Source organism: Ovis canadensis, chromosome 11 (genome assembly GCF_042477335.2).
Source record: "Ovis canadensis isolate MfBH-ARS-UI-01 breed Bighorn chromosome 11, ARS-UI_OviCan_v2, whole genome shotgun sequence".
Classification (NCBI taxonomy): domain Eukaryota; kingdom Metazoa; phylum Chordata; class Mammalia; order Artiodactyla; family Bovidae; genus Ovis; species Ovis canadensis.
This window is the reverse complement of record NC_091255.1, coordinates 46,120,133-46,181,080: the sequence shown is the minus strand read 5'-3', so window position 1 is coordinate 46,181,080 and position 60,948 is coordinate 46,120,133. Positions and strand designations below refer to the sequence as shown.

Here is a 60,948-nt window from a genome sequence, read left to right as displayed (position 1 = left end):
TGCTAGCTGCATGTCCTTGAGCTGGCCGTCTCTCTCCAGCCCTCTGTCTCGCCATCTGTAAAGTGGGAGTGATTGTCTCTGCCCAGCCTTCTGCACAGGGCTGCTTGGAGACAATAAAGATGAGGGAAGTGGAGTTGTGTGTAAAGATTGCAACATACGTATAACCAACCAGTTGTAGCTCTGAGTTGGCAGTGCCTAAGATCAACGTGGGATTTCTACTAGGGGAAGAGAAACCAACCTACAAGCTTGTTCTTGTCCTATATCTTATGGAAAAGCACCTCTACACATCGCTTCTTTGGCTGGGTACACAAAAAGCACCTCCCCCCAAACTAAGACGAGATCTGGACTTGGTGGTACCCAGCCAAAGAAGCTATGACCTCCTTGTCATGGAGAAGAGTACCACAATGCCCACTCCTCTTTCCCAGGAATTGCCAAGCAGCCTGGCACAAGTCAGGATTTTGTCTCGTCCCTCTCCCCATTGCCCTTTTTCTATTGGCCACACCACTTTCCTCTTTCCAGGGATCCCTCAAGCACCCCCAAAGACCTAACTCATCTCCAAGAGGAAGTCCAGGAAACACTGGCCCAGGTCCCGGTTACAAAAACTGAGGTGAGTCCGACTCAGCTGCAATAACTGGGCTCTACCCTTCCCAACTGAGGTCCCACACCCCCGACTCTGTTCCCTGGACCCAGAGAGACGGAGTCACCGTGAGCCAATGCAGAATGTAGCACAGACATACTGAAGTCCTCACATTTTTCATTTCCAAACTACACCTAGCTCATAAAAAGCCGGCAAATGTAATAAATTCTCCACTGCAGAACATGGTTTTAATTAATTATTGGGTTATTCAAGGTGACTCATGTGTGAAATACAGTTTGTCCTCGTAAAATGAATCTCACATAATCCATTCTGAGTAACAAGCAGCTTGTGATTCTCTCCAGAGATTTACACAAAACTCATATTTATCCTTTGAAGGTCTTGGGGTGAAATAAAGGTGTGACTTTGGCTTAGAGAGAGCTTCCTCAGCCAGCCAGCAGTACTAAGAGATTTAGTCTTGTTTTCCCAACTGCTTATTTGACAGGGTTTTTTCCCTTAGAAAATCTGATGTTTCGTGCACACATGCACATTTATGTATATTAATCACTTGTGCAATGTCTGCAAAGGATATGGGAAGCCATCTCATTGCAGACTAGAAACTGCTGCTAAATTTTGCTTCAGCCAACCTGGCAGCTGCAGGTCTTCCCACTGCTGGGGCCTCTGAAATTTGATGTTTATCTTCCAAGATTCATGTTTGTTGCACATCACAAGATCTCTGCTGTGCAAGCACAGAATCGCTCCTGTCTAGGATTTACTCTCTTTTCTGTTTAACTTAAAAGTCCTTAATGCCAAGTCACACACCTACAAAGCAGGCTTCTTCCAAGGAGGAGTGTGGGATCTCTGCACAGCCATTAGCACTGCAGGGCGGGTCCATACCATTAGGGGGTCTACATTGTTTAGACCTTTTTGAGGGACTGGGTTGAATGTGTTCATTTGAAGAGAATCTGGAGATACAGTGGGTCTGTGAGCAGTCTGGCTACTCTGAGCAGTGATACCCGATGGCTAGGCTCCTCCCCCTGCTGGCCCAGACAGTAAAGAATCTGCCTGCAAAGCAGGAGACCCGGGTTAGATCCCTAGGTCAGGAAGAGCCCTCAGAGGAGGGAACAGCGCCCCCACTCCAGTATACTTGCCTGGAAAATGCCATGGACAGAGGAGCCTGGAGGGCTACAGTCCATAGGGTCACAAAGAGTGGGCAGGCCTGAGAGACTAACACTTTAATACTTTCCCCACATCAAGACAGTACTAGTGGGAGGCGGGGAGAAGGGTAGAGGGCAGGAGTCCAGGGTGACTTTAAGCATCCCCACCCACAGAGAAGAGGTGGGAAATTCTGGCATTGTGTCTGGATTCCTGCCCTAGAGAAGGGTGGGAGACTTTTAAAAGAAGAGCGGGATGAAGTGTTTTCTCTTAGTCTTGGTCTGGCCCCTGAGTTGGGTGTGGAGGCTCTGCCAGGGGACCTGGACTGAGCCAGATCTGAGTCAAGAGAGGCCTCCTCCAGTTGTTTTCTTTCTGGTTTTCTTTTCCTTTTTGCCTCCTTTAATTTTCCTCCTTGATTTGGATGCCAGAATTTATATTTTTAGGAAAAGAAAGGCTGGGCTTCAAACACTGCTCAGTTCCCTCTGGACCCCAGAAAGCTGTCCTGGCTGACCCCTTCAGTGGGGTCCTTTCAAACAGTGAGGAAAATCTGTTTCAGCTGGAATCTTGGCATGGAATTTTTTCCCACACATGATCAAGAGAAGGAGACTCCAAACTGAATCAAAATTGTCTTCCCTCTCTGCCTTAGTCAAATTGCCGGTTTCAGGAGGAAAAAAAAATTGATATCATGTTGAAATACGTGGGATTATAATAAACATAGGTAGGTGAGTCACTCTCCCCATAAAGACAACGTTTCCAGTGCATGAAGGGTATCCTAGATGGTACCCACAAGCTCTGCCTGCGAAAAGCCAGAGTGACAGAACCACAGACAGCAGTTGTGCCATCACTCAATGCTCTGACCCAACATTTGAGCCAGTTAACCAGTGACCTGTTAATTTTTTCACCAGGCATGAATGACTGAATTAAGCAAAAGCCCCCTAGAGAAATGAATGTAGTCTATGACAGAGAGACGGACAGAGGGCCAGATGGGAGCACACATAAAGAAAAGAATAAGCATAGAAACTGGAGCGAAATTAGGACATTTCAGTGCATCAGAGCAGAGGAGAGGTCCTAGAGAGTTGGATAGGAGAGCAGCGGGGGCTGGGACCTTCCAGGACCTGTACTGACACAGATACTGATCTCCCAGTTCAGCACCCGCTAGGCTGGCCTTCTAAAGACCAGCCAGCTCAGACAATTCCGGAAGAAATCAGGCAGAGCCATTGTTTGGCTTGTCTCCAACCAAACAATCGTTGATTGGCTGGATTTTTCACTTTCCCTGAGCTGTTAACTCCTGAAGGGAGGTGATCAGGCCCCTTCTGCTCTAATCTAAGAGCAGACTTCCCCCACTCCCCAAGGGGGAAATCTGTCACCTCTCGTGGTTCAGTACTGGAAAAGACATGCTTTGGTTGTATATAAACAAAGCAATCTCCAGTGATCCTGAAGTTGTATCAGTTCCAATTGTATTTATTTCTTGATCAGGTTACAAGTCAGAAACAGGACCAAACAAGACCCAAGACCCACCAATGATTTTCAAGACCCCCAACGCCAGTAAATTTTTATTTTTAGTTTTAGTCTTATTCGTGGTCATCTTTTGCCTGGTGTGACAGAGTCACAGCCACATTTACACAAAGAAAGCTGGAGCATTTAGGCAAATATTCAGATTCCAAGCCCCCATTTAGCCAGGCCAGTCAAATGGGGGAGTATGTGACAGATGAACAAGATTCTAAGGGCCCTGCCTGGCAGACTCTGATCTTTCTTCATTTAGAAGTGCCTTCGGAGAGGACTGAAAATGGGTAGCAGAATCCCCAGGAAGAGAGAAAAAGGAGGAAATAGAGGAAAGTAATGGTTTGGGGCTAAAGCCAATCAATTTATAATTCCCATATTTGGACCATTTCAGCCTCTGCACAGCTGCTTTTTGAGGAGACATGGCTGGGGGTGGTGGTGGGGTGGAACTGGCTTGCTGTCACTTAAGTCAAAATCCCTATGGGGTCTCCAGGAGGATGGGATCTCATCCACCCTCCATTCACCCCCACACAATTCACTCTCTGGGTTTGCCAAGGATCCTGCTGACTAAGAAGCCATCCCCAGTATCTCCTCCTCGACCCAGCTCCAGCAAATGTCTTTTAATCTTTCTGGGCCTCAGTGTCCATATGTTTTAGCAAGGAAGGTCAGGAAGAGAGCCGAGGTGCTGGTCTAGGCAAGGGGGGTTTTGGGCCCCAGACGTACGTTTCTCCTGCACGGACTGGAGTCAGTCGCTGGTCGCTTCAGGGACACGGACCCATAGGCGCCCCAGAAGCCACCCGGCTCTCGCCCCAAGTCCCCCACCCCACTCCTGGCCCTCAGATCAGTGCAAGGAACGGGAGAACTTCAGGCCCGCTGGCTTATCCTCGGACAACCTGCCCGAAGGGCCAGGCTTCTTTTGAACGAGGCGCGGGAGCCAGTCCAATATAGGGAGATTGCCCGAAGCGGGCGGTCAACGTTGGTTGGGAAACCAGGCGCTCCTGGGTCCGGCCCCTCACGTCTGCCTGGGCCGGTGGGGGAGGCCTCGAGCGGCGCAGAGCAGGGCATTTCCCTCCCGAAGCATTTACTCGCATCAGAGGAGGGTGCCCCTGGCTCTGCCCGGCCTGCATCCCCAGATTCACCCGGGCAGCCCCAGCTCGCCTCGCCCGCCAACTCCCAGTCGAATGGCCGCAGAAACATCTCCTAGAGCGGCCGGCGGGTCCCAGGCGATAAGGTCCGAAGATCTAAAACAGACCCAAGCCGACCCGGAGAAGGCGGAAAGTCCCTCAACAGTGTATGTTTCAACTTCAAATTGAACAGCTAGAGTTTGGTTTGAGTTTTGCTCTAAATGGTGCAAATAATGTCTCCTTTTCACTCTTCTGTCGGAGATCTCGGAGGTATAGACCTGGTCAAAAAGTTAGTTCCTACTCCCCTCATCCCCAAATAAATCTTTTTACTCAGACTACAAGCTAAGTCCCTGCTTTAGTATCTGTTCTCTGCAAACTTGTAAACAAAACCAAAAAACCTCTGCTTATATTTTTTAAAACGAGTAAGTTAACGGTCTGGTTTTTACGAGTTCTCAGCGTCTGAGAAAAGCCTGCATTTTGGTTGTTACAAAGATTGCATTAATCAGATCTTATAAGCAGAAATGTAATTCATTTTTAATTTTTCTGTTTTCAATTTTTTATAATAAAATTTATCCTCTATAAAATTTATAATGTACACTATTAAAATAACAAATACCAGATTTATAATAATAAATACCAGAAAAGTAGTTCTTTGATCACTTCTGACCAGAAGCACTGTTTCCAGAGTACTTGGTATCTTTACAAGTACCTTTAACAAAAGTGGCAGCACATCATATATATATATGTGTGTATGTATATATATAGCTTTGCATTTTGTCTTTTTTTTTTAAAAAACTGTTAATGATGGTTTTGTGTCTTTACTAATGTCTTTTTAATGGTTCCATTTTATTGTATGAATGTGCCACAATTTATTCAACCAGGTGACTATTAATGTTTCCAATTTTCTCTTCCTTTTTTCCCTATTATACCAAGATACACTACTCTGTATATTTATGCAAGTATATGTGTATGATATGTTCTTAGAAATGGGTTGTATCAAAGGTTTTGTGCATTTTCAATATTCATGGAAGCTGAACCTAGTCTCACAATGTTAAAGCAATTCGTATGTCCTTTCTCAGAAAACTGTCTTTTCTTGTTCTCTTATTTTTCTATTGTTTTTTTGTTAATCTAATTTCTAACTAATTTGTTTTTTATATTTTATTAAAATGTGGGGTCATTTTTTTTTGTCAATAGAATTATACTTGTGACTGAGGATTTGAAGTTTATGTGTATTAGAGTTTTCCCGACAATTTTTTTCTTTTCTGGAAGAAATGGAGTGTAGATTTCAGACTATTAAGCACTTCGATTTTCTCTTGCAGAGCTGCATTTTTATTGGATAGATTTGGCTTTTCTTAATCATTTCCTCTTCTTCTTCGACTCTCCTTAAGATTAGAAGACAGAAAAGTTCCATGTCGGACTCCGATGGAAACCGCTACAGAGCTGCCGCCGCCGCAGAGCTGGAACCTCAGGCCGAATCACTCTGCTTCCCTCCCGCAAAGCCCCGGCCCCAGGCAAACTCCTCCGCAGGTCAGCAGACTCTCACTTAGGAACTTACAGAACACTAGAAAATTGAGGTAGAGTCTAAGAGACGGCTGCTCCAAACACACACCTGGCAGATGGGCCTTTGGAGATTCGGCCCTTCGGGGTTCTGGACCGGGGAGGACAGTCTGTCGACTTGGCCTCGGTTCTCCGGATACTGAAAGAAAGGCGCTCCCTCTCGGGACCTAGTGATCTCCACGCATTTATTCCCAGAGGACACCTGGAGCGGCAGGCTGGGGAGAGGCGGCGGGGCTGAAGTTGGGGGACCAGGGAGGCCAGCGAGGAGTAGGAGGTATCAGGGAACGGAGGAGCCGCACAGGCCGCGCGTACCGCTCTCTCCAGAGGCCCCCATCAGCGGCGGGATCCTCGCAATGAGCCAACCGCCCCGCATCCTGCCTCGCAAAACTCCAGGCGGGTTCCCCTGTCTCAGGTCGCAAACACAGCCTCTTTCTAAAGCACTGGATATTCCGCGGGCTCAAAAGCAGCCTTTGCAGCGCTTTTCTGGGAAGTAATCCTCATTCCACTCATTCCCACCACTTTCAGAAATTCTTTGGAAGGCAAAATGGTTTGCGCCTTGATCCTACCCGAGAGCTATAAAAAGAAATTGGGCTCCCAAAACATGAGGCCGATCGTTAGAGAAAAGATGAGAGAGAATCCGGGGCCCTGCAGAGTGCCAGCGTCAGGAGCCGGATATCCACAAGGAGGAGAGGACGTGCCTGCCAACGCTTACTGAGCACTTGCTGTGTGCCCGAAACTGACTAGGAATTGGGGGGAATTTCAAGCCAGTCAAATCCCTCGGGGTAGCATTTCAGATTTGAAAACAAGACATACTTTCCCCACGATTTGGTTATAAAGTTTTATCCCCTCAGAATTTTTGAAATTGAGGTATGGATTTGGTAAATCGAATTTTAAAGGCTTTTAAAAATTAGATTATAACTATTTCTTAGTCAAAAGACCTCTTTCCCAGGAGAGGTCTGAGGGGCTTTCTTTCTTTTGGGGGAGGCTTTCTTATTTGATTTCTGATCAAAGGACTTTTAACTTCTTGATCCCATTACTGCATTATTTCAGGTGAGAAAAATTTTCCAATTTATCCAAACAATTGCTTGAATGAGTGTAGACCATATATATTTGGGTTGAAGAGCTCAGCTCCTGTCCAGAAAGGGAGGGGGCTCCTCCAGGAACAGGAGCTCTCCATCCCCACTCCAGAGACCCTCTGTCCTCCCCTGTGGATGCCTTCTCCACACCCCCAGCTCCCTCTTTGGCCAGAGCCTGTCTTCCTGGGGTGTTTTTTTCCAGAAGCCTTCTCTTTCTCTGGAGGAATGGAGAGACAAGGCTCTGAGGGCAGAACCAGTATCCCTGGTAGCAGCGGGGGGTGCTTGAAGCAAGTGACTGGGGTGAGAAGAACCAGCTTTCTAACAGTGGTTCCCTCTACCCTGGACAGATGGTCTGTGAACCTGGGGCTATGATCCCCATGGGCTTTGGGAAAAATCACCAGCATCCTGTTTCCCAGCAACTGGTTGTTTTTGATGTAGACAGTCTCCTATTTAGTGTGATCCCCTTTTAGTGTGTGTGTGAGCAGCACTTCAAAAAGCAAAGGGAACTAAGAAAGCAAGAACATTATATGGTGGTTACTAGACCCAGTGGACAATCCAGTCCTTTTCACGCCCCACCCCACATATTTAGGGTTGGGCTGAGAGGGATTTTAAGCTTCAGTTTCTGAAATTGTGGTTGACATTCTCTGTGTCAATTTCTCCTTTCCCTCTTAATTTTTACTGTTTCCTGGAGCTCTTCTGAGACAAACTCTACGCAGGCTAGGTGAGTTGTGGCAGGACAGAGAGTGAGAGAACACTATTTTAGACCAACCAGCTTTCTCGTCCCACTGGAGTCCAGCCCCAGGGGGAAGTGCAGACTCACACCGGGAGACCCCTCAGCTGGGGTCATGGAAAGGACAGGCAGAGAAGTCTAGAAACGCAAAGAAGTTAACAATGTTTGGCTGTCTGGGGGCTTATTGGTGTGTCGGGGTCAGGCGGGGGCCGAGGCAACAAGCTCCGGCAGACAGGGCCCGGGTCGGGGCTGCACAGGTGAGCAGGCTGACTCAACATGGGACCACGTGGCACCTGGACTAGGGACGGTCCACTTAGGAGCTTCTGGGAGGAAGGAAGGGGCTAGCTGGTGAAATATTAACACCCCACCCCGCCCCGGGTTCTGAAGGGGGAACCACTCCTCAGAGGTCATGGACTAGAAGAGCTGGGAGGCTGCTACCTCTTCCTCTCTGCGCCTAAGATCCAAACCCTTTCAGTTCTCAACCTGTGGCCTCTGGGAAGGTGCAAGTTCTCAACTTTCCTCTACCTCCTGGCTCCTCTTCCCCAAAGGCAAAGAGTCTCTTGGCCTGGTGCGGGGGTGAGAGCAGGGAGAGGGTGAGCAGAAATCTCTAGGCATTAGACAAAGACAAGCCAGGACGGTCTTAAAGTGAATTGGAGGTCAGGCGGGCGGGATATGAAAACCCTTTTCCACGTCCCTTAATTCTGACGGCACCTGGGGATGGAGAGTGCCCAGGGGCCCCTCACAATTTTCCCATGGTTGAGTTCGCTTCTGGGCCTGGCAGGCGGGCTCAGGAGGGATGCCTGGGAGGCTGGGGAGTCCCAAAGGCGATTACTGGCACAGCAGCGTGGGGTTTCTGAGGCTGGATCGCCTCTGCATTCGAGGCCGTTGGGCAGGGGCCGGGTTCGGGTGCCTCCCAGTGGTGAATCAGGCTTCTGACCTCTGCGCCATCCCGGCCTTGCTCCGGAGGGTAAACATCCTCTGCGCTTTAAAAAAAAACTGGTGGGACAAGAAAGCGAGGGGGTGGCTGGGAGAGGGAGGGAGGAAAGGAGGCTGAGAGGAGAGGAGGTTCTGAAATCCTCTCTCTCTTTTTCCTTCCAGGAATCTTTGAGGGCAGCCTGCAGGATGAAGAAGGAGCATCCCACTGTTGATGTTTCTCTCCAGCTAGATAAAAAAATCAGTTTTCTGGAGCCTCAGAAATGAGACTTTGAAAATGACCCCAGTGTTGGGGGATGGGGGAAAGGATTGTCAGGTCTCAGTTGGATTCCCATTCCCTCAGAATCAGCTAAAGGACATCCCTCTGGAGGGACACCAGGCATCTGTGAAGGGTTAGGGGCACAGGCAGGACAAGAGGAAATTCTCATTTCTTGGGGACGGACTTGGTTACTAAATCTTAAGAACATGGTTACTATGGCTATCATTTTTAATGTTGAAGATGATGTAAAGGGAGCCTGCTTTGACTCTCAATTCAAAGTCGTTTTGGGGCCCTGGGTGGAGTACGAAGAAGCTGTGAGGTCAAACAGGCCCAGCATAAACCTGGACCCCTCTCCTCACCAGTTTCACCAGCTTCATCTCCCTGAGCATAGCCTCCTTGCCTGTAAAAGGGGGATAATACTAACAGTTACGGCATTGATGCTGGAATCATATCAACACACTATATAGCCTAGGACTTTGTGTCAGCAAAAATGTCCCGCCAGCCTCAGCTTCCTCTCAGACCTTCGTAAGGCCCCAGTGACACCTGTCCCAGAAAAACCCTCAGGCACTTGCCTCCACCCAGTTACAGCCAAGTGATTAGAGCGACTGAGAAGTGAATTAAAGACAAAGTCACACCAAATTCCGCTCTTCTCCACAGACCCCAGAGAAGCAGGAAGGAAGGGAAAACATAGGTGGAAGAGAGGAAGGAAGAACAGGAGGTGGGGAGAGGAAGGGAGAGAGCTCAGTTCCCTTTCTTCAGGTGTCCAGGCTGTAGCCCACCACCACACCAAGAGAATCAATAGCGCTGGGAAGAGGCAGATGACAAAGCTACCAAATGTGGAGACACCCCTAACAGCCAATTACGATGAAAATAATTTAAGAGAACAGCCAGGCTGAAAACTCTTCCTGGACATCAGAAGACCTTCCTGGAAACTGCTCTAAACTGTCTACGACTTGGACGGTCGTCGCTGAATTCAGTTCTGTAAGACTGGAGTTGCTGCCATTCCCACCCTGTCTCCAGGGAAGTCCTTCCAGAAGCAGCCAAGGAACGGAGGTGACCACGCGGAAACGCACAGCCCCGCTCCCTGACTAGCCTTACGCTCATCTAAACACTAGCAACTGACTCCAAGCATGAAGTGTGAGTTCAAGCAACCGGGGTCCAGGCGTCCCAGGTCTCCCCCGGGTTTGGAGACATGGACTGTTCGGTCTTGAACTGACACCTATCGGTTTATTCCACTTCTCAGGCTCCGACTTCGTCTGTAAATGGATATAGTAGCCCCCTCATCAGGTGGTTTGGGGGATAATAAAGCTCCTTATGCGCTTTGCCTCAGTACCTGGAACACGATGATTGCTGAATAAACAGCAGCGATGCCTCCGGATTCTCTAGTCCATACCCGAGGAAGCCAATTTCACACCCTGACGTTACCTCAGAGGCTTTGTGGAGCGAAGCCGAGAGTGGAGCGAGGGGGAAGCGCCTGGTAACCGGCGGTCTGGCCCTGGCCTGAGCATTCTTAGCGGAATCTCAGGCGCAGCCCGGCCAGCCTATGTCCTCCTTCCACCCCGGACCCATCGTCCCCCGACCCCGCTGGGGCGAAAGCCTGGCCTCTCTACGGGGAGCCCTTTCGCCCGCGGCCGCGGCGCCGGCCGTGTTCTGGCGCCGGGGACGGATGCGCTGGGCGGGACACCGCGTGGGAGGCGCGGGCGTCCGGGAAGCGGGCAGCGAGAAACGGTCCACCAGGGGCTTTTCTCCCCTGGACTCAGCGCCCCGAGTCAGCCTACTCCTTGGGTCGCTTGGAACCGCACTTCGGGCCTCGGCGGTGGGGAGCGAGGTTTTTACTGCTCTTTTCCTAATCTCCAACGACAGGCAAATTCCCCCCATGCGCTTTTTCCGGCGGCATCTTCTCCAACAGAAGTTCCAAACCAGCTCTGCACAGGCCTCGCTCTCTCCCGATGACCCGCAGCCCACCCTGCCTTCTAAGTCCTCTCTCCAGAGACAGGGACTGGAGGACCTGCTCCAAGCGCGCCCTTCACCTCCTCTTTCCCAGGCGCCTTCTGACAATGGCTTTTCCCTGCAAGGTCCCCCCCAGAAGCAGAGCAAATGAAAATGTTAGAGGAAAAGTACTGGTTCTGTCCCTCCTTCTCCTCAAACAGTCATGTCGGAAAAATAATCAGAAAATTTCAAATAACCAGGAAATCTGCTGAGAAATGGGGACCCAGAAGGGAACAGCCACCCAAGAACTGGCTTTTCTTTTCTCAATAGGAGCCCAGTCCCTCCATTAGATATGAATATAGCTTCTGTGTGGCTGGCCGTGAAACATATATTTCCCAACCAGGCGGCAAGGGATATGAATTTTCATTGGGCCCTAGGGACATCAAGAGACCTCAGGTCAGAAGAGGGTCTATTCAGATGGTGTCCAAACACAATGAAATTATAACATGAAAAGCAGAGCTCTTGATTCAGATCTTTCCTGTTTAAATAAGGGGTGAGGGTAAGAAGCACTGGTGAAATATCCAAATAACTGAAAATATTTGTAAACAAATTCTTCTCACTGGACCTCTGTTTGTGTTGGTGGGTGTGGCACACAGAATCAGGGGTCCACTAGCTGTTTGCTAATAACTCCTCCCCCTCCTTTGAGCTTCCCAGGTGGCACTAGTGGTAAAGAACCCACCTACCAAAGCTGAAGACATAAGAGACGTGGGTTCAACACCTGGGTTGGGAAGATCCCCTGGAGGAAGGCACTCCAATATTCTTGCCTAGAGAATCCCATGGACAGACAAGCCCGGCAGGCTATAGTCCGTAGAGTCTCAAAGAGTCGGACACAACTGAAGTGACTTAGCACACACGCGCACTCCTTTGAGTAGCCCCTCATTTTCTCAGAAACAGAAAACTCAAGTCCGCTTTAGAGTGTGAGAGCTCTGCCAGCGGAAGGACTATGGGAACTGACAGGGGAGAGCTTGGCATGGAGAGTGGAAGGGCAGCGGTGATGAGAAGTGCAGCAGATGCTGAGCCAGAGGCCTTGAGACAAAGTCCTGGCTCTGTGTCTTTAATGTCTCCTTGCCTCAGTTTTCTCATCTGCAAGATGGGGATAATACTGATCTATAAGCCTCCTGTGAAGAATAAACAAAGTAATACATGGGAACATGCCTGATCATCATCATATGTTCCTTGCTGCTGCTGCTGCTAAGTCACTTCAGTCGTGTCCGACTCTGTGTGACCCCATAGACGGCAGCCCACCAGGCTCCCCGTCCCTGGGATTCTCCAGGCAAGAACACTGGAGTGGGTTGCCATTTCCTTCTCCAATGCATGAAAGTGAAAAGTGAAAGTGAAGTCGTGTCTGATTCCTAGTGACCCCATGGACTGCAGCCTACCAGGCGCCTTCGTCCATGTGTTCCTTGGCCTGTGCCTAATTCAAAGGGGATAATGACAAGGATAGCAAGGGTCCAGGGTTTGCCCCAACCCATGGATGGATATGAGTGTCCCTGTGGCTATTCGATGCCCTGACCCCTGGGCTCAGCTGGCTCAGGTCTCACCCTCTACCAGATCCAAGGGAAAGTGAGAGTCCATCTCAGCAGGCTGTCCCAGCCCCTGTTTACTTTGGCCACGTTGTGATGGCCCTGCTGGGTTTGCCAACAGGATTTGGGTGTTTGCTCTCCCGCCTGGCATGACTGCAGAGGCAGCTGGCACTCTGCTCCTGATTGTCATGCTGACCAATGCTGCTCACAGCAAGGGGATGCTGTGACTCCCTACTGCTTCCGCCCCATTCTCAGATGGATGGAGTCTCTTTATTATCATTCCTAAGACTCCTAGGCTCAGGAAAGCAGGATGGTAGAGAGATACCACAGTCTTTCCCTTTAAAATGGCTGCCCAAAGAGTACATACTCAAGAATTAAAAGGAGCCAGAAAATAACAAAAGAAATCAGACAGAGAGATGAAGACACCAAGCACAAAATCTAAATTAAAAAAAAAAAAGTCCTAGGTTTTGCTTTTTTTCCTCATGCTTTTTCGGGACAGTAGATGTTCAGGAGTGAAAAGGAAGGGGGGCTTACTGAGGCCACCCCAGACCAGTCATGGCCCGTGGTTCAGGAAAGTCATGGTAGAAGCATGATTAGCAGGTGCATGGCGGGAAAAACACATGCTCAGAACGATCCTTTCCCACCTCAGGGCAGCTCCAGGAGCCTCTCACCACCTCCCCAGAACATAGTGTGCTCTCAGGAGATATATCCTCCCCAGGACACACTGCTGATTGGCTTTCCTAGGCTGCCGGTTAATAACTTAAGAGTCATGCCTGGAGAATGGGAAATAATTGAAAGCAATGCTTAGTAAATTGCAGTTTCAAGGTCTTCATTGCCTTTCTAACAATTTGCAAAACCCATTTTATTGCTTTTTTAGATTCCTTGAGTTGAAATGCCACTGTGTGCTGTAATTAAGCTAAGTGACATGCCAGCTGTAAAGACAAGGCTTGTGAATGATTACATTTGGCTCATGTAATCATCCAGTATGGGTGGGGGAGGATGCTTGGAACAGCTGCCAGTCTGCCCGCCTCACACCCCCTGCCAGGGTGGAGGGAAAACTGGACTGATTCAGAAATGGCCCTTTTAAGGCTAGGGAGAGCTAGCTTGCCTGTTTGAGGTGGCTACGGCTGTCCAGTGGGATGAGTCAGATGAGTGGCTCCCGAACTTCACTATGTACCAGGACCCTCTGCGGGAGATTTCTAAATCCAAGGTCAATACCGCCCTACCCCAGCCAGATTGACTAATTTCGTCTGAGGGAGTGGAGGCACCGGATAGTTCTTTTAAGCTGCCCAGATAGTTTTGAGCCTAGAGAACCTTCCTGATCCAACATGGCTGCATTTAACAGCTTTGTCTTCAGAAAATCATTTTTGGATTTGGAAACGTGTCCTTCAGTGCTGCTCTTTCAAATCCATCTGGAGACAGGAACTCATCCATCTGCTTTATGAAACAAATACCCTGATCTCCATCCCCCAAAGCTCCAAAGTTCCTATTTCCTTTCACGGGACTCAGTCCTTTTGAGGCCGTCTTTCTTGTTCCCTTTTCTTTCCCCCTCCATTCATTCAGCTGCTGTGTCCCAGCTCTACCATGTTTGTCTCCCCTGTCTCCCTTTTTTTCCCACAGTCAGCCGTCCTGATAGGGGCTGCAAGGGCTTTAACCTGGATCAATGTATGAGCCTCCTAACCTCTCTCCCAGCTTCGTTCTCTCCCCCTTGCTAGTCATCCATTCTACCATCTACTGTGAAATTCACCTTTCCAACACTAAATAAAACCTATCCCATTCAAAAACCTTTAGTGGTTTCCTACTGCCCATTAAATTAGGTTAACATTTCCCAGGAAAACATTTTAGACTCTCCACTACATCAATTCATTTGGCAAGTATTTACTGAATCGCAGTTTGGTCCTAAGCACCAGGCTGAAAGCAGGGGATACAAAGAAGTAGAGACATGGTACAGTCCAGTGGAGAGACAGCCACAGACAAGTTCACCATCATGAAGTTTATGATAATGAAACAAAGAACACCTGGGTCTCCAGGGCCCTCTTTTAAACTATCTTTCTACTGTCATCTCCCAGTTATCCTTTCTGATCCAGCCAAATTGGACTAGACTTTACTTCTTGATCATGTCCCGGGTTGTTTATATTTTCTTCCAGAACTTTATTCCTCAGTCCCACACCTCAAACTCACTTTTTAAAACCCTGTTTATATGGAGAAGATATTTGTGAATGACATACCCAGTAAAGGGTTAACATCTAAAATATATAAAGAACTCACAAAACTCAATACCAATTTTTTTAAAAAGCCAAACAATCCAATTAATAATGAGCAGAAGGCCTGAACAGACATTTTCCCAAAAAAAGACATATAGCTGGTCATCACGTGAAAAGATGCTCAACATAACTAATTATCAGGGAGTAACAGGCAACAAGTGTTGGTGAGGATGTGGCGAAAAGGGAATCCTCATGTACTGTTGGTGGGAATGCAAATTGGTGCAGCTACTATGGAAAACAGTATAGAGGTTCCTCAAAAAATTAAAAATAGAACCAACCATATGATCCAGAAATTCTACTTTTGGGTATTTATCCAAAGAAAAATCAAAACACTAACTAGAAAAGATATATGCACCCCTATGTTCATTGCAACATCATTTATAATAACCCAGTTATGGAAGTAACCTACGTGTCCTTTGATAGATAAATAGATGAAGCAGATGAATAGATGTAGTGTACATACACAATGGAATATTCCTTAGCCATAAAAAGAATGAAATCTTGCCATTTGCGACAACATGGAGAGTTCTAGAGAGTGTCACTCTAAGTGAAATAAGTTAGACACAGAAAGACAAATACCATATTATTTCACTTATAGTGAAGTCGCTCAGTCGTGTCCAACTTTTGCGACCCCACAGACTGTAGCCTACCAGGCATCTCCGTCCATGGGATTTTCCAGGCAAGAATACTGGAGTGGGTTGCCATTTCCTTCTCCAGGAGATCTTCCCCACCCAGGGATTGAACCCAGGTCTCCCACACTATAGGCAAATGCTTTACCATCTGAGCCACCAGGGAAGTCCCAGGCAGAACAGAAACAGACTCATAGATACAAAGAACAAACTGGTAACCACCAGAGGGAAGGAAGGTTGGCTAAATAGGTGAAGGGGATTTAAGAGAAACAAACTTCCAGTTATAAAATAAATAAATCACAGGGATATAATGTACAGCATAGGGTATGTAGTCAGTAATATCGTAATACTTTGTTTGGTAACAGATGGTTACTACATTTATGGTGGTGATCAATTCATAATGTGTGTAAACGTTGAACCACTATGTTGTATACCTGAAACTGATATACAGGTATGTCAATTGTATGTCAATTGTGTTACAATTAAAAAATTTTTTTTGAAGGAAAGGCATTTTGAACCTAAATTTTTATACAAAATTTCATACAAAGGCAAATAAGTCATCACTGCAATGTGAAACTTTTCACATTAAAATTTTTAATTAAAAAATCCATTTATCTTTTTCCGTCACCTCAAATATCACCTCTTCTAATGAAGAAGACTTAATCTTCGCAGCTGGGTGTGAGGGCATTTCCTTTTCATCCACCGATGCTCTTCTTTAGTGGAACTTAAATCTGACTAGTTACCCAGGGACCCTTCTTACCCCACCACACACTCCATGGGGGCAAGGACTGCCAGGAGCATTTTTTGTCCCCCATAAGCATTCAGCAGACAATTGCTCTGCATAGCTCCATGGCTGAACAAGCAGGAGGCAGGTGGGGCCAGGAAAGCATCCTACTATTAATAATATTTTGCCTTTGGACAACCCAGAGCCATTACCACCTCTAGGCAGGATCAGCTACCTAATTTGGTGGGCCCAGTGCAAAAATAAAAATACAAGACTCCTTGTTCACAAATTATTCAGAATTTCAAGATGGTAACAGCGTTAAACCAGATGCAAGGCCTTCCTAGTGTGGAGCCCTGTGTGACTGCATAGACTGCATGAGCATGAAGGTGACCCTGTCGTTAGGTTCAAAAGTGCTGGCACCAAATTGTCCCTTAGGAAGACAAATAATTCTGACTTCACCTTGAGAGACTTCCATTTTATCAGCTCAGGAACCTTGACTGGCTGGGGTTGGTGACTAGGGAGAAAAAAGGAAAGATACAGAGCTTCTAGGAAGTCCCATTTCAGCAAGTCTTACAGCTTTTGTCTGGGCCGGACGATGACCTATGGCAGCCTAATAGTGACAGTGGCATCAGAAAAGGCAATTTGAGTTAGGATGGTAGGGAAGGCAGCCGAAGATACATGGGCACAGAGCTGCTGGCGTAGGAGGAGGTCTGGTTTTTACCTGATGAAGCTACAACTGTCCTGATTCCTTTACTCAGGGCTCAGAGTTCTCCATCAAGCCTAGCTCTTTGTCTTTTCTCTCTGGAGTTGAAGACCAGCTCACACTAACCTGTTGGTGCCCTGAGGGCTCTGGACTTCTGGAAATGTTGCAGGTCCTTCCTTGCAACACTCCTCCCTTCATGTTGCTTTATCCTTGGGAGTGTCCTGGATGGCAGTGCTGTGTGAGGGACCCATAAGAACACCACTGGTGGGGCAACTAGGACGTGTCCTGGGGCAGCACCCGTAACTCCCAGAAGTCATGGCTCTCCAGTACTGTAAGCTAACTGGGGGGCGGGACAAAAGGCAAGGCTGTTAGCTTCAGTGGTGCTAATGGGAGGTAGTCATAAGACCAGGCTCTCTAGATGAGGAAATAAAACTTTCAGTTGCTTCTGCAGGCATCGTAGACATTGTAGGAAGAGACAAATCATTTCCTGGGAGTAAGAGGAAGAAATGGCAGAAATCCAGTCTGACTCTGGAAAGAAAAAAAAAAACAACATTTTTTTCTTAGATTTTTTTCTTTAAAATGGCTTCTGGAATATTTAAGTCAATTAACCCATCATCACCATTCCTATCTTGTGGTGATTCACATCCACAGTAACCAGAAACTTCTACACAACATTCATATTCCTGAATCCTTATCATAGCCCCAAACATTTGACAAGGACCATTTAAGAGCTGCCAACCTAGCTGGTCCAGAGACAACAAGTGGTACTCGTTAAGAGCACAAACTTAGTGCCCTGTATCTGTGTGCCCTTGGGCAAGTTACTTAAGTTCTCTAAACCTTGGTTTCCTCATTTGAAAAAAGAGAATAACAGTGGTACTTACCACAAAGAGTTGCTTTGAGGATTGAGATACTGTAGGCAGAACTTTTAATACACCCAAAACAAGTGTTCAGTCTGTGTCTGGCTCAACACCATCAGCACAGTATCATTACCACCATCATCACTGTAGCTACATTTATCGAGGAGGCTGCCAAGCACCCTGCATTAGCAAGCTTTAAATCATCCTTAAGTCCTACAAAAGGGACTATTTATCCCCTAAAGCTCAACTGTTAGCAGATCTGAAGCCCTGACCTTAGTGGCCTCACTGTGAAAGTGGATCCCAAGGAAGGATGATGAGGTTATAGAGATTTAAGCAGAAAAAATGGAGGACTTTGTCAGGGCTCCCTTCCTCACATGAGTCAGGATGGGATCTAAGTTCATGGCAGACTGGTAAAGAGGAAGAGACATCAGAACCCGCCACTGTGTGACATTGGGCAAATCAGTTAATGTTCCCAAACCTTGATTCTCTTCCTCTGCAAATTGAGGATAAGGGAATAATTCTGTCTTGCCAACCTCACAGCATTGACCTGAGGATTACATGAGAGACAGTAGGTAAATGTGATGTGTGGAAGGTATTGTTATTATACCTACAGAGAAAGTTCATGATCTGTAATCTGAACATCTGCTCTGTGCTCTCCTTCTCTAATTCAAGCATTATTGTGCAGAAGCCCTATTCTCATACCACATCCTGCTCCATTTGTAAACCAACATGTTGATAGGCATTCTGCTGCATATAATTAGACTTTTGCCAGTTTGCCTTGTATGTGTCAGTTCCTTGCAGTCTGATCAGCTGGGAATTTTGAGAAGCCATTACTTGACCTAAAAGCAGAGGATAAACTCTGAGATCTGGTGACTCCACACAATACCCTGGAAAGCCCTGCTTGGCCGTGATTACCACTGATTCCTGCAGAAATACCTTCACTAAAGAGCCATTTATCATTCCCTCAGCTCTAGCTGAAGACTAATATTAAAAATACCACTTGAAAGAAAGAGTGGTTGTAAAAGCTGGAGGATTGGGAATCAGAAACACCTGACTCAAACCCTTCACCACTGAAAGCTGTGGAACCTCCTGAATGTTAAACATTATGCTCTTTGAGCCTCTGTTTTTTCTTTTCTAAACTTCACAATTATGATTGAAATTAAATTATATTTATACACAGAGAGAGAGAGTGCTAGTGACTATACACTACATTACCAAAAAGAAAGAGTAAATTCTACCATCATTAATGTTCATCAGAAAACATGCCAGTACCTTCAGCCATCATCTACTTGGTAGAAAAAGTCCATAATAGCAAGTGACCACATGACAAACTGCTCTTAGAAATTAGAGGCAATGAAAAGAATCACCCCTAAAGACTCTCTCTCTCTCTTACTCTCTAGATGAGTAAATTTATCTTTACTCATTTAGGAGAAAATATCAACACCTTCTCTGCCTACAAAATCCCAGAGCTTCTCATGGAGTCCAAATCCAAGCTGGACTTTGCCAAAGAATGGCCTGAAGAAGCAGCATCCCATGTCAGAGCTGTTCACCAAGGTTCAACTGAGAGAGTAGCTGTCTCTGTTCCCAGACTAGTTACATGAATGCCAGTGTGTATGTGCCAAGAGGTTGCTGTTGTTCAGTTGCTCAGTCATGTCCCACTCTTTGTGACCCAATGAACTGCAGCACGCCTGGCTTCCCTGTCCTCACTATCTCCCAGAGCTTGCTCAAACCCATGTCCATTGAGTTGATGATGCCATCCAACCATCACATCCTCTGTCCTCTCCTTCTCCTCCTGCCTTCAGTCTTTCCCAGCATCAGGGTCTTTTCCAATGAGTCAGTTTTTCGCATCAGGTGGCCAAAGTATTAGAGCTTCAGCATCAATTCTTCCAATGAATATTTGGGACTGATTTCCTTTAGGATTAACTGGTTTGATTGCCTTGCAGTCCAAGGGACTTTCAAGAGTCTTCTCCAACACCACAGTTCAAAAGCATCAATTCTTCAGCGCTTAGCCTTCTTTATGGTCCAACTCTCACATCCATACATGACTACTGGGAAAACCATAGCTTTGACTAGACCGACCTTTGTTGGCAAAGTAATGTCTCTGCTTTTTAATGCACTGGTCATAGCCTTTCTCCTAAGGAGTAAGCATCTTTTAATTTCATGGCTGCAATCACCATGTGCAGTCATTTTGGAGCCCAAGAAAATAACGTCTGTCACTGTTTCCATTGTTTCCCATCTATTTGCCATGAAGTGATGGGACCAGATGCCATGATCTTAGTTTTCTGAATGTTGAGTTTAAGCCAGCTTTTTCACTCTCCTCTTTTACCTTCATCAAGAGGCTCTTTAGCTCCATTTCACTTCCTGCCATGAGGGTGGTGTCATCTGCATATCTGAGGCTATTGATATTTCTCATGGCAATCTTGATTTCAGCTTGTGCTTCAACCAGCCCAGAATTTCGCATAATGTACTCTGCATGTAAGTTAATAAGCAGAGTGACAATATACAACCTTGACATACTCCTTTCCAGATTTTGAACCAGTCCACTGTTCCATGTCCGATTCTAACTGTTGCTTCTTGACCTGCATACAGGTTTCTCAGGAGGCAGGTAAGGTGGCCTGGCATTCCCATCTCTTTAAGAATTTTCCACAGTTTGTTGTGATCCACACAAAGACTTTAGCATAGTCAATGAAGCAGAAGTAGATGTAGAAGTAGGGGATGAAGAAACCAACAGAACCAGCCCTAATCTTGGGGAGTGCCCTGTCTGGGGTTGGGGTAGGAGGATGAAAACCCTGCCTTCAGGGAAACCCCAGTGTGATGGTGCAGTCATAGTCTATGTCCTTTGGGAGTCTCTGATTGGGGAGACAAAAAAGTCCAAAACAGGATGCAATGTTATTTTTTCTGCTAAGAGGTCCAGAGCCAAATTCAATTGTCATTTTAGGAAGCACTTAATCATACCCTTTCAATATAATTATTTCTCCCTTTCTTGGTGTGGCTTCTGATCATTATAACTTTATTTTAACACTCATATTGCATATAAGGTTTCATGCCCCAGGCTTCCTGGTGGTTCAGTTGGTAAAGAATCTGACTGCAATGCAAGGAGACCCAGGTTTGATCCCTGGGTCAGGAAGATCCCCTGGAGAAGTAAATGGCAACCCACTCTAGTATTCTTGCCTGGGAAATCCCATGGACAGAGGGGCCTTGCAGGCTACAGTCCATGGGGTCACAGTGAGTCAGACACAACTTAGCGACTAAACCCCCACCACCACTTCATTTTTAAAAAGTATTTATTTATTTACTTGGCTGCATCAGGTCTTAGCTGTGGCACACAGGTGCAGTTGCTCCAAGGCATATGGGATCTTAGTCCCTCTATCAGGGGTTGAACCCATGTACCCTGCATCATAGGATGGATTCTTAACCACTGGACCACCAGGGATTACCAGGGAAGTCCCCTATCCTTCCCTTTAAAAGTAGGAGCATAAATAACTTAAAATTCTAAAAAATTATGAACCAGAGACAGTGGGGGTGAGTTTGAGCCCCATCAGGACTGAGGAGTTTTGTTCCTATAACAGGTCCACAGGTCAGGGTGGCCATCACAGGTTCCTCTACCCAGGCCTGGGTCTACATGTAGGAAAGTCTTCATTTCCACACTAGAGAGATGTCTTCAAAAGGCAAATTCCCAGTGGCCGGTCCCAAATCTCGTGTCAGAATTTTCAGAGGTGTGGCTTTGGAAACTACAGTCTTAACAAGGGCCCCCACACAATTCATATCATCAGGGAAGTTTGGGAAACACTAGGCCAATTTTTTCCTTTGAGGGTGGTGACAGGACCATCAGAACACGTAGTGGAGCTTCTTAAAATGCAGATTCCTGAACCCCTCAGTAGGACCTACTGATTCAGAATTTCCAGGAGCAGACCTTGGAATATGCATTTTTATGAGCACCCAAAGTGATGCATACGGGCTGATATTTACTCGTCAGCCCTTCTGCAGTGTGAACTACAGGTCACAAGGGGGCCAGACTGTCTGGTCAGTCTGTTTTAGATGGCAGAAGTGAATGAGATGATTAAAATGTATCCCCTATAGGCAATCAAGCGGTATAAATCCCTCCACCATCAGTTCAGTTCAGTCACTCAGTTGTGTCTGACTCTTTGTGATCCCATGGACTGCAGCACGCCAGGCCTCCCTGTCCATTGCCAACTCCCAGAGTCCACCCAAACCCATGTCCATTGAGTTGGTGATGCCACCCAACCATCTCATCCTCTGTTGTCCCCTTCTCCTCCTGCCTTCAATCCTTCCCAGCATCAGGGTCTTTTCCAATGAGTCAGTTCTTTACATCAGGTGGCCAAAGTATTGGAGTTTCAGCTTTAGCATCAGTCCTTCCAGTGAATATTCAGGACTGATTTCCTTTAGGATGGACTGGTTGGATCTCCTTGCAGTCCAAGGAACTCTCAAGAGTCTTCTCCAACACCACAGTTCAAAAGCATCAATTCTTCAGCGCTCAGCTTTCTTTATAGTCTAACTCTCACATCCACATGCGACTACTGGAAAAAAGCTTTGACTAGATATCTGGACCTTTGTTGGCAAATAATGTTTCTGCTTTTTAAAATGCTGTCTAGGTTGGTCATAACTTTTCTTCCAAGGAGCAAATGTCTTTTAATTTCATGGCTGCAGTCACCATCTGCAGTGATTTTGGAGCCCAAGAAAATAAAGTCTGACACTATTTCTACTGTTTCCCCATCTATTTCCCATGAAGTGATGAGACCAGATGCCATGATCTTAGTTTCCTGAATGTTGAGTTTTAAGCCAACTTTTTCACTCTCCTCTTTCACTTTCATCAGGAGACTCTTTAGTTGTTCTTCTCTTTCTGCCATGAGGGTGGTGTCATCTGCATATATCTGAGGTTATTGATATTTCTCCTGGCAATCTTGATTCCAGCTTGTGCTTCATCCAGCCCAGCATTTGTCAAGATGTACTCTCTATATAAGTTAAATAAGCAGTGATGACAATATACAGCCTTGACATACTCCTTTCCCTATTTGGAACCGGTCTGTTGTTTCATGTCCAGTTCTAACCCTCCACCATAGGCAATGCTATCTTGTAGAGCTCTAAATTTTTACATATCACCTTCCTTCAGGGGCACGAATGCTCTGACAGAGGGCTCCCTTGCCATCGCTTTGGTGCTTCTACACAGTGGAATTAGAGCTTAAGGGTCTTTGAACTTTCCTGGTTGTCCAGCAGTTAAGCATCTGCCTGCCAATAAGAGGGGACACAGGTTCAGTCCCTGGTCCAGGACAAGGTCCCACGTGCACGTGCGCCGTACCACAACTACTTAGCCTGCGCTCTAGAGTCCATGTGGGGCAACTACTGGAGTCTCTGCGCCTAGAGCTGGTGGTACACAAGAGAAGCCACCACAATGAGAAGCCTTGGCACTGCGAAGAAAAGTAGCCCCAGCTCACTGCAACTAGAGAAAGCCTGTGCACAGTAATGAAAACCCTGTATAGCCATAAACAAATAAATAAAAGCTTAAGGATCTTTGTTTCCAGATCTTCTCAGGCACCACTGTCCTGTTGTTCTGTCCCTTTAGGACACGCCTTACAGGGTCTGCTCTCAGGTCAAGTGTCCTGGACCTAAGTAGGCTAGGCTGGCAGAGGACAAAAGGTATGGAGATCAACCTTTTCATGGTTAACATGGTTCTACTTCCAGGGCCGGCATTTGTGACTGTCTCAATTTCAGCCAGAAGTAGAAAACAAGGCAAAGTGTAGTTAAAGCAGCGGGGCCAGATCAGTCAGAGTAGAAACATATCAATGCATTGCAAGGGGGTCACATTTTGACTGTGGTGAGTCTTTTTTATGAAACATTTTTATTTATTTTGGACTGGGCTAGGTTTTCGTTGCTGTGTGCAGGCTTTCTTTAGTTGTGGGGAGCAGTGGCTACTCTTCATTTCAGTGTGCAGGCTTCTCATCGTGGTGGGTTCTCTTCTTGCAGAACGCAGGCTGTAGGTGTGGGGCTTCAGTAGTCGTGGCTCCCAGGCTCCAGAGCACAGGCTCAGCAGCTGTGGTGGACGGGCTTAGTTGCCCCCCAGCATCTGGATCTTGCCGGACTAGGGACTGAACCCGTGTCTCCTGCACTGGTAGGCGGATTCTTTACCCCTGAGCCAGCAGGGAAGCCCTGAGGTGCGTCTTAACTGTCTACTTACCTGCATGTCTTTATGAATCTATCTGCCCACCTACCTACCCAACATTCCAGAAATATATGTAAGAGTGCCTGCCAATGCTCTAGACACACGAAGGGAATATAAGTGGGCCTACCTAGTTCCTCTCACATCCTCTTTGGCCAGAGATCAGGTAGTGACTGTATGCTTCCTGATCCTGCATACACAGGTCTTTCAAAGCACCTGTATGGCTTCTGCCAGGCCTTGGGTCCAGTCGGGCTGGAGTGGCAACCACCAGCAGGTCTTTCAGGGAAACATCATGGCCGTGAGAATTCTCTAAGAAGAGGAAGGAGGGCACATCCAGCTGCCTCTTCTCACCAGAGCTTCGGCTACGAAAGTAGGACTCGCGGAGCAGGGAGGGGTTTTCTGGAAAGGCAAAGTCATTGGCATCATCAATCTGTGCTGCTGGACCCAGCACAAATTCCTGGTGAAGGCCACCTCCCACTAGGGTCTCCTGCTTAAAACTGGCTGAGGCTCCTTAATTAGAATCAGTCACTGTGCCTTTCTTCCAAACAGTTTCTCTTCCCGTTGTTTTTTTTTTTTTCAGACTCAACACCCCAAACTTGTACAGGCCCAGCTGAATGGGTTTCATCTGAATAAGAACCAGAAAAGATTGAAAAGGGTACTTAGACATAGCATTCTATTGTTATCACTTTTTTTTTTTTTTTTGCTTTCCCATTAAGGTGAGAGACTCCCTAAGTACAGACTACATCTCCACTATCAGACTGGGATCTCCCTGAAGGCAGGGGTTTCAGCACCCCTCAGATGGGGCACTCCCCAAGATTAGGCTGGTTCTTTTGGTTTCTTCATCCCCTATGCTCTTGGCTCATCTTCGAACACACTGACACTCACGTGACTGGTCACTCAGCACCAGCTTTGGGTTGTAGTGAGCTGGGAACAAAGACAGCTTCTGTCTCAGTTGAACCTTGGTGAACAGCTCTGACATGGGATGCTGCTTCTTCAGGCCATTCTTTAGCAAAGTCCAGCTTGGGTTCGGACTCCACGAGAAGCTCTGGCATTTTGTAGGCAGAAAAGTGTTTGATACTCTTTCTGGGATGAGGTACCAAGGCACCTGCTGTGGCTTGCATTTAAAGGAAGCCACCCTGTCCATCTCTGGGCCGCTACACTCAGAGCTGGCTGTCATAGTCACATTCAGCAGGCATTCAGGGGTATCTGAGACCTGGGTGGCGGATTCTGGGAAGGCTTCTACTGAAGTTAGAGGCTGGAAGAGAAAATGGCCCAAAATGAGATTATGAAAAGCAAAGGGCTACTTCCTATGCCCTTTTTAATGAAAACAAACAGATGAAGAGCTGCATTCATGAACAATAAGAAAGATTTTGGTTAGAAAAGTTTCTAACCATGAATTGGTTAAACACTAAGGCAGAAGATGGTGTGGAATGTCCACAGAGCTTCCTCTGGAGGTCTTTAAATGGAGAGACTTTAAACACTGGAGACCGGTAATCAGAGAAATAGGTATTATTTCACAACTATTAAACTGGCAAAAAAATAGAAAGCTGGCTATCAGTGTTGGGGGAATGCAAGGGAGCTACAGGGATGCTCATGCACTGCTGATGAGAATGCAGGTTGGTCCAGACACTCTGGTGAACCATCTAGAAAGATAAGTGAGATAAGATTACAACTCTGTACACTGAGTAGCCCTTGCTCACCACTACAGAAAACCTGCGTGCAGCAACAAAGACCTGGTGCAATCAAAAATAAGTAAATAAGATTACAAATACCTTGTGACCCAGCAATTCAGCTCCTAGCTATAGATGCTAAATAAGTTATAAGATCGCTCCTTTTAAAAAAGTGTGTACACCAATGTTCCCAGCAACATTTTTCACGATAGGCAAAAGGTGGATACAGCCCAAATGTCCACCAACAAATGAATGGATAAATAAAATGTGGTATAGGCACAGTGGAATATTATTACCATCCTCAAAAGGAAGGAAATTCTGATATATACTACAACATAAACAAACTCTGAACAGATTATGCTAAGTGAAATAAAGTTAAAGTGTTAGTCGCTCAGTCATATCTGACTCTTTGCGACCCCATGGACAAAACCCCACCAGGCTCCTCTGTCCATGGGATTCTCCAGGCAAGAATACTGGAGTGGGTTGCCATTCCATTCTCCAGGGGATCTTCCTGACCCAGGCTTTGAACCTGGATATTCTGCATTGCTGGCAGATTCTTTACTGTCTGAGCCACCAGAGAAGCTCCAAAGTGAAATAAACCAGACACAAAGTACAATTATTGTATGATTCTCTTTATATGAGGTATAAATAAATATTTAGAAATAAGTCCATAATTGGGGTTGGGATTTAAAAATCCATTCTAAGCAATTGATATAAAAAACAGAAATCAAATTAGTCTGGATATGGAAAATCTGAGTGACTCTATCAACCAGGGTGATTGAATTGAGATATATAACACTATAGTCAGCAACTGCAAAATACACATTCAAGTGCCCGTGAATATTCATCAAAGTATTGCTGGGCTATAAAATAAGACAATAAATTTTAAGACACTGAAATTTAATCAAAGCATTGTACAAACACAAAGGAATCAAATTAGAAATTAATAGCAATAAGCCACAGGACTGGAAAAGGTTGGTTTTCATTTCAATCCCAAAGAAAGGCAATGCCAAAGAATGTTCAAACTACCACATAATTGCACACATCTCACATGCTAGAAAAGTAATGTTCAAAATTCTCCAAGCCAGGCTTTAATAGTATGTGAACCGTGAACTTCCAGATGTTTAAGCTGGATTTAGAAAAGGTAGAAGAACCAGAAATCAAATTGCCAACATCCGTTGGATCATAGAAAAAGCAAGAGAATTCCAGAAAAACATCTACTTCTGCTTTATTGACTATGCCAAAGCCTTTGACTGTGTGGAACGATGGGAATACCAGACCACCTGACCTGCCTCCTGAGAAATCTGTATGCAAGTCAAGAAGCAACAGTTAGAATCGGACATGGAACAATGGACTGGTTCCAAATTGGGAAAGGAGTACACGAAGGCTGTATATTGTCACCGTGCTTAGTTAACTTACATGCAGAGTATATCATGAGAAATGCCGGACTGGATAAAGCACAAGCTGGAATCAAGATTGCCTGGAGAAATATCAATAACCTCAGATATGCAGATGATACCACCCTTATGGCAGAAAGAGAAGAACTAAAGAGTCTCCTGATGAAAGTGAAAGAGGAGAGTGAAAAAGTTGGCTTAAAACAACATTCATAAAGCAATTATCCTTCAATAAAAAATAAATTAAAAAAACTCAACATTCAAAAAACTAAGATCGTGGCATCTGGTCCCATCACTTCATGGCAAATAGATGGGAAAACAATAGAAAGTGACAGACTTTATTTTCTTGGGCTCCAAAATCACTGCAGATGGTGACTGCACCCATGAAATTAAAAGATGCCTGCTCCTTGGAAGAAAAGCTATGACCAACCTAGACAGCGTATTAAAAAGCTGAGACCTTACTTTGCCGACAAAGGTCCATCTAGTTAAAGCTATGGTTTTTCCAGTAGTCATACATGGATGTGAGATTTGGACTATAAAGAAAGCTGAGCACTGAAGAATTGATGCTTTTGAACTGTAGTGTTGGAGAAGACTCTTGAGAGTTCCCTGGACTGCAAGGAGGTCAAACCAGTCAATCCTAAAGGAGATCAGTCTGAATATTCATTGGAAGGACTGATGCTGAAGCTGAAACTCCAATACTTTGGCCACCTGATGAGAGGAACTGATGCAAAGACCCTGATGCTGGGAAAGACTGAAGGCAGGAGTGGGAGAAGGAGACGACAGAGGATGAGATGGTTGGATGGCATCACTGACTCAATGGACATGAGTTTGAGCAAACTCAGGGAGTAGGTGATGGACAGGGAAGCCTGGCATGCTGCAGTCCATGGGGTCACAAAGAGTCGGACATGACTAAGTGACTAAACTGACTGAATAGCAAGAAGATATCTAGAAAACTCTTAAATATTAGAAAATCAAATAATATACTTCTAGATCACCCAAGGAACAAAAATGAAATCACAAGGAAATCAGAAAAATATTTCAAAGAATGATGAAAATGTAACAAATCAAAATTTATGATATGAAGATAATCTGGTATTTACAGGGAAATTTATAGTGCTACACACTTATATTAGATAGGAAGAAAGGCTTACAGTAAATAATCTAACTTTCCACTTTAAGAAACTAGAAGATGGTGATTGAATTAAACTAAAAGCTAATAGAAAAAAGGGAAATAATAAAGATAGCATTGGGAAAAAAAGGAAATAATAAAGAAAACACTGGTCTTCCCAGGTGGCTCAGTGGTAAAGGATCCTCCTGTCAAGCAGGAGATGCAGGTTTAATCCCTGGGTCAGAAAGATCCCCAGGAGAAGGAAATGGCAACTCACTCCAATTTTTTGCCTGGGAAATCCCATGGACAGAGGAGCCTGGTGAGTTAGTCCATGGAGTCACAAAAGAGTCAGACACGACTTAGCAATGAAACAACAAACAACAACACTGGAAAAACAATAGCAATAGAAAATGAATAGAAAACAAACTGTAGAGAAAATTAACAAAGCCTAAAATTGGTTCTTTAATTAATAAAATGGATAAGCTCATACTAAGATCAAAATAAATAAAGAGGAAATATAAATGCTTTTATTATCCATGAAAAAGGAGATATCTTGATGTATCATGCAGACATCAAAGGGATAGGAAAATTTAAAACAACCAGAAGGGACAGTAGTTTGGTTCGGATTCTAGCTAAGATGAATTAAGCATATTGCATCTATCTCTCCCATAGGCTATTCCTATAAAACCTGCACAGAATGCACGCATAGAATAGTTATCTGACAATTCTGAAAAGTAAACAGTAGCTAGCAGATCGAGGAAGATTTGAGGAAGATGAGAATTCGAAGCAACAGCAAGTCAGCAGTGCTGTGCTTAGTTGCTCAGTCGTGTTCGACTCTTTGAGACCCCATGGACTGTAGCCCACCAGGCTCCTCTGTCCATGCGGATTCTCCAGGCAAGAATACTGGAGTGGGTGGCCATGCCTATGCCCTCTTTCATGGGATCTTCCCAATCCAGAGATCAAACCCAGGTCTCCCACATTGCAGGTGGATTCTTTACCATCTCAGCCACAAGAGAAGTTGACTGTTTTTTCCTTCAGTATGCCCTGACCTGAACTCAAGGCAACTCAAAATTCAAAAGTGTGTATTGGGGAATATTCACTAGTTTGTTGTATCTTTTTAGATTCTACGTACAAGTGATATCTTACAGTATTTGTCTTTCTCTGTCTGACTAATTTCATTTAGCATAATGTCCTCCAAGACCAACCATGTTGCTGCAAATGGCAAAATTTTGTCCTACTTATGGCTAAGTAACATTCCTTAGCCAGCTAAGTAATTCCTTAGACAGAGAAAGCTCTAAGAGAACCTTTTAGTTGAGGCTCTTCTTTTCTCTACTCTCTTTGCCCCCATGTCCATGATGAAAATCCTGAGGTGGATTTCAGTAATGAATAGAATCCAGTGATTAATAGAACTAGTATACAGAAATTTAGTAAGAATATAGAAGAACTGAACAACATCAGCAACCAAATAAATCTAACTGACCCACTGCCCAACAGCAGCAAAAGAGATATTCTTTTAAAGTGCACATGAAACATTCCCCAAAAGAAACCATGTTCTGGGTCATAACACAAACTTTAACAAATTTTAAAGCACTGAAATCATATAAAGTGTGTTCTCTGATGATATGGAATTAAGTTAGAAATCAATAACAGGAAAACCCCCAAACAACTGAAAGTTAACACATTTCTAAATTGCCAAGATATGAAAGCAACTTAAATGTTCAGCAACAGAAAAATAGATAAAGTTGTGGTATAACCACACACACACACACACACACAAGAATGTTACTTAGCCATAAAAAGGACCAAATTTTGCCATTTGCAGCAACATGGATGGACTTGGAGGACATTATGCTAAATGAAATAAGTCAGACAGAGAAAGACAAATACTGTAAGATATCACTTATATGTAGAATCTAAAAAATACAACAAACTAGCAAATATAAGAATAAAGAAGCAGATTCACATACAGAGAATAAACCAGCGGTTACTAGTGGGGAGGGGTAATATAGGGATAGGGGAGTCAGAGGTACAAACTATTAGGTACAAAATAAACTACAAGGATTTATTGTATAACATGGGGAATTGAGACAATATTTTATAATAACAATAAATGGAGTATAATCTTTAAAAATTATGAATCACTATATTGTATATCTATAATTTATATAATATTATACAGCAAATATCAGAGAAGGCAATGGCACCCCACTCCAGTACTCTTGCTTGGAAAATCCCATGGGCGGAGGAGCCTGGTAGGCTGCAGTCCATGGGGTCGCTAAGAGTCAGACATGACTGAGCGACTTCACTTTCACTTTTCACTTTTATGCATTGGAGAGGGAAATGGCAACCCACTCCACTGTTCTTGCCTGGAGAATCCCAGGGACGGGGGTGCCTGGTGGGCTGCTGTCTATGGGGTCGCACAGAATCGGACACGACTGAAGTGACTTAGCAGCAGCAGCAGCATACAGAAAATATAGCTCAATAAAAAAACACAAAAATAATTAAAATTTTTTAAATAAAAAAAATACACATTTCTAAATAACCCAAGGGTCATAAAGACAATCTCAAGTGAAATTAGAAAACATTTTGGACTAAACGAAAATGAAAATAGATCAAAATTCATGGTATCTAGTTAAAGTTGTTTTTAGAAAGAAATTTATAGCATGAAATGTATAGATTAGGAAAGAAGGTCTTATTCAACATTCTAAACTTCCCCCTTAAGAAATTAGAAAAACAAAAATAATCCAAAGCAAACAGAACCTAAGTATTAGTGACAAAAATCAATGAAATCAAAAAATCAAAAAATAATAGGAAATCAGAAATAATAATAGAAAATAATCAGAAAATAATAGAAAATAAAAAATCCATGGAAACAAAACTCAGCTCTTTGAAAAGAATAAATTGATAAACTCTTAGTCAGACTTACCAAGAAAAAGTGAAAGAATAAACAAATTATCACTATCAGGAATGAAAGAATATATCACTACAAACTCTGCAGACATTAAAAGGATAATAGGGAACTACTATAAACAACTCTTCATATATAAATCCAACAACTTAGATAAAATGGACCAATATCTTAAAAGCCACAAAGCACCAAAACTCACTCAAAATAAAATACATAACTATTAAAGAAATTTAATTATAGTTTAAAATATTCCAAAAAAGAAATCACCTGGTTGAGATCATTTCACTGGAGAACTCTAACTGAATATTTAAATAAGAAATAATGACAATTCTACACAATCTCTTCCAGAAAACAGAAGAGGAGAAAACACTTCCCAATTTATTTCACGGAGCTAACAGACAAAAAATAACAGAACTATAGACCAACATCTCTGATGAACACAGACAATAAAAATCCTCAACAAAATATTAGCAAATTGAATGCAGCAATCTGTAAAAAGAACAACACAACATGGCAAAAGGGTCTTGGTCTTATATTCCAGGAATATAAGATTGGCTCAAGATAAAAAATTAATCAATGTAATATACCATATTAACAATGTAAGTAGAAAAACTTCTATCAATCGGTACCAAAAAAGCACTTGACAAAATTCAATATCCATTCATGATTTAAAACAACTCTCAGCAAACTAGGAATAGAAGTGAACTTCTTCAAGCTAGTAAAGAACATTGTCAAAACCTACAAATAATGCCGTACTTAACGATAAAAGATTGAATGTTTCCCTTTTAAGACTGGAAACAAGGGAAGGATGTCTACTCTCCTCTCCTATTCAACACTGTGCTAAAAATCCCAGACAGGCAATAAGGCAAGAAAAAGAAATAAAAGGTGTGAAGATTGAAAATTAAGAAGTAAAACTGTCTTTATTTGAAGATGACATAATTGTTTGATGAAAATCCTATGGCATCAACAACAACAAAATAAAACCTTAATAGAACTTATAAGGCACCTAAGCAATTCAATGAGAAGGGCAAGTCTTTCAGTAAATAGTCTTGTAACTAGATGTGCCTATGGGGATAAAACCCTACTACCCATCACCTAGCACACTCAAAAGTTAATTTGAGTTGGATCATGGACCTATACACAAAGCTAAAACCATAAAGCTTTTAGAAAAAAACTAGGGAAATATCTCTGACATGGAAGTGCATGAAAACTTCTTAAACAGGACACAGAAAGCAATAACCATTAAAGAAAAATTCATAAGCTTCATTGAAATTGCTTTTTCACTAATCAAAAAACACTGGTAAGAAAGAGAATAGGTAGGTTTCCAGAATATATAAAGAGTTCCTACAACACAATAGCAAAACATAAAAAAAAAAAAAATCCCATTTCTTTGGATATATGCTCAGAGAAAAATGGCCCAAAAAGATACATGCACCCCAGAGTTCACTGTAGCACTGCAGTGTTTACAATGGCCAAGACATGGAAACAGCCTAAATGTCCATCAACAGAGGAATGGATAAAGAAGATGTGGTGTATATATATATTCATACAGTGGAATATTATCCAGCCATTAAAAAGGATGAAGTAAGGCCATTTGCAGCAACATGGATGGACCCAGAGAGTGTCATACTGAGTGAAGCAAGTCAGACAAGAAGGAGAGGAGAAATATCATATGATATCCCTTATATGTGGAATCAAAAAAGAAACGATACAAATGAACTTACAAAACAGAAAGAGACTCACAGACTTAGAAAAGGAACTCATGGTTGCTAGAGGGAAGGGATAGTTAAGGACTTTGGGAAGGTCATGTACAAACTTCTATGTTTAAAATGGATAACCAACAAAAACCTGTTGTATAGCACATGGAACTGTGCTCAGTATTATGTGCCAGCCTGGATGGGAGGGGGTTTGGGGGGAGAATGGCTACCATGTATATGTATGGCTGAGTCCCTTCACTTCTTCACCTGAAACTATTACAACATTGTTAACTGGTTACACCCCAATATAAGATGTTTTTGGTGTTAAAAAAAATTTTTTTTTTAATCTGGGACTTCCCTGGTGGTCCAGTGGTTAAGAATCCACTTTGTAATGCAGAGGACATGGGTTCGATCCCTGGTCAGGGAACTAAGATCCCACATGCTGTAAATGAAGATCCCTCATGCCACAACTAAGATCGAATGCAACAAATAAACAAATATATATCCTTTAAATCCCATTTCTTAAAAAGGAGAAAGGCAAAATCTTGAACAAACTCCTCATAAAGAAACATACATGAATAACCAATAAACACTTGATGAAGTGCTTGATATGCTTAATCCTCAAATTAAAACTGAAATAAGAAATCACAACGTAGCCATTAGAGTGGGAAAAGTTTAAAAGATAGCACCAAATGGTAACAAACATGGAGCAATCAGTACCTTCATCCATTGCTGGCTGAAATGTACAAAAGCTATTATAATCACTCTAAATGAAGGCTTTGGTGTTCTTATAAAGTTATACAGAGATCCACCCTTTGACCTAACAATCCTTCTCGCAAGTAGTTATCCAAGAGAAAAGAAAACTATGTCCGCAAAAAGACTTATACAGGAATGTTCGTAAGAGCTTTAATCACAATAGCAATAAAAGAATAAAAACTAGGAACAACCCACATGTCCATCAACAGGAGAATGATGTACACACTGCGGCGTATTTGTACAATGGAACACAATTCAGCAATAAAGAAGGACAAAATACTGATATCTCCAACAACGTGAATGAATCTCACAGATCTAATACTGAATTAAAGGAGTCACACTCAAAATACTATATACTATATTATTCCACTTGCACAAAATTCTAAAATAGGCAAAACTACTCTAAGATGAAAAAGAGTCAGGATAGTGGCTGCCTTGGGGAGGGATGCAGGGAGCAAAGGTCAATTGCCTGGGAAAGGCCAGAGGGAACTTTTGGGAAATATCAGAAAGTTCTATATCATGATAGGGATATGGATCACAAGTGTGTATTTATTCGTCAGAATTGTTCAGCTAAAACTTAGCATTTTAATGCATGTAAAATTAATCTTAAAAAAGAAAAGAAAAAGTAGAGCTCAATAAGAATAAAAATAGGACATAGAATGAGAAAAATAACCCAATCACATTTAAACAAATTTAAATGCTTGCATTTTTAAAAATCTCTTTACAAGGAAACATGAACAAAAGATGGTGGCTAGGTGAATGGAGATGAGCATAGGGATACAGTGACAAGTAAATAAACAAAGCAGGCAAAGGCTTTGAATGAACCAAGTATAGTACAACATCCTGAGCCAATGATTTTGCTCAAATAAACATGAAATCCAAAAAAAGGAAAAAAAATGCATTTTTGCTAGCTGCCTTATTTTGTAATTTCATCAGAGTTAAGTAGTACTGCTTTAAGTCTTAGGTTAAAGTACTGCTTTAATTCTTGGGTTTATGCAAAACACACACACACACACAAGGGGGTGGATCTTAAGAAGTAGCAATAACATTAAAATAATAGCTAATGCTTACTGACTCCTGTGTGTTGAATACCACTCGAAGCATTTTTGTGGATCCTTTCATTTAATCCTCATAGTAATCCACTGGTAGGTACTATGATGAAAATTCCATTTTTTAGGTGAGGAAACTAAGGCTTAGGGAGACTAGACTGACTAGATGGAAGTCATGTATATAATAAAATAAGACTCCAAGAATCCAACAGAGGCAGCCAGATTCCCAAAGTATACTCCTTACTCTTAATTTTTATAGTAAAAAAAACCCTCATATAACATAAAATTTACCATCATAACCATTTTTAAGTGTATAGTACAGTAGTGTTAACTATATGCACATTGTTGGGCAACAGATCTCTAGAATCTTTTTAATTTGCAAAACTGAAATTCTGTACCCATTAAACATCCCTTTTTCGCCCCACCCACCAGCCACTGGCAACCACCACTCTACTCTTTGTTTCTAAGAGTTTGACTACTCTAGATAGCTCATATAGGTGGAAGCGTGCAGCATTTGGTGGTTGGTTTTTTTTTTTTTTTGGTGGCTGGCTAATTTCACTTTGGAGAAATGTCTATTTAAACCTTTCCCTTCCCACCCTACTTTTTTTCTTTCCTTTGGCTGAATCACATGGCTGGCAGGATCTTAATTCCTGACCAGACTCTGAACCTGTGCCCTCTGCAGTGAAAGCAGAGAGTCCTAACCACTGGACTGGACCACCAGGGAAGTCCAGCCTTTGCCCATTTTTCAATCAGGTTGTTTGGTTTTGTTGTTGTGTAAGAGTTCTTTATATATTCTGGATATTAATCTCTATCAGATGTATAATCTGAAAAGATTTTCTCCCATTCCACAGGATGTCCTTTAATTTTGTCGATTATCTAAGTCTGATGGAGGCCCACTTATCTTTTGGTGCGTTTGCTTCTTGTGCTTTTGGTGTTATATCCAAGAAACCATCGTGAAATCCAAGGGGATAACGCTCTTAATGGTGTTTATCAAACGATGGGCTGCAAACCTACCACTAGGTCATGAAATTAATTTAGGGAGTTGTAACTGGTATTTTTAAAAAAGAAAAAACTGAGCCACTCACTATATGCAGCATGGCTAAGCACTGTTTTAAAAACTTTTCTCCAGTTGTATGCATGTATATTTAATGGACTATGAAGTAAAATGAAATTCTATTATGGGCTCTGGTTAGAAATTTGAAAAACACTGCACTACTCTATACTGCGCTTAGACCAAGTGAAGGCCCAACAATGCTGAAGATTTTCCAGTAGAGCCATCACATAGCTCTTGGTTGGCCTAAGTATAATGAATCCAAAAGGACCTGCGTTAGGACTGTCAGTACCACATTTATGTGGCAACTTGGTATTTACAAAACTAGAAAATCAACTGTCATGTGAAGTTAATATTTTGTGCCGATTTTATTGGTGCTGTTTGTTTTGTTTTTTAATTAATTGATTTTTGGCCAGACTGGGTCTTTGGTGCTGAGCACAAGCTTTCTCCAGTTCCAGGGAACGGGTGCTCCTCTTCTTTGTGGTGTGTAGGCTTCTGTTGCTGCAAAGCATGGGTCCTAGAGTGCGCGGCTTCAGAAGTTGCAGCTCACAGGCTCTAGAGCATGAGCTCAACAGCTGTGCTGCACGGGCTTAGCTGCCCTGAAGCCTGTGGGATCTTCTTGGAGCAGGGATTGAACCCATGTCCCCTGCTTTGGCAGGCAGAGCCTCAACCACTAGACCACCAGGAAGAGCTTTGTTTTTGTTTTGTAACTGTGTAAGGGTTATAGGTTTCCCTGGTGGCTCAGTGGTAAAGAACCTGCTTGCCAATGCAGGAAACACAGGAGACGCTGGGTCTTCCCTGGGTCGGGAAGATGCCCTGGAGGAGGAAATGGCAACCCACTCTGGTACTCTTGCCTGGGAAATGCCATGGATAGAGGAGCCTGGTGGGCTACAATCCATGGGGTCACAAAGATTTGGACACGACTGCAACAACTCAGCATGGAGCAAGAGCTATAGGTGTGCTTCTCTGATGGCTCAGATGGTAAAGAATCTACCTGCAATTCGAGAGATGTGGGTTCAATCCCTGGGTTGGGAAGATCCCCTGAAGAAGAAATGGCTACCCACTCCAGTATTCTGGCCTAGAGAATTCCATGGACTGAAATGTCCATGGGGTGGCAAAGAGTAGGACACAACTGGGCAACTTTCACTTCACTTCAAGAGTTATAGGTATAAAGGCTTTATATCTGATCTTATGATTGTATATATTAAAAAAGATTGTTTACAGTTGGAATCTGAAAGAGGTTTCTTTCCATCAAAAGGAGTCCATACATCAATGAAGTTTGAAACTCCATTGTTTCAAATGGAAATGTTGTTGAGGTGGTATACTGGGTTCAACAGCTCCCTAAAATTTATGTACACCCACAACCTCAGAATGTGACCTTACTTGGAAACAGGATCTTTGCAGATCTCAAGTTAAAAATAAGCTCATTGTGGATAAGGGTAAGCCCTAAATGCAATGACTGGTATCCTTGTACCAGTCAACACAGAGAAGAAGCGCAAGGAAGAAGTCCATGTGATAACACAGGCAGAGACTGGACAGTGACCACCAGAGTCTAGCAAGAAGCAAGGAAGGGTCCTCCCTAGAGAGGGGAGCATGACCCTGTCAACACCTTGTTTTCAGATCTTTAGCTTCTGATCTAAAGAATAGATTTGTGAGACCAGAGATGTGTGTTTCAAGCCACTAAGTTTACGGTAATTTGTTACAGTAGCCCTACAGAAGCTAATACAACAGATGGTAACCTGCCCCAAAGAGGGCATGCATCCTTTCTAAAAGCCCTATACCATAGGTCTAGACTCTTAGCAGGAGTGTAATTCCACAACTTGGACTTCACAAGTGGGGAAATTGAGGCCTGAGAAGGGTAGGCAGCTTATTCAAAGGGCCATATAAGCCAGGGGCAGAGAATGGACCAGAAGGCAAGACTCCTGCCACTACTCCACCCCACCCCAGCTCAGTCCTCAGGAGACGCAGACTGCGCTGCTTACCACAATGCCGGCGATCGCGTTCACTGCAGACGTAGACTTGGCTTCCTTCATTTTGGAGATGGGTTTACTGAGCTCTGGCCTGGAGCAGCTGAGAAGGCTTGAATTCCTCAAGTCAGGTACAGAGCTGTAAGGCCTTGAAGATGAAGGCTTACAGAGTGCTGGATTAGCCTCCTCTTCGGGGGCCTCCTGGTCAAGGCTGCTATCTGCTTCATTTTTCTCTGTGTGTCTGACACTCGAGAGCAAGTCAGGTGCACCGGACACCAACATCAATGGCTGGAGATACTGGGAAGAAGGAAACCAAACATAGAGCCCATGGGAACTGAGCTCTGTCCACTTCCAGATCATCTGCACCCAACGGTAGGTGCAAAGGAGATCAGGAGGAGAGGAAAGCAATCTGAATTAGTCTCTCTAATCCAGGGCTCTTAACCTAGGGTTCAAGGACACCCCTAGAGGGCTCATGGATGGCTTCACGGGGCCTTTGAAACACTTAAAACTGCAGTTACTTATGGCAAGAGATTCCATAGCTTTTATCAGATTCTCAGAGGGTCTATGACCCTAACAAAATTATTCAAAAAAACCCCCTCTAATCCTGTCACTTCAGAAAAGTCAACTGAATCTTTTCACTGAGCAAGAAGAGAGAGCCAGGCCAAGAAGGGGGTTCCAGAGACTGAGATCATGGGGCAACTGGACAGCTGGCTCCAGCCTGGAGGCTAGTCCATACTTGGAGCAGAGAGCAGCCTGGAAGGACCAGCTGTGTTCTGCCCCACATGTAGTGTTCTGAGGCCCTGCCCCCAGAAGGTCTTCCCTGTAGCCTCCTCTCTCAGTTGTGCCCCTGGCCTGTAGGAAGGGGGCATTCCAACCCAAACTGGAGTTGGGGACCATGAGTAAGGTAGTCCTAGAGCCCGCTCCCACATGGGGCTGGTCCTCGGCCTCCCAGCTGCTTTTACTCCTACTGGAGGGAGGAGGACAGAACAGTGCAAGTCCTCTCTGCCTGGATGGAGGGATCCTCTGAAGGCTGCAGGGCTCCTTGTGACTTCCAGGCCCTGCTCCTGGGGCCCAGCCCTCCATGCAGCCCCCATTCCATCAGTGTTTCTGAGCTCTCAGTAGGGGTCTTCTCAGCATCACCCCCTGGACTGGCCCCAGCTGGGGAAGTGTGCTGGGCACGCGCGTTCCCCTCCCATCCACGTTTACTTGTTTGGAGGTCTGGCTGGTGGTAGTCTTGTATTTCTGCTGTTGTTTCTCTCGCCTGCTCTGCCAGCTCTTGCCTCTCGCTTGCTCGCCTGCCGATTCCTCCTGCATGTCTACCCTCTTCTGTTTCATTTGGAAGGATTTTTTCTCTTGTTTCAGTCTCAGCTCCTGGATCAGCTGCCTGCCCAGTGAGGAACAGTGAGTATCACACAGGTTAGGGATAGGCTATGAATATTATGGACATACTTCTTGAGGGGCAGACAAGACTGGGGCAAGGAGGGGCAGTGCTCCATCTTCCCTGCCCCAGTGTGTCCAAATGATTGAGAGTTCCAAAGCAAGAGATGGAGGAGATAATCCTTCCTCCACCCACACCATTTCCCATCTGGGATTAGCCCAGGGAGAGATGTGGTGGGGGGCAGCACCCTACTCTACCACCCCATCTCTCTCCTCCCTTCCCAGTATGCCAGGATCACACAACCAACAAGTGCTAAGGAGAGGGTCTGGGTAGGAGGATAAAATCAGGAGCTCCCACATCAAACCCCTTCATATGCTGGGCCTCTCTGGCCAATCATTTGATGGAAATAACTCAGTCACAGGACTCAGGGGACAGGGCTTCTAGAGCTTCTTCTGTCCTTATCTGCTGGATGATCCTCTTTCTGCTCCATGAAATGGGTGGTGGGCAGGCATTGGACTGGATGGGATGAGTCCCTTCCAGTCCTTAGATCTGATACCTGAATGAATCTAGGTGGTAGTTCTGAGGGGTTGGGCTTTCTGGGAGTGGGGTTGGGGTGGCTGTCTTAGGGGTGAGTTTAGAGACACAGCTTCATATCCACTTACCAACATCCCACACCAAAGAACCTTATGATTCCTGGTCCTTGTGAGACTAAAGCAACCTCATGGCTGCCCCAAGGTCACACCATAGGTCAAGCACTATCTCCTCTTCCCCCAACACCCAGCCGCCCTCACCCCAGGAGCCTTCCTACCGGGCATAGACCTCCCGAGCCCTGGAGGTAACTGTATTCTGGAAGAGGGAGTTGTTGTCCTGGAAAAACTTCTCATACTTCTCCGAATTCACAGTGGGATAAATCAGGCGGAACCCTCCACAGTTTTCCTTCTCATACTTCTCAGTTTTCTCTACTCGCACGGCCTGAAAGCCCTTGACTTCCTCTTTCCTGTTGGGAAGCGGAACACAGGGCTGCAGTTAGGTTTTCTTGGGACCAATCTTGGAAAGGACATGGGCTTTCCAAGGACATGGATGTCCTCTAGGGTGAGACCAAGGCTTTGCACGCAAGAGCGTTCAACCAGCGTTTCCTAAGTAAATGAATACATGAACGTTTCCTGAAAGGAGATTCTAGCCCTCCTGGGACAGCCGGTGTCATAATGCACTAAAAACAGCTGGTTAGAACAGTCTTTCTAACAGCTCACCAAATTCTTTCCCATTACAAGTAAAGCCCATTTCCCTCTTGGCTTAGCTTCTGACAGGGGCTGACTGTCACCTTTCCAATCACAGTCCCTGCTACTCTCCTTTGGAGAACCAGCTAAACTTGAGGGCTTCATGGATAAGCCTGATGAGATTTTATGAGAGCTGATGATCTCATTCCCCTTCACAGCCCCCCAGGAGGTGGAGGTCAGGGTGGAGGATCAATAAGCCCCTTTTATAGTAGGGAAACCAGGAGCCCCTGAGCCATGCAGGGCCAAGTCATGACGAGGAGACTGATTCAGGGGCTGCTCCTTAGACGATGCTGCCTCCTTCTCCAAGAGTTCAGTGGAAGGCATCCTGGAACGCCAGGCAGCACACACCTATCGGGCTCTGTGTCCAGACCTGACACTTGCCAGCAAGGTGACCTATACAGGCAGCTCCCCTTCCAGAGTCTTGGTCTTCTTAGCTCCAAAAGCAGGACATACAATCCCCCATGCTACCACCCACCCGCCCCCTCCTTACAGGGAAGACAGTGGACATGAACGTGCTCTGAGAAACACAGTGCCATCCAAACAGAGATGGCCTGATGCCAAGGCCTGGTTCCAGAAGTTCAGTTCCGAAGGACCAGGCTTGTGAGGAGGGCAGGGGCCACTGTGAGATCTGAAAAGCAGCAAAGCCAAGTCCTTGACAGGCTCTGAGACTTCCTTTTCGCTCTTGTAGGATGAAGGCAAATGCTATGCAGCAGGGATGAGGTGTTCCTCACAACACGGTGACAAGGGGAGAACAGAAGAATGTTCCCTTTTGTAAAGACAAATGGTTTTACTTTTTGTATCGGTAATCCCTGGATCTCGTCGTATGATATTAACAAACATATTCATCACATGTACTTATGTCTATAAATTAATCTCCTATTTTTAGGAACAAAGGAAAAACTGTTTAACCTGCCACATCCTGCAAATAGAAACTAATGTTCCAAACAGGATTATCATTTGTTAGAACTGACCCATGACTGTACCTGGTCTCCCGAGAACGACACTGCTGTAGGAACTGCCCCCGCTGTCTCTCCTCCTCCAAGACCTTCTTTTTGTCACAGCTCCTCAGGTTGATCAGGACCAGAGTGTCGTACAGCAGACTATCCTTTACCTCTTTATCCAACCAGGAGTCAGTGGAGAAGCTCGGAGAGTGGTTTACCTGTGAGGACAAGATGGCAGCTGGGGAGTCTGGGCAGCATGCAAGCAGGAGGTAAAGCTAAGTGCCCCCTCAACGGAGCCACCCAAGCCCACCTAGGGGCCCTGGCTACCGCAATGAGTGGGAGAGAGAGGGAAAGAGAGTCTGGACTGGAGCCTCAGTGAAAAAAGGAGGGAGCAGAACCCCCTGCAGTGTAACTAGCTTTTATTTCAGTCCTGAATTCCTGAGGCGCATGGCAAGGGGTGGGGGAGAAGGAGCTGCCTTTGGTTTCCCCTCCATCTGGGGTGCATGTGCCCCTCCTGTGCAATGTGCACCCCAGAAAACAGAGGGAAGAGGGCAGTCCAGAGGGCCAGGCTGGGAGCTGGGGAGGGGAAGGGAGTGATGTATTCAGGATCCTGACAGGGGTTAAGGGTCAGGATGGTGGGAGGACTGAGAGGACTCATTCCTGCTCACAGAAGAGTCCATATTGTTCAGAGGCACTATGTGACAGTTGAAGATTTCTAGCAGTTTCTGAAGGCTTGCTCCTGGTAGCTTATTCTGCTCTTTGGTAAGAGCTCAGAACGGCCATATTCTCCTTCCCACCCACACTTGGGAACAAGGGCTAGGAATGGAGGAAAGGCAAGACCCCAGGAATTTGATACGTAATTCTGGGTCTTCCCCTCTGAGGGCTGCCTCTGTATCACTGGCAGCCGTCACCATCACCTCTGACTTGTACCACAACCCTGCCCTTGCCCCTGCTTCCGGTGTGTACACTGAACGGCCGCGGGAGAGGCCTGCTTGCACAGGTCCAGTCAGGAAGAGACACAGACACCCAGAAGCTTCTCTTCCTCCTCTTCCCACCACCCCATGGGTCTGGAGGAGACAAGAAACTCACTGAGTGGCTCCCCGCCCTTTTCTGTGCCCACAGACACTAGGTTGCTCTCTGCTGGTGCTTGGAACTGGATCTAGGCCCCAGATAGCCAGGCCCAGTAGCTCCATCTGATCTCAAATATCCTCCACCCACCTTTGATGAAGAACAAAGTCTCCTTTCTGTGATGGAGACAACTGTTAGAAAAGGTAGAGCTGTCTTTGGAGTCACTCTGCACCTGAGATCAGACCTTCTAAGTCTGGGTGGACCTCAAGAAAGCACAAGGAATTCTCTAATTCCTGGCCATCTACCTCCCTCTGGTGGCCGCTTTTCAGCAAAGGGAGACGCCCCAGGCAGCAAGCACCGGGGAGGCCGTTGCTCGACAAGTGGATTACGACATCCTAGCTGAGCCAGGAGGGCGGAGGGATGGGACTGACCCCAGTAACAGGTGCCAGCTTCACCCCTCACCCCAATCTCCCTACCTCCAGCAGCCAGGGCTTGAGTTTGTGATCTAACAAAATGTCAAAGCCCAGGATTTCAAAACAGGCGCTGTTGAGTGTGTGGTGGGGAAAGCAGGTGTGGTAGTTATGCTTGATGATGGGGTAGGCTGAGATGATCGTCTTGATAATAACGTCCTCAATGTCTCTCCAGATCTGCGTCACGTTGTAGCCATGGCTCTCCATGTACGTGTTGAAGGTGGAGAGCTTCCTGGAAGGGAATCATGGGCCGTGAGGCAGGGCAGCCCACCTCTGGTCATCTAAGGCCATAGAATGCTAGCAACTAGAAACTTCTAGAGAGGATAAAGTCCCAAAGCCAGTGGGAGGGACACCCAGGAGCCAGGGTAATAGCTGTGTCAGCTCAGGAGGACCCACAGGAGAAAACATCTGTGGGCTGGGGCAAGGATTAGGTATCCCAGTGGAAAGCTTAATGGATGAATTTTTAAAATTGTAAAAACCAACACCCCACATCACAATGTTGCTTTGGTAGCAATGGTTTCTTAGCTTTTGGTGTTCATTAGAGGCACTTAAGGAGTCTTTTAAGACCACTGATATCTGGGTTCCACTTCCACTATCTGAGGGGATTCTGGGGACACTAAAGACATAGAAATATTGTTCATTTTATTCAATGTTAACCCTGTAAAGGGACGCCCAGAGGGAAAAGGCAACCCCAAGGCATTTCCATAGATAGGGTTACCCACTGTTCCAGGCAAACCAGACAGTCTAGACTTTACAGCTGAAAGTCCCACATCCCAGGAAGTCCCTCAGTCACAGGCAAACCAAGATGGCTGGTCCCCCTGTCACAGATATCAGAGAATGTCTATCCCTTGCAGAGAGGTTTGTGAAGAAATGCTCCAGTCAGCTCTGAGCTGGGCAGTACAGAGACAGGACAAATCTGACAGGTTCAAAAGACAATGATGGGGACAGAGAGCCGCCCCCTCACACACACACAGGTGTGCACAGAGAGCCGAAGCAGGAAGTGAAAACACTGGAGGAGGAAATATGGGTGATGCAGGAGAATGAAAAGCAAAGAGAAGAATGGGAAGATGGGGAATACAGCTCAACCAGCAGTCCACAGATCTGGGCCCTGTCAGCAGAGGCAGCGTGCACTTACTAAGGGCCTGCGGGTGGCACCAGTGGTAAAGAACCCGCCTGCCACTGCAGGAGACATAAGAGACATGGGTTTGATCCCTGGGTCGGGAAGATCCCCTGGAGGAGGGCCTGGCAACCCACTCCAGTATTCTTGCCTGGAGAATCCCATGGGCAGAGGAGCCTGGTGGGCAACAGTCCATGGGGTCACCAAGAGTTGGACATGACTGAGTGACAAACACACTGTTGTGTGTGCACAATTCATGCGACGAGGGGATTCTGAGAAAGCAGCACCTCTCCTGTGGGAAGCCTAAGGACCACTGAGGAGCCAGCACACACATGAAATAGCCAAAGATGCGTTTATAGGACGACAGATAAACAGAGACACTCAGTGCAGAGGCACGCCTTTTCTACCTGCCATTCTCCAGGATGAAGTGCTGCTCATAAATGAATTTTCCAGATCACTTGAAGCCAATCCTCTCAAGTGCAAAAAAAAAAAAAAAAAGTGTTTAATTTGCCTAACTGGGAAATAAATATTCCCAAAATAGATCAGACACTCCTCTACCATCTTATAATAGACATTATGAATCATAACATAACCTCTTCTTGATGACTCAGGCACATCACAATGAATACATATTACTGTGCAATTTCATAACGCCCAGTGGTTAGTCCATTCGATTTAACACACCAACTATGTGCCAGGCTCCCTGAAAGATGAAGAAGGCCTGGTCTCTGCCCTGGAGGCCTGCCAAGTTTCCAGTTTTTCTTCTTCACTGCTCCTACTGAGTTTGCAGTCTGGTGGGGATTTACTGCAGGTATGGCTGGTGTCAAGCTAGGAAGTGGGGAGTGTAGGGCAGGTGAGGCAGTCAGTAGGAGAAGCAGATGGTTTTAAAAGGTGAGGAAGAGGAGAATGAAGAGAGGTGAAAGCAAATTAGAGGGAGAGAAGAAAACCACTCTGCCCTAAAACATGGGAAACACCTAGATTCTAAAGCCAGGGCGCCATACTATCCCTCAAGAAACTTAAATACAACTGGGGACATGAGACAAACATGTGCTCCAAGCAAAGAGTAGTTACAGGCTACAGCTGATGCTGACCAGGAGGATGGTGGGAGTCCAGAGATGGAGAGGCTTCTGGGGTGATTAGACTCAGATTCCACAGGCTTGTCCTTAGAGATGGAAGACAGTCCTCCCATCTGACAAGTGAGGAAACAGAGGCCCACGGAGAAGATGGGTTTCCCCCACACTGCAGTGGTTATGTGGCTGGACCAGCATCGAGGACCAGGTCAGAGAAGGCAACACAGAGCTTAGTTAGACAGACAGGGCTTTCAAGGATGTTTCCCTATGTTTCCAGTTGGAGCTAAGCAAAGGCAGAGAAGTGGGAATGAGCAAGGCCTGTGTATCAAAAAGTGAGCCAAAGAACATCCTGGGAGAACACCACAGAGTGGATGGTGCAGGCAGTGTTACTAGTAGTTAAGGGCAAGGACCAGACTCAGGAGTTAATTCCAGCTCTGCCACTTTCCAGCTGTGTAACCTTGGCCAAGTTTTTTAACCTTATTACACCTGTTCCCTAATATGCAAACTTGGGAGATCATGCCAACTTAATAGTGTCATTGTGAGGATTAAATGTATTGAGGTGTGTAAATTTCTCAGAGCAGTGCCTGGCAGACAACAAGTGCCCAACAAATAAAATGGTAACTATTATTGTAGTAATAATAATAGTGGGAAATGGGGTCTGGTCAAAGCATAGAGTGACTAGAGGAGTTTGAACTGGTACTCTAGGCACCTGGGAACCATACTGGTTACCTGAGTGCAGAAGTAATGAGTATATGGAGTGTATAATAATAACAGGAGCCACCTGCACGGGGGTTATGGTTTTTGAGGCCTATTCATACACATCATCTCAATAAGTTCTTATGGTAAATCTGTTTGAGGCTGGCTGGCCAGGATTCATTTTTATTACATCATTTTATTTATCTATTTGTATTTATTTTGTGAGCTGCACTGCATGGCTTGTGGGATCTGATCAGTGAACTGATTAGGGATCGAACCCATGTGCCCCCTGCAGTGGAAATGCGGAATCCCAACCACGGGACCACCAGGGAATTCCCTATCACGTCATTTTATTTATTTGTTTGGCTATGCCGAGCCTTTGATGTGGCATTCAGGATCTTTTAGTTTAAGCATCTAGGATCTATTTCCCTGACCAGGGATTGAACCCAGGCCCCCTGCATGGGAGTGCGGAGTTTTAGACACTGGACCACCAGGGGTGTCCCAATCTCATCATTTCAGAGATGAGAAATCGGAGGTACAGAAAGGTTAAGCAGAGGTGCCTGGAGCTAAGGAGAAGAGTGATGAGGTCATGCGATAGTCAAGGAAGAGGCTGAACCAAGGTCGGGGCCTGGTGGACAGGAAAGAACTGGGGGACATTTGAAGGAAGGAACTTCAGAATTCAATGATTTGCTGAAAAAGGAAACATCTGAGATGACACCAAACTCTCCAATCCTGTGAGTCAGAAGGCAGAGGGGGAAGCTTGGACTGCGGGGGTGGACATGAGGAGACAGGATGCAAGATATTGGGAAATGCTGAGCAGAAAGCCACACAGACATCCAGGTGCAGCTGAGGAGAGATGGGCCTAGAGAAAGGGTGGGTAAGGGACTGCAGAGGGGCTAGGAGAGGGGGCTCCAGCAGGGAGGGGGATGGAGAAGAGCAGAGTGCTGATGCCAGGCCTGGGTGAGAGAGGCGAAGAGAAAGAGGAAGGAAGGAAGGAAAATAAAGGCAGCAGAATACTCTACACCCCCACCTTGGTCCGGGCACCACATACACCGCCCATCACAGTCTGAGGGCCCAAAGTCTATCAGTGGGGTGTTTGTTCTCATAGGAGGAGGAGGAGCATGGTCCTTTAACTACACGCCTTTAGACTAAGGAGAAATCACAGTAACTAAGAGCACCGTCTGGGCGCTCTTACAGGTCACGTGAGGCTTGGAGTGACCCTACGAGGTGGGCCGAGCAGGGCATCTCACTGCTCTCATCCTACAGACCAAGAAACGGAGGCTCACAGAGGTGAAGGGACTTGCTCCAGACGACTCAGCCAGCGAGAGTCAGAGCAGGGACTGGAAGCTGGGCCTCACCAAGCCCCGATGTTCAACATGGAGCAGTACAGAATGCCAGTGGGTCCCCAAGGACCAGGTGGGCAAAGAGGAAGTCAGGGAGCGGTGGGCAAGATGGGTGGTTGGCACTCTCGGACAAGAGGGAGATTGCCTCCTATCCATTCGACATGTCCCCTTCCAGCAGGCTTAACCTACTGATTTTCCTTTTGCTTTATGAACTCTGCTACCAAGGGAGTTGTGAAATTTCCTGTGCTTCTCTGATGCTCTGAAGCCAAACAGACTCTATTTATCAGTCCTTTAAGCCTGATACAAGAGAAAGATCATGCACCTTGGAATCTGACAGACTGACATTTGTGTCCAGCTCTAGCATTTATAGCCTGTAATTTTCGGCAGCTTATTTAACCTCTCAGAGGCACAGTCTCCTCAACTATAAAATGGAGGTGATGCCTAACTCATAGCTGTCCACCTACAAAGGGGAGGTGATGGCACCTCTGCCATGGTGTTGTGAAAATTCAATTGAGAAAACACGCACTCAAAGCACCAACATGGGCCCCGACACACAGGCCTTCCTTGCCCTCTCCCTTTAGCCTAGTCATCTTAAAACTCAGTGAGACAGGACTAGATGATAATAGAAGTGTAAAGGCCGCTGGGGAAAAGACTCATGCATTCCTCCCATTTTCCCCCATTCTTCTGGGGAAACTTCCAGCCAGCTAGCCACAGGTCATGTCACACCAGGACATCATGCCACATCATTTGAGAATCTCTGTTGAAGCAACACCCCAGGGAACCCCAGGCCTGGCAGGTCCTTCTCCAGTGGCAGACCAGCAATCAATAAATAGCTGTTGGTCTGGAAATGTCAGAAGGGCCAACTGTAATATGAGTATGTTTTGGTGTGTGTGTGTATCCTGCTGGGGAAACAGTTCATGTTTATCTCTCCTCCTCCCAACCCCCTAGGGTTTATGATGTGACTTTCTTTTAATGATTAACAGCCAGAAGGCAGAGGCTAAGGCGTCTGTTCTGGGTTTAGAGGAAAAGAAATGTTTTGTGAGACCACATGATCTGAAATGGAAACACTGATGGGGACGGACGGGGTCTGAGTAGAATCACAGAGGGCAGGTCTGTGCCCAGCAGGGAAAGAAGAGAAGGGGAACTGCTTCCTTACCTCTTGCTGCCAGAGTGAGCATCTTGAAGGAAATTGGCACTGTGCTTATTAATGGAATAATTAGTCAGGTGCATGCAGATATCATTCTGGGGAAAGAGACACAAGTCTGTGGGGTCAGAAGGAAGCGCAGCCTCCCACTTCCTCTATGCACCCTCCCGTGGGCCCTGGGGTTTAAAGAGAAGGAAGAGGATGTCTTAGGGCTTACATATACTGGCAAAAAGGAAGAAGAAAGAAGGGGTACCCTATAGCCTGGAGCATAACACTCCCACTCCTCCAGAGGCTGAGTGGCACTCGGCTGAGGAAGACCTAAGGAACCCTGGGGCCAGGGATGTGGGGGGAGGACTAAGGGCTTGCCCATGTCCTTTTTTTGAGCACCATGGAACTGTGGTTTTGCAGTCAGGCCACGAGTCCCATCCTCACTTCTTTCTAGTTCTGTGAACTTGGGCCTTGGCCCAAGGTCCTGGACTTTCCTAGTTCTGCTGTCCTTATAACTGGATTTTAGTTTCCTCATCTGTAAATTGGAGATGATAATCCCTATTCTGAGGGCTCTTGGGAAGGCTAAATCCAAGAACAGATACACCCTGTTACCCAGTAAATGAGAGTCCAGCAAGTGACAGCCACATTCACCATGCCTTGAGAATGCAGATGTAATGAGGGTTTTTTTTTACCAGCTTAAAGAGGAAGTGGAGGCAGCATGTCGCCGAGCTCACCAGGTTGTCTGTGCAGGGATGGGAGTAAGAGGTGGTGGCGAAGCGTGCCAATCCTTCATTGTACACAAAAATCCTGAGGGGGTCACAGGATGTCATGAGCACATAAATCCGTAAGTCAAACTTGAACCCATCAATGATAAAGGGCTGGGAGGAGAGAACAGAAGCCAAACAGCATCAGAGGAGAAACCCAGACCTGAAGCCCAATAGGGCCCTGTCTTGTGTTTGGCGTCAGCTCCAGTGTTGCCTGTGTTTAAAAAAGGGTGGCCTGGGCCGGGACTAGAGAGGGAGATGTGGGGCCTGGGCCCTGTGACCCATCATGTGACCTTGTGGAAGTCACTAAACCACACCTGGCCTTTGTTTCCTGATCTGTCAAATGGCACAAGTAACTACCTTGAAGAGCTCTCCTGGCAATGAAACAAAATAACATGAAGAAGTCCTGTGATGAAGGACATGTTGTCACCCTCCAAGACTGTATATATTACAGTTGTCCTGCCAGAATTCTCATGCAGTTGCAATGCTGATGGCAATGCCAGCCAGGCTTCCTTCCATGTACCTTCTAGAAGGCTCCCTCTCTGTACTGGGCTTTATCTCCAGTCATGGAGTACAGCTGGTTGCCCTGGTCTCTCCAGAGCTATTTCTCTCTCCCAAAGGAGGTGGGATCTCCAGAGAGATCCTGCCAGGGGCCAGCCTGGCAGGGCCAGACCAACCTCCAAGGGTGCAAGGGCACTCTGGCCTAGGCACATGTCACCTCTCCAGTCAGAAGGCTTGGTCTGATCAAGTACAAGGCAGAAGACGGGATTTAGCATCACTTCTCCCCGTCCTCCCTTCCCTAGCTTCACAGTGAAGCTGCAGGGTGAGGGTGCGTGGATGATAGATAAATAGTTATGATGAGGAAGTACCTTTGAGATATAGAGCTGACAGATCATATCCTCCCCTGGTTTGATTTCTTTCACTGTTCGTGTGATGAATATACCTTTCCCTTGGCAGCCCGAGTCCGGCTTACAGATGTAAGTCTTATTTTTTCTTGACCTGCTGTAGTTCTGCAAATCTCCCCAGCTACCAGAGCAGGGAGGGAATGAGACACCTTTAGCTGGGGATCAGCAAAAATGAAAGCTAGCTCTTTATTCTTTTTAAAAAGTGACAGAAACCCTGGGATTGACAGACAGATGCCCAGAGATCTGGAGAGACAGTGGAGCACACACAGTGGAGAGTGGATGGGCTCTGGAGGGAGGTCAGCGCTGGATTTAAGCCCAGGCAACATCACGCACCAGCAGTGTGGCCCTTTGCGAGGACTTGGCCTCACTAACCCTCAATTCCATCATCTACACAGTGAGGACAGTGACAGCTGTCTCATACATGACACAGCGCAGGCGAGGTGTCGGCACATGCCTCACATCCCGTAAAAGTAACTGTGAGCCACACAGTTTGGCTTTGAGTTTACAGATAAGAGATGTGGAGTTCTGAATCTGACTCAAGCCCTGACAAATGATGTGACTTTGGATCTCCTTCTGGACTCCAGCTTTCCTTCTGTAACACCTCCACTCTAGCTACAGTGACAGGGAAAATGCTATCTTTTTGTTTTAATTTTTGGCCTCACCCTGTGGCATTTGGGATCTTAGTTCCCCAACCAGGATTGAACCTGCACCCCCTGCATTGGAAGGCGGAGTCTTATACTGGACCACCGGGGTAGTCTGGCAGATGCTATCTTTGGATGTACTTTGAAGAAAGTATACTCAGAAGCAAGAAACCAACTTAAAGGATTCTAAATCTCAGCCTTGCGATACTTCTTGTTTTCCATTTAACTCAACGAGCTTTGTGGCCACTGGAGGTCATGTAACTACAATGTCTCTCAGTGGCCATGAAATCTGGAGGAGCCTGCTGACATGATGACAAACATATTTCCTTCTAAGTTGCAGCTAAGCTCTGCCAATTGTTCTAGACAAGTCTGAAAAAGCTGGGCACCCTGGCGCTCTTGGTTCGGGAAAGCACTCAGTGGAGCAGGGACAGTGGGACTCCTGTGGGGCCCCTGCCCTGTGAACATCATTCTGATGGCAATGCTTCTGTACCCCACCTCATCCAGACACTGGACTGTATCCAGGTCATGCTCATGTCACCTCACATTTCTCCTGCTTCTCAGCGGTGTGGTCCAGAGTACTTTATGTACCAGGGATGGATGTCCAGATGGATATAGTGAGACAGAGATGGGAAAAGGCTGACTGCCATGTCCTGCCATGGGTCAGAGGTCAGGCATCCCTCCCTGCTCCTAATGGTTAGAGGGCTCTAACCATCACCTTACTCCCTCCAGAAGTGCTCGAAGGCCTCAAAAATTCAGAAACTGCACAGTGAAAGGACTGGAACAAGTTCAAAATCAACAGCTTTCAAGGTGAGAACAAACTCTCACCCCAACTGCAGGCACAGGCTCCAAGGCACCCAGCCCCTAAATGTCATCTAATTTTACAGGCAGAGCCTTGTGTTTTCTCAACCTTGGACACACCCTTTATCCCTTCTCTTCCTGAAGAGAGAGAAATGGAAGATCCTACGGGAAGGGAAAGTAGTAACCAGGGTTAGGGGCAAGAGGAAAATGTAAACTGGGGGTGGGGAGTGGAGAAAGGGGCACTCACTCAGCAGGAAGACACCAGGTCCTCGGGAAAAAGTGGAAATCTTTGGGGAACATCTTCAACATGCGGCTCATATTCCTGGCCAGCAAGTCCTTGCGGCAGATTTCACTCATCCCTGGGAAGTGATTGATTTTCTGCAAAGGAAGCCGGAAGTGGTGAACAATGGGGCCCACAGGAGCACCCAGGAGCTCCCCTTTGGGGTCAGTCATAAGAGTGGGGCCCCACAGGGTCGATGCCACGCTTACGCCGAGGACCAGCTCTGACCCAGATACCTGGTAACTTTTCATTTCCATCACCCGTTCCAGTGACACTGAGAAGTCAGTCCAGTAGAGAGTCCAGTCGTCATTTTCTCCTCCCTCTCGAAGGCCATACTGTTGGGCGGCCCTACGCACTGCCAGGAGGGAGAGGAAGAAAGACCCATGGGGGGAAGTGGGGAAGGAGCACGAGACGGGGAGGTTATGATCTTGGGTGCTCCCAGACTGTACACGGAAGCCAGACTAGTGGGCTCCCTGGGACCGGAAGCCATCTTGCCCCATCTGGACACACCGTTGCCGAGAAAGGAACACAGAGAGTCGAAAGCTATTGGAGAGCACGGCCTGTGCCCAGTGATCACCACAGAAGGTTTTCTGAGGTCAGTGTTTCACCCACCCTTGCCAGGAAGCAGGCCTTTGGCTTTCCTCCAAACACTAGCACTGAGTGTTCAGGGAATATAAACTAATCCTTAACGTCAGCCAAAACCAAGCTTAATTAGTAAGGTAAATTGACAGAAGAAAACTACACAGTGTATTTCAAAACCACACACATCCTTCTTTCCTGGTCCCTATTAATAACTGGGAGCTGACTCCAACACAAATTCAAATACTTTCAAGGACCTGGAAAGGAAGAAATGCCTGTAGTCACCAGAAGTCAGGATCGGCCTAAAGCACCCAAATTCAAAGTGAAAATAATAACACTCTGCTCTGCAGTCAAAGTAGGTCTGCAGGTCATCTTGAGCCCATGGACTGCCAGTTTGTAACTTGTGCTCCAGAAAAGAGCTATTGATTGCAGCCATTGCTGCCAGCTGTTCAACAGATCCCCCAATAATCATACACAGAAACTAGAGAGTGTGGAAGTACACACCACTGAGATAAAAACTCATATTTTCTTGGAATGAGATTCCCAACTTTCTCAAATAGTTAATTGGACTGGGAGATACAAAGAACACAATTAGAAGACACCCCTTTCCCATCCTCAGGAATATATGAGTGACCCTTCCCAACTCTTCGGGGGAATCTGGTGGGGTCCCCATGGTGGATACGTTGAGGGCAGATGCTCACCACTCTCATATCGGCAGCTGGATAGATTGATCACCAATCATCTGGAAAAGAGAAAGGGGAAAGCACCAAGACAGAGACAGACACACTTGCCAGAACAAGTGACTGCATGCAGAAACATCCAGTCCCACGGGAGCTGAGTGAAATCTCAGTGGCTACACTGAGCCTGCTTTGACCATCCCTGTTACTGGGGACACACACCCTTGTAGCTGCAGAGAGACAGAAAACATGGGTGCAGAGTACTGTTGCTCTGCCTATGAGCTAGAAATACTGTATTGTGATTATGGCTGATTTTCCTTGAAGTTCACATTAACATCATCACTCCTCAATCCTCTAATTCCAGTGGCCCATCAGGAATAGGAAGTGAGCATCTTTTTGGCCAAAATATTTAATGGTCTCCCTTCTACTGGCCCCCATTAAGGGAAGCTATGAGTTAGAAAGCAGATAAGATGTCAGATATCAATCAGTCTGAGGAGTGATTCATCCCCTTGCCCCGACCAAGAATGGAGTAGGGTATGGCAAAATATTAAATAAGAACTGGAATACAGAAGCCACAGTCAGATCCTAGGAAATCAACGTGGTTGTTACATTTAAAGTATCCTAAACCCCCAAGACAATAAGCACTTTCTTAAAATGAGGAAATAGTCTCTCCCCACACAATTTTTCAAAAGGCATTCTAACAACAGAAGGAAGATGAGGACAGGTGTGGTTTTAGATTACACACACCATTATTTGATTCTATAAAACAGAATCAAAAGTAGGTTCTTTTTTATATGAACCAAAAATGGTGTGACTGACTCCACACAGCTTCTCCTTTACCTACTCCTTAGCAGCTGAGGCCCCCTCCCCTCCAGGTCCCTCCTGCTTTTCCCACCATGGATCCCCATTCACCATCTTGCAATCCTAACCTCTTTTTCTTCCTCTTCTTCTTGCCTTGCTGATGGGCACTCTGAAGCCCCCTTTGAGCCCCAGTGTTCTCTCTCACAAAAGCCATGGTGATGCTTTCTTTCGAATCTTCTATAGAACCGTCCTCTTTCTCTTCTGAGTCTGTCCCTTCCTCTTCTTCCATAGGCAGGCACTGGAGCATCTCCCTTGCCTGTGAGGAGGCTCGGGGGAAATACTGCCCCCCCCAACCCTGGAGAGAGGGCAAACAGAATGGCAGTTACTCAGATCCACCTGCAGGGGGACCCCCTCCCTTGCTCATGTGGGCGGTGGGCCAACACTCAGAACCAGACAACAGGTTGCAGTGTATGAAATGCTACCTCACCTCCACAGTTCATGCAAGCTCCAGCAAGGAGCTGATTCCACCTTTTGCCATGACTATGACCTTGGGGACTCACTCAGCCAACTCTGGCCTTGGTTTTTCCCTCCTGGGGTTTTCAGCATCATAGCAAGCTGAGGTGCTATGCCTGGCACCAGGTAAACAGTCTTATTGTTAAACTGAGTGAGTATCTGGAGACAGCCTCAGAAATGAGCCCTGAGCCTCCCTAGCTGAAGGAGTTGGTCCCCGTGGTTGTAGATGGGGTGCTTTGAGGAGGTCTGTTAACTATTCAGGCGCTGCACCAAACATCCTGCATGCAACTGGCATTCACAAGTGCAGGACTGACTTGTAGTTGACTTAGCAAGACTCCAGCCCAGGGTCAGATGCAAGCCTTCAGAGACTTCAACCACAGAAGAGGCTACTATGTCTCCCTCACCATCCAATTCAAAATAAAAGCAAGACAAAATAATAAAATACCTACAAGGAGTCCAGCAAAGTTCTCATCCCCTAACCCCACCTCCATGATGACTTCCTTGATGCTTGCTTGAAATTTCAAATATCAAGGTTTTCAACATGGTTTTTAATGCCCTTGCTTCACTAATCCTTAGGAATGTGCTTAGTCTGCCTTTGGGTACCCAGAACTGCCCAATGAACTGATTCATATTCCCTTCACATCTGAGGCTTCTATGACCATAAAACCAGATTTCTGGTACTTCCTCCTCCTCTCCTCACCTCCCCAAACCCCACCAATCTCTTCATTATTTTAGCCCCTCTGATTTGATGTCAATAGTTCTCTTGCTAATTACCCTATTCTTTCTTTAAAACTCCTTGGCTTTTAACAAATGGTTAATATCTTTACTACAATTTATTCTAATTTATTATTATCATTGAAATACTGTTAATATTATAACATTAAAGGAAGCTCAGAAAAGGGCAAGGTGGGAAGCCACTGGTAACTAACAGAGCAACTTTGGCCTTTTTGTGCATTCTCTTTAAGACTTTTTTTTAATGTGGACAATTTAAAAAGTCTTTATCGAGTTTGTTACAAAACTGCTTCTGTTTTATGTTTTGGTTTTTGGCCACAAGGCATGTGAAATCTTAGTTCCTGGCCCAGGGATTGAACCTGTGTCTCCTGCATTGGAAGGCAAAGTCTTAGCGACTGGACCAGACGGAAGTCCCTTGTATATTCCTTTTTATTCTAAAATTCTAATTATCCTTAGACTTATATAAGTCTTATATAATTATATAAGTCTTATATAATTATAATTATATAATAAAAAACATATGATCTGCTTTTTGTCCCTTACTATCATATCATAACCATTCTTTTGGTTGTGGTAAAGTTTACATAGTTGTAGCTTTTCATCATTGTGTAATAATATCCCACTGAAGGAATGTGTCTGAATTTAACCAGCCATTGCAATTAAATGCAGTTATTGGCAATGAAAGTTGCTTTCAATTCTGCTATTATATAAATAGCTCTAAAATGCACACTTTCATGTATAGAAGAGCCTTTATTTCTTTAGGATTATAGTCTTAAGATATTTATCCAGAACCAGGATTACTAAGTTAATGAATACGGAAATTATGTAGCCTCTGATATTTTATTTATTTATTTATATCACCATGTTATTTCCCAGAGGGATTCCAACAATTTCAACTACCACCAGCAACATGCAATTACAGCAGGCTCACCAGAGTCACACAACCTCTTGGGAATCACCTCCCCTCTATACTCAACCTTGCTAATTCCTGACAACTTCGATACCTTACAGCCATGTTTTATTTAACATTATGATACCCTGCCACCACTCTCCATTTCTTTTTCAAACCAAAATGGGGGAGGGTGCTCTAATTCAGGGGCTACCTATGAATAATTTAATAATAAAACCCTACATGGACATAAATCCTTAGGTTTTCCAAAGAATTTTCACACACACCATCTCACTGAATGCTCGTAGCCACCACTGAGAGGAACAGCAGAGCTATTAAGTGGCCAAGAACTGCCCCCTGTTTCTCTCTCTCGTTGAAGAGGGCTGTTCCTCACAGCCAAGCCATCTGTGGTGACGCCTGCCCTGAGCAGGGGGAGAAAGGTTGCACTCAGTGCAATTAACGGATGAAAGCTGGGCGTTGTGCGTCAGTTTTTCTCTGTGAACAGGCATATTCTTGGAAAAGTTCAAGAGGACTGCAGTACATGAAGTCTTGACCTTGGACTGCTCGCTTCCTGCCAGGTAAACGGCCGGCTCCCCTCCCCTGGCCTCCACAATGGCTGCTGTTTACCAAGCCCTCTAGGAGGTGTGGCTCCGTTTACCTAAAGGTTAATGTTAACTTGAGGAGGGAAAACTGACCCTGAATCTGGCCTCTGGAGTCGCGGGTTGTCTTTGCCCTTTTTCAAATCCTTGCCCAAGTGGTAAAAACAAGTCATGGTTGCTTATATTTGTCTGCCTCAAAGAGAACAACAACCCTCCCCGACCAAAAACTAAAAAGCCAGTCAAATTCTGTTTACTCTTGCACAAGAGAGCCTGGGGCACAGAAAGCAAGGAAGGGACGGAGCTTGTGTAGTTCTGTGGGTTCATCATGGCAGACCTGCCCACCCTCCTGTGTAAACTAGGCTACATGAGACACACTTGGAAGGCACCCGAGATACGCAAGACAGCAGACAACAGTCATTGCCACGTCTGACTATTTTCGCTTTGTCTTTGGGAGCTTTCTCTTCCCCCAGCCCTCCTCTTCCTGTTTCATACCCAAGGCTAAATCCTGTTGGCTTCTTTCCAGCCCCTAAAAGAGAACAGCTCGCTCAACATTTGTCACCAGGGTTCGCCTACTGAATCTCGCCTACAGAAACGTCTACTTGCCCCAAGGTGGTGGTCATCACTGTTAGAGACGTAAGAGAGGAGTAGCTGCCAATAACTGGGAAATGTAGACCTGTCCTGAAAATCTAGATGTCCAATTGCTTCAGGCCAGCCATCAACCAGAACTGAGCAATGGCTCCCTCTCTAGACACTTTCCAGTCTGCCTCCGTCCCTATCATTCCCTATTGTCTCCCTGATTCAGGAGCCAAGTGACAGTTACCCTCACGTTATTGTTCTCCATTTAGCAGCATTAAGAGAGAGAGGAAACACTAGATCACTTCTCTTTCATTTAGGCTCCACGTCTGACCCCACAGACATCTGAATTTACTCAGACTCTGTTAGCAGATCTCAACTTTTCTTTCCTAGTCTCAGCAACTACTCCCTGTTAACCTGGGGGTTCCTACCTACTCTCCTGTCTTAAAATGTGGTCAAAAGCAATCTTGCAGCCTTCAGAAATCAAAAGAGGTGAGGCCACAGATTTAAAGAACAAGGTTAAGGAGAATACAAAGAAGGGAGGGGGGCTGCTGCTAGCATCCTGAAATATGGTACTTATATCCCAGTGGAAGGGCCTGTGCCTGATGCTGAAGCTCCAATGCTTCGGCCACATGAGAAGAACTGACTCTTTAGAAAAGACCCTGATGCTGGGAAAGACTGAAGGCAGGAGGAAAAGGGGATGACAGAGGATGAGATGGTTGGATGGCATCACCAACTCAGTGGACATGAGTTTGAGCAAGGTCCGGGAGATGGAGAAAGACAGGGAAGCCTGGCATGCTGCAGTCCATGGGGTCACACTGAGTAACTGAAAACAACAACAAAGGGCCTGTGCAGTAAGGGATGTGGCTTTAAACCACTTACCAAGAGGCAGCTATAAGGAAGTGGAAGAACTCAAGATTCTGGAGTCTATCTGCCTAGATTCCACTTCCTAGGTGAATGACCTTAGGCAATTTACTTATCATAACAGCTTACCTTCCTCAGCTGTAAAATGGTGTACCCCAGCCATGAGAATTAAATGCAGTAATTCGTTTGAGTTAATACAGTATGCTTAGGAGAGTGCCTGGCACATAGCAGGTGCCCACTATTTGCTATCATTCTCAGCTGTGTGGCCCTGGACTGTGACTTCTCTGATGGAAGAGGCTATTGTGAATTCTCAACGCTTGCCACAGTGTCTGGCACATAACAGAGATCCCTATGCTTCTTGAATGAATGGACTGGAAGGATGAATAAATGCAGAAACTAGTTTCACCTTTCTAAGGTTCCTTTTCCTCATCTATAGAATAGAAATGTTGTGTGAGCATAAAAAGTAACTTTCGTAAAGCATTGACTTTGCATCCTTTCATATATCAGGCATTTAAGACAGTTTCATTCACTATAATAGTAAATACTATTTACAACCTACTTACCAAGAATGCATGCGTGTGTGCTAAGTCGCTTCAGTCCTGTGTGACTCTGTGTGACCCTATGGACTGTATAGCCCACCAGGCTCCTCTGTCCATGGGATTCTCTAGGCAAGAATACTGGAGTGGGTTGCCATGCCCTCCTCCAGGGGGTCTTCCCAACCCAGAGATCAAACCCATGTCTCTTACGTGTCCTGCATTGGCAGGCAGATTCTTTACCACTAGCGCCACCTGGGAAGCCCACTTACCAAGTATAACAGGTATTAATTATACTTACCAAGTATAACAGGTATTAATTATACTAAAGCACTTTACATACATACTGTCTCATCTCATCCTCATAATATCATACCATAGATACTCTCTTACTTCTATTACAGATGAGAAGGCTGAAACACAGAGAGGGTAAGAGGCAGACCTGGGATTAGAAGCTATTTTCATATTCATCTGACCCCACAGCCTGTCTCTCCTCTACACTCCATCCACTGCCTTTTCCTCTCCAACCACCCGTAAACGACCGTAACCATAAAGTGAAGCGACTGATTTCCTAGCTCCCAGAAGCAGTCTTGGTGATGTTAGCCTCTTAAGAATCAGCTGGTCCCACACCATTTTCCTTTAAACCAAATACTTCTAAATTCCCACTTCCAACAAGGGGCCTGGATCTCCCCAGACCTGACATAATCTGAGACCAGCCCTATTGTTCCTACTGTATATGTATTACTCTGTTTCTTTCCCTTCTTTTCGCCAGTGTCCACACTGTACCAGGGCTCTTATTTGAGTGTAATTAGAGCATGTTCCAGTGGAACTCCTGAATATTACATCTGGGAGGAACCTTGGAAATTGTCCAGTTCAGTCTGTTTGCTTCTTAGAGGTTTTGAAATCCCCTTCCCAGCTAGCGGAGAGGGACAACTTGTAGAAAGCCGGAGAGAAGTCAGCAGAGCCAGGATCAAAGCCCCAGCTTCCTGCCCTTCGACATAGCTTTCCATTATGCCAGTCAGTGGGCAGGCAATATAGACCAAGGGACTTGGGGAGTTAAAGCAAAAACAACATACATACTATGCTGCACAAATATATGTAGCAAACATAGCAAATATCATCTTGTTTTTCTTGATGACACAAGACACAGTCAATTCCCCTTCCCAGGTAAAATAGTTAAGACCATGAAAAAAAACCTGTTTGCATTTTGTTATCGGATTTGATCTTAGGATCTTCCAAGTAGAGGTTGCCAACCAAAGCCTAGTGACAGCATGAAAATGACTTCCATTGGCCACCAGGGGGAGGGGATGAGCACTGGGAGAGCTCTACGCAAGCAAACACAACGCAGGTTACTTGGAGGGACTCATTTCTACTTCTCAAAGACGACACATGTTGACTACTCTTCTGGGCCCGAGAGGTGCTACAGAAGGGTGGGAAATGTTTAGTGCTTTCCTTTGCTAGGCGGAATTAATATGTTTAGTTGCTCAGTCATGTCTGACTCTGCGACCGATGGACTGCAACCTGCAAGGTTCCTCTGTCCATGGGGATTCTCCAGGCAAGAATACTACACTGGGTTGCCATGCCCTCCTCCAGGGGATCTTCCCAACCCAGGGATTGAACTCAGGTTTCCCCCATTGCAGGCATATTGTTTACCGTCTAAGCCACCAGGGAAGCCCGAGAATACAGGAATGGGTAGCCTATCCCTTCTGCAGGGAATCTTCCCAACCCAGGAATCGAACTGGGGTCTCCTGCATTTCAGGCAGATTCTTTACCAGCTGAGCTACCAGGGATTAATATGGGGGTCTGTAAAAGGGAGGAAAGAATCATTTGGTTGTTAAGTGTTTCAAATGTTAGCCTAGGTTTTTTAACCCTGACCTTCACAACCCAGGCTTTTCTTTTGGTCTGTAGGAATTCATTCAGCACTGAGTTTTCCTACTGTATCTGCCTGTGACTTCCTTCTCTTCCTCCAAATAACAGGTTTTCCTGCACTCCACTCACCTTTTCATCTTTTGGTCCTCATTCCCCTACCAGAAGCATAGAACGCCTCTGCTAGCTCTTAGAAAAGATAGGAGATAGGGCAAAAAAAGATATGGAGTAAGATCTCTGGATCTTGCTTTTAGCTTTGCCTCTTTGACATAGGATATCATATTTAGAAGCCAGTGCTTATATTCACCCTCATTTCCTATCTTTTCCATCATTACAGAATCACCAAGAAGATAAACGCTTAATATCCAGGAAAGTGCTTTGAACTTTGAAGTGGGCAAGATAAAATAAAATGTCTACTATGGGCCTCCACTCCTTCCCCTACTCTAGCAAGGTTTTTTTTTTTTTTCTGCCCCTTGTTACCAGAGTCAATTTGGGCACTATTTGGTCTATATTTTAGCATAAAACTATGACTTCAGAAAGGAAGGGCTTCCCTGGTGGCTCAACTGGTAAAGACTCTGCCTGCAATGCAGGAGACCTGGGTTCAATCCCTGGGTTGGGAAGATCCCCTGGAGAAGGGAACGGCTATCCACTCCAGTATTCTGGCCTGGAAAATTCCATGGACTATACAGTCCATGGGGTCACAAAGAGCTGGACGCAATTGAGAGACTTTCACTTTCACTATGGTCTTTTGGCTTTTCATTCTATCCACCCTTTGAATTTCAGCACAGGGCCTGAAGGGACCCTTAGCAAAACACAGACTAACAAGGGAGGTACTCAACTATTCAAGGGTTTTGCCAATAAGTGCTGAGAATAACTGGTCACATTCCCTGCGAACAAGAAACTTGCTGACTCAGATGCCATCTTTTATTCTGCTAGAAACCAAGGCATTCTGTAAGACTGGAAGATGCAATTTTCAGGCAGGCTCATACCCAGTCATTTTCTCCACAATACGCAGTGCGTAACTAGCAAAGACAGATTGGTTCTGGATCCAAACCCCACCTCTACTGCTT

At 45.5% G+C, this 60,948-nt stretch overlaps 1 protein-coding gene across 4 annotated transcripts; it reads right to left on the bottom strand.

Annotated features, from left to right (window-relative positions):
- Window positions 1–15,887: 15,887 nt before the first annotated feature.
- TTLL6 (tubulin tyrosine ligase like 6) lies at window positions 15,888–53,023 on the bottom strand. Of its 4 annotated transcripts, XM_069543213.1 has the most exons (14): window positions 52,533–53,023; window positions 51,489–51,607; window positions 51,220–51,350; window positions 49,498–49,654; window positions 48,599–48,742; window positions 47,889–47,974; window positions 42,513–42,738; window positions 41,011–41,186; window positions 39,559–39,747; window positions 38,579–38,756; window positions 37,388–37,669; window positions 24,658–25,027; window positions 23,903–24,171; window positions 15,888–17,268 (listed from the first exon to the last, which is right to left on the bottom strand). In XM_069543213.1, the coding sequence occupies exons 2-13, from the start codon at window positions 51,507–51,509 to the stop codon at window positions 23,903–23,905; spliced, it is 2,229 nt and encodes a 742-aa protein (XP_069399314.1). In that variant the 5' UTR covers window positions 51,510–51,607; window positions 52,533–53,023; the 3' UTR covers window positions 15,888–17,268. The 4 variants fall into 4 exon arrangements, with proteins under 4 accessions (XP_069399314.1, XP_069399315.1, XP_069399316.1 ...); XM_069543214.1 differs by lacking the exon at window positions 52,533–53,023 and having other exon boundaries at window positions 51,489–51,823; XM_069543215.1 differs by lacking the exons at window positions 49,498–49,654; window positions 52,533–53,023 and having other exon boundaries at window positions 51,489–52,294.
- Window positions 53,024–60,948: the final 7,925 nt, after the last annotated feature.

Bases quoted from the DNA above. Each gene is read 5' to 3' on its own strand.
- TTLL6 (XM_069543213.1), bottom strand. From the start codon at position 51,509: ATGGAAATGAAAAGTTACCAG. The intron at 41,187-42,512 runs GTAGGGAGATTG...TTGTCCTCACAG, and splicing joins TCAAGCCCTGGCTGCTGGAG to GTAAACCACTCTCCGAGCTT. The intron at 25,028-37,387 runs GTAAGCAGCGCA...TTTCTCTTCCAG, and splicing joins ACGCGATCGCCGGCATTGTG to CCTCTAACTTCAGTAGAAGC.